Source organism: Beta vulgaris, chromosome 5 (genome assembly GCF_026745355.1).
Source record: "Beta vulgaris subsp. vulgaris cultivar EL10 chromosome 5, EL10.2, whole genome shotgun sequence".
NCBI classification, from domain to species: Eukaryota; Viridiplantae; Streptophyta; class Magnoliopsida; order Caryophyllales; family Amaranthaceae; genus Beta; species Beta vulgaris.
This window is the reverse complement of record NC_079206.1, coordinates 27,492,203-27,564,291: the sequence shown is the minus strand read 5'-3', so window position 1 is coordinate 27,564,291 and position 72,089 is coordinate 27,492,203. Positions and strand designations below refer to the sequence as shown.

Below are 72,089 nucleotides of genomic sequence, written 5' to 3'. Positions count from 1 at the left end.
ACTTGCATCCGAATACCCTTCTAAAACCGAAGGATATCCACTGTAGGATAAACCATAGTCCTTGGTTTTTCCTAAATACCTTAATACACGACGAATAGCTTGCCAATGTTGCATACTAGGATTACTAGTATACCTACTAAGTTTGCCTACCGCAAATGCGATATCCGGCCTAGTACTCGTCATAGCATACATCAAACATCCAATCACCCTTGAATACTCAAGTTGAGATACAGCACTACCTCATTAGGTAGTAATTTCTCACTAGGTCCATTGGGTTGAACAAAAGAGCAACCACTAACATCGAATTTCTTAAGAACCTTTTCGATGTAGTGAGATTGAGACAAACTCAATTTACCTTTGCTTCTTTTAATTCTAATTCCTAGAATGACATCCGCCTCCCCCAAATCTTTCATTGAGAACTTAGACGATAGAAAAGATTTAGTCCACTCAACTTGGGATAAATCAGTTCCAAAAATTAGCATGTCATCTACATATAAGCAAATCATACACCATGACCATTGTCATCAAATTTGCTATATACACACTTGTCTGAATTGTTCAATTTGAATCCGTTAGACAACACTACCTCATCAAATTTTTGATGCCATTGCTTAGGTGCTTGTTTTAGCCCATACAAAGATCTAATTAGCTTGCAAACCTTTTGTTCTTGACCTTTGACAACAAACCAACCGGTTGTCTCATGTAAACCTCCTCATCTAATTCTCCATACAAGAACGCAGTCTTGACATCCATTTGATGGATCACAAGATTATGAATTGCTGCAAGAGCAATCAATAATCTTATAGTGGAGATTCGAGCTACAGGTGCATATGTATCGAAATAATCGATACCCGGCTTTTGAGAAAAGCCTTGTGCCACTAACCGGGCTTTGAACTTGTCAATAGTTCCATCGATTTTCATTTTCTTCTTGAAAATCCATTTGCACCCTATTGGTTTACATTTAGGAGGTAGGTCCGCTAAAACCCATGTGTTATTCCCCATGATTGAGTCCATTTCATCATCAATAGCTTCCTTCCAAAATGAAGCATCTTGAGATTGCATGGCCTCATCATATGTTAAAGGATCCCCTTCCACATTATAGACATATGGAAATTTAGTTAAAACACTATCTCTTGATCCTTCAACCAAATATACATGAAAATCCGGGCCAAAAGATTTCTCTTTCCTAACCCGTTTACTTCTCCTAGGTTGTGATGATGTAGATGCAACATTTTCATCTAGAATTTGTTCATCTAACTCTTGATCATTAGTTTGATCAATTTCTTGAATTTCGGTACTTGGAGTTATATCCTTTGGTCTAGGAACCGATGAATATCTATTTTCATCAAAAATTGCATCTCTTGACTCCACAATAGTGTGAACCGACCAAAAGTCTTTTTTCTATAACATAGAACCTATAGGATTTGCTATGACAGCATATCCTATAAAGATGCATTCAACTCCTCTTTCACCTAACTTTTTACGTTTAGGTTCCGGCACTTTCCTATTGCCCTACATCCCCAAACTCTAATGTAACTTAGATTTGGTTTTCTTTTGTACCATAATTCATAAGGGGTAACTTTGTTCTTTTTCATAGGAACACGATTCAAGATGTAACAAGCAGTTAAAACCGCTTCACCCCAAAAACCATCACTCAAACCCGAGTAGGATAACATAGAATTTACCATTTCTTGTAAAGTTCTATTTTTTCTTTCCGCTACACCATTTTGTTGTGGTGTATAAGCCGCAGTTGTTTCATGTATTATTCCTAAAGATTGGAAATAACTAGGATTATGAAATTCACCACCTCTATCGGTTCTAAACCTTTAACCTTGTCATTTAGTTGCAATTCTACTTCATTTTGTTAGATCTCAAATTTATCTAGGGGTTCATCTTTAGTAGACAATAATATACATAACAAAATCGTGAATGATCATCAATAAAGTTATTATATATTTCTTGTTTCCTAAAGAGGTGTACTATGAAAATCACAAAGATCACTATGTACTAAATCAAGCAATTCAGTATCTCTTTCCATATTATTAGGAAAAGAACACCTAGTTTTGGTAAGCATGCATGTTCTACACTTCTAATACTTGGATCAAAAGAAGGAATTAAATCATCCTTAGCCATAGAATATAATTTTCTATAATTAACATGACCAAGTCTTAAATGCCAAAGAGAAGAATTTCATTAATAACACACACATTGTTTACTAAAGCATTTGAAATGCTGAGTTTAAACATACCTTACATAATAACCAAGTCCAACAAACAAACCACCCTTAGATAATATAAACTTGTCCGACTCAAAGACCATTTTAAAACCTATTCGATTCAAGATAGCTCCGGACACTAGATTACGCCTAAGTTCCGGAGCAAATACAACATCACTTAACACTAGAGATTTGCGAACTAAAGACCAACTCTACTTGTCCTACACCAAGAACTTGAGCTGTAGAGTCATTCCCATGTATAGAACTTCTCCATTGTCCACCTCCTTAAGGTTTTGAATGAAGACGTCCTTGCACACATGCCTTGAAGCTCCTGAATGATGTACCATGAACAATCATCCTGTACACAAAAGATTTCAGAAATCATACACATATAATTCAAACCGAATTACATGAAATTGTGCACAAGTACCTTGTTTGGCTTGGGATTGGCTAGACTCGCCTTTCCCTCCACCTTGCTCATTTTTTTGTTCATCTTCTTCTTCCAAGGAAGCAATCCTTCTTGAAGTGTCCGGGCTTGCCACACTCCCAACAACCACGTTGTTGTACAACTCCACCATTCTTAGGCTTCTTAAAGTTGTTGCCTTTGGTGTAGTTATTAGCCCTACTCTTCTTAGGATTTGAGTCTTGAACTTTCCATCCTCCACCATGTTAATGGTAGAAGAATTAGGATTTACCTCCTTTTGTCCATCTTGAACCCGAATGCCCTCTTCAATTCGAAGATGAGCAACCAATTGTTCCACATTTATATCATATTTTCCTATGTTTAAGAGTATTCTAACATCTTCCAACTTGGTGGTAATTTGTCAATTATTGAAGATACAAAAAGTTTCATCCATACTAATATTGTTTGTTTAAACTTCCTAAAATCCTTTGGATTTCATGGAATTGTTCCATCACAGGCCTGGTTTCAATCATCTTAAAGTTATTAAAATTGCTAACTAAGAACTTCTTACTAGATGCATCTTCGGCCATGTATTTTGACTCAAGGTCATCCCAAAGTGTCAGACATACCGTTAAGAATGTGACCACGGCATATATAATCATCGTTCTCCCACTTGTTCCTTCTCCTTGAGGCCTCCAAAGTTTCATCTTCCACAAACTCAGGTTTTGGAGTACTCAAAACATATGTAACCGAAAGAGAAGTGAGAAGAAAGTGCATCTTCTTTTGCCATCTACGGAAACCCACACCTTCAAACTTGTCAAGTTTCTGAAAATTCGAAGTCATCTCACGTACCATAGCCATCTTATAAAACTATTGCTTTTGGATTGTTAGAAATTTGATTAAAAGGGTGATGTAGATGATTACTATATGAACAATGAATTTTCTAGGCGTGTTGGGACACTTTCCCAAAAGCAATATTCCTACCCTACACTGAGCACGGGTTGCAAGGAATTCACTTTCGAGATACAAAGAAGAACAACGAATATCATGCTCGTTATGAGATTCGTCAAATGAGTGAAAGAAAGAAAATAATTTGTAAAAGATGGTGAACTTTTTAATTCTTATGCAATAGAGAGAATTATATTTTTTTTTTCTTAACCCCTTCATCATATGACTAGTATCATATATATACTAATGCTCCAACATTTCAGAAAACCGAAACAATGCCTTTGACAAACTGCATAAACAGCAAAACCGCACAAGCAAAACCGCACAAAACTAATTGTGTCGCGAGGTGCGACCTAGGTCGCGTGGTGCGACCAAGGTCGTGTGGTGCGACCAGCCTCGACAGGAAAATTCTTCCTGCTTGGCTTAACTGCGTCGCGAGGTGCGACATGTGTCGCGAGGTGCGACCAGCCTCGACCCTTCCTCACTGCTTGTGCGAGACAGCTTCGCGAGGTGCGACAAATGTTGCAAGGTGCGACCAACGACCCAGCCTCCATGTTTGTGCGAGCGATAGCGAGGCAAGTGCAAGCTTATGCTAGTTACTTGAAACACCGCTCTTCATCATAGCATAGCATAGCATAGTATTACATATATCATTTGAGTAACAACACCATAACCAAGTAACTCAAACAATACATCATGAAGTTAACTAACTTTATACTCTAAATCTCCAACACAAGGTTGTTACCATGCCCAAACATACCAAGACCCATTTTGTTGTTGCCATGATGGAGGAGGAGCCATTTGACCCTGCTGTTTTTTTCATTATTGCCATGGATATTAAATCCACGACCCTTACCGTGATATGTGTTGCTCACGCCGCTACGGTGGTCACTGGCACTGCCCTTAGGCTTGTAATTATTGGAGTGAGACCCAAGGTACGGTTGTGAGAGGCATTAGATGAGTAAGAAGACCCACCACCATCGATGGTGCTGGCCAATGATAGAAGTGTCGAATCATTGTCAAAGGTTGCCCCATCAGCTTAGTTTTGTTAGGCTCAAAGGAAAGTAGAACGATCTTGATCAAGTGGGGGTAATGGATTGATATGTTCAATAGGAGGGGTAACACTGTTGTATGCCTCAGTGAGACCACCACAAAGGCGTAAAGCCGGTATTTAATTCATTGGAGACTCGAGCATCGATGTTAGAGAGTTGATTGGTAAGGGTCTTCAATCGCTAGCAATAGGTTTTCATTTTCAATCTCGAAGGTTAATGGCCGAGAATTGTTGCTCAAGAATCACAACACGAGACCTCTTGTTGTCAAGGAAAATATTTTCTAAGTGAATCCATGTTTTGTATGTTGTAGAATTTGGTTCAAGAATAGTGTGAAAGAAGCCAATGGATATACCGTCATACATCCATTAAAGGATGACTATATCGAGACGTTCCCAAAGTTTTGTAGCATTCTAAGACGGCGATGTTGGATTAGTATTTGGATTAAGAAGGGATCGTTTTATGATCAAGAACTTGCTGAACTTTTGCATAAATCGTAAAGAACTCTGCCTAAGAGGAGTACTCCACCTTCTCAATTTCACGAGTGATGCGAATGAAACTCTTGATATTGTTTATGGTGACAAAGTGGTGAAGAACTGGTTTCTTGCCTTTAGCCATCGACGGAAGCAAGAGAATGAAGAAAAGAAATGAAGGTTGAAGAAACTCTTGATATGTTACGTTATATTTTGCTAAAACTTGTACTTGCCAGCAAATTGTGTTAAGTGATAAAGCAACGCCAGGGATATATTTTAATGGAGGAATTCTTTTTCGAACAATTGCCAAGTTTAATTATTATATGAGAAATGTTTTCGGACCAAAACTGTTTTTTACGGGATGAAGTAAAGTTACTGAGCTTTCCGCTCATTTTAGTTTTGTTGTTTTGCATTCTCTTCTGCAATTTGCAGGTTTGAGGTGGAAGTTCGAAGTGGATATCAAGCGTGAGTTTAGTTATTAAGCTGTAATTAGATTAATGGTTCTGAAGTTGTATTTAGACTATGAAATTATTGAAATTTAAGTGCTTATTTGAGAATAAAGTCTTCTATAGGTTTGGAAATCAAGTAATGTATTTGGTAATCTGATATTTGGTCTTGAAGTTGTTTTGTTGTGGACGCTATCTCACAGGTCCAGGATCGATTTATAAGGTTATATTTCCATTGTAAGATAATAAAATTCGGGGTTTAATAAGTGCAAAATGAGGTTTACGAACGTTGAGTATGATTAGCTAGCAGCTCGAAAGTTCGGGTTGTTACATCATAGGTATTAAGTAGTACTTTGTTTTGGTGGATGTTTTGCCACGAGATATTTTGATATTATGTTTATGTTTTGGGATTGTTAGATGTTGATTTCTATAAATGGATTAACTTGTTTTGAGGATATTGTTAGTATGATATCTAGGAAATGATTTCCTTAGAATAATGAATAGTTGAACTTTACAGTGACATTTTGCGTCGACGATATTGCCGTTATCGTCGACTTTTGTCATTATTGGATGTACGTTACTTATTTCTTTTATGTAGATTGACGGAGTGTTACAATTGCACCTTGTTATTATCTTCTTTTATTCGAGAATGGAATTACTTATGGATATAAATGGAATCGAGTGTCTAATCACTTAGTATAAGAAAAGGGCCCCTGATAGTTTATTGCAGGGACTCTTTTGGCCTCGAGCTCTCGAAGTAGTTTGCAATGTGCCTTGATGCAAATACCTACCCTAATTCCATTCAGAACAAGCATGCTACCTTATGATATACTCCTAATTGCACTAAGACATTCTTCATGCCCTATTTTATTCCAAATACCTTAAGAAAGTGCATTTCCTTATGTACTCGACATGGTTTAAGCGATTTGACCCCACCCTAAAAAAAACTCTCTCTATGAAAGTCTTATGTTGGAACATCAATGGTGGAAAAAAGTAGATGGCTTGGCTGAACTTATCTACCTCAAAAATAAGTACAAAACAGATATAATCTTCATTTTAGAGATTTAACTTGCACTCAAGATAGCCGCAAAATTTCAAAAGCGTTACATATTGAAAATTGGTTTATTGTTGATCTAATTAAGCATTGTGGCAAGGATTTGGTTAGGTTGGAATAGCAACAATATATATTAGTTAAACATTATAAATCAAAACTAGGAGTGTCCCTCCACCTTAACGATAAACCTATAAACAAAGATTACTTTTTTCCGTTACATAATCTTATTTCCCAGCTCAAGAAAGCAACACAGATAGTTTTTGAGATCATCTCCAAACTTAGTTTACGGACATTTTTACATATTGGCTCCTCTTGGGATATTTCAATGAGATACTCAGTTGCACTTATAAAAACCGGGGGTCGTCCTCTCCTCCCACATTAGCTCATAATACTCCCTTATTCTATGAATTATATTAATGAATTTGATATTCCTTGCCTTCAAAATGCTTTTTCATGGAAAAGTCATCAACCAAATGACAGAATTTACGAACCTCTAGATAGAGCCATCTCTCACACTTCCTTCATAAACGATTTCTTAGATGGCACCATCTCGTATGGGAACTTTACAGTTTCAAATCATGCATATTCTTTTCTCCAAAAGTGATAATAAGGCTCGCAACCCTCCAACCTTCTGGTTCCAAAATTTAAAGACTCTGGATAAAGAAACTCAGGACTTAGTTACCAAAAACTAGGCCACACCAATTAGAGGTGGTTGCTTTTTCAGAATCAAGCAAAAACTATTATGAATCAAAATCAACCTCAAAACTTCGGCCAGGGATTGGTATCACCATATCAACAGTAAGTTGCTACAAAATAATACTAGAATCAAAGAACTACGAAGCAAATTATGGGATCAACCTTTCAGTACCATCATAATCAAGCATATTAACAGATTAATCAAACAAAGGGAAAAGGTCCTTCTCTTTGAACAACAAAATTGGGGATCCGGTGCTAGAAATAAATGGCTCACCCAGAGTGATTGCAAATCTATATTCATTCATAACAAAATGAAAAAGAAAATAGCATCCACAACCATTTATCAGCTAAGAAACAAATTAAATCAGTGGTGAGAAATCCAAGAAGGAATTACTAATATTCTAACTTCCGCTTTCAAGCAACGGCTCAAGATCAACGCACCCCTGCTTAGGAATATTGACCTAGATTTTTTGAATAGGTCCCTTACTTCGGGATGATTGTAACACCCTGCTTCAACCAGTCTCTAACAACGAAATCATAATTTTTTTTCAGTATCAACTCCCTCAAAGAAAGCCTATTAGCCCTTCACTGAAAATGAAATATGCATTGCCATTCAAAGTTTCTTCTATTATGGAAAGCTTCCCCCTCTTTAAACCACACGATTATAACCATCATCTCGAAAAATTACTTGTCGAAAAATCCTAATCACTTTCGACCTATCAGTCTTGTCAATAGCATTTACAAACCCATCTCAAATATTCTAGGTGAAAGACCAATCCCATTCTCGAACAAAAAATTAGCCCTTTACAAAATGTTTTCACCCAAGATCGCTCAATTCATGAGAACATCCTACTTGTCCAAGAAATTCTCATGAGTTAGTGTGCATTTAAGATCGACATGGAAGAAGCATATGATCCTATCGAGTGGGAATTTCTATGGCAATGTCTAATTGCTTTCGATTTCCCGACACAATGGATCTCTTGGATCAAAGGATGTGGTACAAGTCTATCCTATTCCCACAAAATCAACGATAAAACCTCTCCTCGGCATAAACCTTCTCGCAGAGTACAACAAGGTGGCCCTCTATCCCTTTATTTTATTCATCATATGTATGGAAGTTTTCATCAGCAAAAGTAAGCTTAGAAAGCCAAACACACAAACCAATCATAGGAAAAAAAATTAAGCCTTGAACCACTTACATCCCATGCCTCCTCTTTGTAGATGACAGTCTTGTCTTCTGTAGGTTTACTGCTTCTGCCTGAAATAATTTGAAATAAATTATTGACAAATTCTTTTTTTTTTCCAGGTCAATTAGTGAACTTTTATAAATCAACCGTTATTTTCTCAAAGCACATAAATAGTGATAGAAAATCCTTGTTAACTTTTCACTTTGATTATGATGCCAAGTTCTTCCTTAGGTCGTAATCTGGGAATATACTTCACTTCTTTTCATATGAAAAAATCTTATTTCAAGCAGATTATTCAAAAAAACTGAACAAAGCAAGGCACATATCTAAAGCAAGGCGCCTCACCTTGATCCAAAGCAATCTTAAAGCGCTACCTTCTTACGTCTATTCCTTTTCCCTAATACCTCCGGACATTGCCAGACCTATAAATAATTTTCACCGTCAATTCTTTTTTGGCCAACAAAAAAGACAAAAATGTAACTTTGTTGATAGCCTAGGATAAAGTTTGTCAGGCGAAAAATAGAGGTGGCCTAGGGCTCCACAAAACCTCTGCCCCTTAATAGTGCCTTCATTGCAAATTTAGGTTGGAAAATACTCACCAACAATAATAAATTGTGGGTAAAACTAATTAAAGAAAGATACCTTCATAGTACCAAATATTTTTATTATAAGCCTAAGCAAATGATTTTCTTAGTTGGAGAAAACTCTTATCTCAAAGAGAGCTAATAAGGAACGGCATCAAATAAAAAGTAAGGAACAACCAACACGTCTATTTTGGAATAACAATTAGGTTTCTCACAAAAACTTGCTTGAACTTACAAATCACTTTGTTAATTAAGTTAATTTAGACCGTTATCTACATAATTTCATCCTTTTCGACAAGTCATGGGATATTCCCATGCTCCGGTCATTTCTTCCTCAGCATCTAATTAAGACTATCAAAATGCATGATACCCCCTTTTGAGACCCTACCCCTATGGCGATTTCACTGTCAAATCAACCACTTGGTTGGCCCACAACATTAATCGAAACGAAGAAAAATGGTTACTCTGCGGGATTTCATCTCTTGATATTCCATCAAAACTGCAAATATTTCTTTGGAAAATTTGCCATCAAAGTCTAGGTGTAGGGATGTCCTCTTTAAACGAAAAATTCTTTCCATGAATACCTGTGGGTTTTCCCAAATGAAAATTAAGGCAATCAACCATCTTTCCAATTCGTGTCACTTTTTCAGCAACTTTGGGACCTCACTGAAGTTTAAAAAATGGCTTCTCGACCACACCCCTCTCAAGCACTGCTCTCCATCCTTCAATCCATCAAATCAAAACCCTAGCTCGTTGTTAAATTTACCTTCTTACTATGGAGCATTTGGAAGGAACGAAGTGATATCAATTTCAGTAGCGCTAAATTAAATTTATATAGCATTCTTCACCAAGCCTAATTCTACTTCACTCAGTGGACTCTTGGAACCTCTATAGATTGTTGTGATGCAATAGGTTCACATTTCACCACCCATAATTCTCCTCATCAATAGCTAAAACACCTTACCCTTGTGTCGTGGAATCCACCTTCACATCCCTTTCATGAACTCAACTTGATGGCTCTATTCGTCATACTTCTGTTGCGGGTGTCATCATCCTAGATCACCACGGTATCCGTTTCCAAGCATGTGCCTACAACCTCGGCAGCACCCAAGTCTACATAAAAGAAGTCACAAATCTCCAACAGGGTCTCTTTCTTGCAATCAAAGAAGGCAACATCTACAATCGAAGGTGACTATCTTCTAGTTATCAATGCGGTAAAAGGCGTCTGGGACCCTTCTTGACAAATGACATACATCATTAAAGACATTCAAACTCTTCTTCAATTTTTTATCTCGTGGAATATCAAGCATATCTATTGAGAATCCAACAAGGCAACAAATTGGATCGTCAATGTTGGACACATAGTTGACTCTTCCTTCTTGATTGATGATTGTAACAATTCTACTTTACACCAAATTCTTATAACAATCAATTAGGGGTTCCCCTCGTGTAGAGAGACTCCTAATTATTATTTTTCCTTGCCTTATAAAAAAAGTAATGTTTGAAATATTCTCACTAGAAAGACACTAATTCCTTCCATAGTGATTCCTTGATGCATAGGTAATAGCCTTGATTTTTGTGCAATTACTATATTAGGCTTAAGAACATCATAAGCAACCTCACCAGTCACTAGTCATCACCCTTCAACACAACCATTCATTTAAAAAAAATATACCCATTCCCGTAAATTTGGTGGATTGTTCTTTCTTTCTTAGTTTTCCAAACCATGTCCTTTCTAAGTGCTTTATATTTACATTTTACACGATCTTTTATGAATAATTAATTATTAATTATTTTATAACATATTGGTAAAAAAATATGAAAGTTAGATATTATTAAAGTATAAAATTTCACTTTGACTATGCATTTTTAGTTCTTTTTTACTAATATAGAAGTACATATATGTTATTAGATATGTCGATATACTTTTTTATAACATTTTCAAGATGTTATTGGCTCTTGTCTCAAGTACCAATTTTTTATAATATAACTAATAGATGATTCAAAATACTGATGATCAAAGTTATGTATTGACAATATGAAAGTCAAAATTTACAACTTCTAGTTTTTGTTAATTACTATTGACACATAAAATATTTACGAATAACTAGCAATATAAATTGAATGAAGGTATCCAATAAGATGATACACCCTTCATATTTTAGTATAGAGGAATAAATAGTAAAATTAATATATAAGCTCATTAATTAGGTGAATTAACTTAAAGGTGTCAAAAATTGAGCTGACCCACGGGTGAACACGCATGCGACCTAGTCCGAACCTGTTTTGAGCCGAGAGTGGTCGGTTGGAAAGCCAAACCGACCATTCTGATCCAGCGTCCACCCGTGTCCAGTTTAACCCGTGGAATTGGTAACCCAACCTGAATGGGGCCAACCCAGGTTGACTCGTGCCTAGTTGCACACGTGAACAACGACCTAGATCCAACCTGTTTCCGACCCAAAATAATCTACACCCAACTTCACCCGCCAATGACCCAGTTAAACCCACTCAGTTATCACCCAACCTAGTTGTGACCCAACCCAGTTAGCGACCGACCCAGTTGTGACCCAACCCAGCTATCACCGACCTAGTTGTATTCCAACCCAGTTACCACCCGACCCAAGTAAACCCGACCCAACACCTTTCCGACCCAATACAACCCGATCCAAAATCATTCCGACCCAACTTCACTAATGAGTATTGGTAATTGAGTACTAGTTCAACAGATATTGTTTAGTTGGTCAATTATATTTTTTGAACAGAAAATATTTCGTCGCCTTTTATGGTCAAAGTAATTAACAAATATTATTTGCCAAGACATAATTAAGATCTATATCATTTGTTCGGACGTAATTCATTCAACCACCTCATTTAAATTTGAAACCCTCAAAATTCAACCCCCCACGCGGTTGTTAAGTTGTCTGTGCGGTATTTTAACAATAACAACTTATGTAACAATAAAAACCAAGTGGTATTATTAAGTTTTGTTATTTTGGTATATATGATATAAAAAGTATGAAAGAATTTGCCTAGAAAAAGGTAAGTTTTAACGTGTATAAAAGAAATATCTAATATGTAATAAGTATTGGACATGTACTCTTTTTATCCTTCCAAATCTTCACTTGCTTACTTAGACAACATAAACATAATATAAATTGGACAAAAATAGATTTAAAAAAAACTAGAATTGGACAAAAAAAATCCCAAAAAATTTCATTTATTCCAAGTTTCTAACATTCATTACAAAGTTAAATAAAAAGTCAAACCATTACATAGATAGTTAGATTAGTCATTAGCATAAACAAAAAATTGCATAAGTTTACTGTTTACATAACCTAGTAAGCAAAAAAATTACATCCTTCACTATTCACAACCAGCAACTATAACCCCTATCATTTGCGGATGATTAGAAAATAGTGCTTTTCAGGGTCCAACTCCCCACTGACGAAAGGACTCATGGTTATGTCATGGCCATCCTCAATCAGAGTGTAATCACTTTCTTCTTCAAGCCCAAAACAAGTGAAAGCCCCATCCTCACCCTCCACAAAATTCTTCTTAGTAATCTCATCATGTTCAACCATGTGAACATCACCACCAGCCTTCATGTCTCTCTTCCTCCTCTCTCCCTTTTTCGACCTCCTCCTTTTTATCTCTCACTCCCATTTTTTCCTTGTCTTGATTCCTCCTCTTCGTCCGCGGCCACCGCCGAGCGTCACCGCCCAGCAGTTGCCGGCAGCCAACCCAGCCTCCCTTTGTGCCGCCGTCCTTCCTTCATCCTTCCTCTCTTTGGTTTATTTCTTCCTCCTCTATTTTTATTGAAGGTTAAAGTTTATATTTTTAAGGATTGATTTAATATTTTCATACTATTATTTCTTACTAGACGTGGAAATTCTTGCTCTCATTCTTGCTGGACGGCTCGTGGTAAGCTACAATGCCTAACAAAAACAAACCTTGAAAGAAAGAAAAATGTACGTCTGAGAGGAGAAGAAAATCTTCCTTCGAAGAGAAGTCTAGTGCGAGCGAGTAAGGGTTCTCCGGGTTGTTATATCAATGATCAAGGGTTGTTAAAAGGGATTAGGTTTAGCTTCAGTTAAGCTAGTATAATCCATATAGTTTATGAAATTAAGTGCTCTTATGATTATGAGTATGTTTTAAAGGGTTTTAAACACATAATAAGTTGCTGGAATTTTTATTAGTATGCTTATGGTGGAGTTTTAATTATCAAAGTATGAGTTTTTGTGGGTTTTAATGAATAGTATAGTAGTACTATACTAGGAAGTATTAATAATCGAAGTTTTAATGATGAGAAAGGTTTTAAAACACTTTTAAGAGTGTTTAAAGTATTTCAAAGTTGCTGGAAATTTATTAGAGTATTGATTTGTGGTTATGTTGATTATTGGTAGGCCGAGAATTCTCTTTATTCAACTTTTAAGCTTGTTAAGGGGACCTCACATTTTGTCTACACAAGGTACATACATACTTATGTGTGGGTTGGATTAGTATCATGTCCTAAGGATGGGATTTATATAGTATCATGTATGAGGACTATTTATAGTTCATATACGATTTATATTCAAGTGAAATTGCATGTTTTATGTCATTGTGTGTAACATATTGGTTTTTATGGTTATATTATGTTTGTATGGATAATTGATGCAAGCATATGAGATTAAGAACTTTACTTTATTAATCCACACGATGGATTAATAATTATGTTGGTATTAGATCATGGATTGGATCATGTCGTTCCCTTTGGATTTTTAATTACTTTATGAGGATCGAGGGTCTTATTTGATAAGTTGATTATTCACCTATGAATGGTGGTTGATTGTCGACTTGAATAAACAAATAAATAATGGTATTGGAATTATTTTGGGTTGTTAAGTTGATGATCACCTTATCTAATCCTAAAATAAAAAAATGGAAGTTTATGTATCTTTGATGATTATATTGTTTGTCTTACTTTGTGAGTCATAACAAATAAATAATTTATTAATCACTTAAAGTGGAAAGTGAATAGTAATAGCTTTAGACTTGTACGTGCACGTTTGAAGTGTTGGACTAGTATGAGTTTTAGTACATGGTGGTAGCCCATGAGTTTTCTTGGAACCAGATTGATTACAGCGTCCTGTTTTTCATTTAAAAGGTTCCTCGATATCGTAGGTAAGGGGGTTATGGAGTCGTGCTCATACTTCGTCTTCTACATTGAAGACCGGTTTGGTTTGGACAACTCTTCCCATTGCCTATTCCATCTAAATAAAATAACTTATTAGTTGTGGAGTCAAGTTCAGTAAAAGTAGTATGCTATGTTATTATATTATTATTTATTCTTGCTTAATGTTTATTAGCATCATGTTAGGTTTTATATTTATTTACTATGTACTCAACTTTACTGATTATGTGCTTTGTGTGTATGTGTTGATCATAATTATACCTTATTGACCTTGTGATGACCCATTTGGTGAGCAGTCTATTGGGATCAATAGAGCATCGTCCATTTTAGGTATGAAGATGATGCATCATGGGTTCGGAAAGTCATGAAGAGCTTGTGTTGACTTTTTATATTATAGTTGAATTCTACTTTGATAGTTGACTTTTGACTTTGTATTGGTTTGCCATTAATTTGACTTTTTGAGTTGACTTTTGGTTGACTAGATTTTATTTTCAAAGTTATTTATTATAATTATTTCCGCTGCAAAATTTTGAATAAGCTGATACATTATTACACTGGCGATAATACTTTCTAAGTTTTATGTTGAAAAGGTGTTTTGGAAAATAGAGAATTGTGGTGTTGTTACAGACACCTAGGCGAAGATTTTCCGAAGACCAAGCTTAAGAAAAAAAAAAAGAAACAGAGTATTCTAGGCAAAATTTCATATAAATAATTCAATCGGTTACTTGTAGGGTGTAAATAAGATGAGACAACTCGCGGCTCGAGACCGACTTGGTCAAACTTGGTCAAAGCTGGACTCGAGTGAGCTTGATTCAAGAAGTTGGCGAGCCGAATTGAGCAACTAGATACTTGACATCAAAACTCGTGAGAAGCTCACATACCCAATGATCAATAGCGAAATACCTAGATTTATTTTCTAACTAGGGTTAATTTTAACATGAAACACTTGCAAGTTACTCGAAATCTAATCGGTTAAAACTCGACTCGGTTGAGCTCGACTCAAAATGCTAATGAGTCGAACGAGTTAAGCTTGATCAAACTAGAACTCGACTCGCATCATTTGTATCCCTAGTCGCTTGAGTAGAATTCATCCCACCAAGTAGGAGGGCAATATAGAGATTATGGGTAAGTTTGGAATCCGCTTAACCGACCCAAGTCTTCTCGATTGGGCCAAACCATTAAGTTCTCATTCTGCCTTATCCCATACTACCTTTATATAACTCATTAGGGGGCGTTTGGTTCATATAGTGGTATTGGTTTGAAATCAGGAATAAAACCAATGTGGTATATGTTTGGAACTCGATACTTAATACCATGTGTTTGGTTTTATTTGGGAATAAAACTTTTTCTTTTATTTAATACCTAGAGGTATTGGTATAAGACAAATCCACCTCTCCCCTTGGATTTCTAAACCCCATATCTTATGGGTTTGAGATATGGGTTTCAAATTTATCAAATTATTAAGCAAACAGTTAAGTATGAGTTTTGCTCATTCTAAAGTCATACCTCATATCAGAATCATATGAATCAAACGCACCCTTAGTTATATCTTAAATTATTATTCTTTAACATATGCACATATATACACTATACGTTCCAATAAATGAACTACTTTCATAGTATATTCACTTTTCAACGAGCACATAGAATATATGTAAAGAGCCATTTGGTATTAACGTCATCTTCAAGTTATTAGTTCTATGTTTTTCAAGGTCCCGTTCGTGATCGTTTTTTGTTTTCAGTTTTCAGTTTTTTTTTTGAAAACTAAAAAACCAAAAACAGGAAACCAGAAAAAGTGGTTTTCACTTTTTAGTTGTCAGTTTTCAAAATCATCATGTTCTCAATAAATTTGACTAATTTTTTATTCATTATTGAACATATATCATATGACTTTGAAAATCTAAAAAACAAAAAACAAAAAACCACAATAATACCGAACCGGCCCTTAATTTGTCAAAATTTCACTTATCAAATTATTAGATTATAGGATCATACGATCATATATTACATGGTGTCAAAAGTAATATCAAAATACGACAAATAACATGTCTTTTTCAACTAACCAAAATAATGAGAAGTATTACTTTTTTTCGTTGATAATTTAGAGTAATTTGACACTACAAGGGGTAAAAAGCAAAAACTCATAAGTTATGTGAAATAGAAAAAGATTGTCGAAAGTAAGAATTTAGCTATAATCTACTTCAAGTTGTAATTGATTATTTATATGAATTTCGTGAATTTTTAAAATTTGTAACAACGATTATCTATATATATATATATATATATATATATATATATAATATATATATATTATATATATATATATATATATATATATATATATATATGTGAAACTATTAGGTCAGACCGTCTGACCCAATATGTTTCGTCGGACGAAGCCGCGAGAACGGTGCCGCTGCTCCTTCTTCACCTTCTTCCTCCGCCGCCGCCGCGCCGCTGCTCGTTCTTCATCTTCTTCCTCCGCCACCTTGTTGTGTCGACGGTAGACGTTCAAGAGAGAAAAGATCCAACTGGTGGCAGCCATTGTTGTAAAGAAGAGAGAAATGAGTTCCTCCATACTTGGTTTTTAGTCTCATGTTCAACAGCAACTACTCATATTCAATAATTCACCATCTCCTCCATCAATCAATTGTTTCAGCTTTTCTGATTCTAGATCAGACGGCTTAGGAAGCAACCACAATCACAACAACAACAAAGCAGAGGTTAGTGTTACATGAAAGAATAATAAAACTAAGAATCCATGATACTTGATATGGTAAGTCTACCTGAAAAAAAATGAAGACTACCTGAAAAAAAATAAAAACCCAAGTAAGTCAAACTGAAGCACAAGAACCAACTGAAAAAAAAAGAAGACTAACTGAAAAAAATGAAGACTACCTGAAAAAAAATGAAGACTACCTGAAACAAAATGAAGACTACCTGAAAAAAAATAAAGACCAACTGAAACTCAAGTAAGTCTAACTGAAGCACAAGAACCAACTGAAAAAAAAAAGAAGACTAACTGAAAAAAAAATGAAGACTACCTGAAAAAAGTGAAGACTACCTGAAAAAAAATGAAGACTACCTGAAAAAACATGAAGACTACTTGAAAAAAAATAAAGACCAACTGAAACCCAAGTAAATCTAACTGAAGCACAAGAACCAACTAAAAAAAAAAAAAGACTACCTGAAAAAAAATGAAGACTACCTGAAAAAAAATGAAGACTACCTGAAACAAAATGAAGACTACCTGAAAAAAAATAAAGACCAACTGAAATCCAAGTAAGTCTAACTGAAGCACAAGAACCAACTGAAAAAAAAAAAAAAAAGACTAACTGAAAATAAAAATGAAGACTACCTGAAAAAAAGTGAAGACTACCTGAAAAAAAATGAAAACTACCTGAAAAAATGAAGACTACCTGAAAAAAATAAAGACCAACTGAAACCCAAGTAAGTCTAACTGAAGCACAAAAACCAACTGAAAAAAAGAAGACTACCTGAAAAAAAATGAAGACTAACTGGAAAAAAAAAATGAAGACTACCTGGAAAAAAATAAAGACCAACTGAAACCCAAGTAAGTCTAACTGAAGTGGTCCGACGAGAATATTGTGTCGGACTCGTCCGACACAATACGAACTATATATATATATATATATATATATATATATATATATATATATATATATATATATATATATATAATCCAAGACAAACAAGTCTCATGCCGCCACATGTACTCTCCCCTCCTCCACACAATCAAATGATACAGTAAGCAATAAAAATGTTTGTTTCAAGACTCGGACCAATGACTTCTTATTTGGTATGTTAATGCACTAACCAACTACAATATAATACTCATGTTGGTCTTTGTGAGGGAAAAAATCATTTAAAGACAAGACAATACTCTTTTAAGGGGAAAAGACAAGATATTATTTCTATTTTTGAATACTTCAAATGCAAGTTGGTAAATAATCCAAATGTATCACCGGAGACAAGAACTAGTTTAATACTAAAACATATGCACGAATGATTTATTATCTCAAATCATCATTACATGATGGATTAGATAGTTGGTTATTATACTCGTAGAATTGTATTAAGATTCCAACATTCAAAATTTTAATCCAAGCAAAATAGTAAGATCCTAGTAAAGATCTGAATTTTGAAAATTATTGATATTGAAATTTTAAGAAACTTATCCACAAAATAAAATTAAAAGTTACTTTTTGTAATAAGTAACTCTACATCTATACAAACTAGTTTTTATATGCACGCGATGCGTGCGAAAATACGTTGAAAATTAATTGTTTTTTAGGGATGTAGAAAATTAAATTAATTGTTAATTATATCGAATAGATTATGGATATTTAAATTGTTGATGGTTTTTTTTTGTAATGTCTTTTTTTATTTTTTAAATTAGTTAGATAGTTTTTTTTTATGTTTAAATCTTTTCTTTTTTAATTAAAGTAAGTAGTTAGAATTGAGATGTAATGAGGGTAAAATGGGATTTCTAATATTTTGGTGCCCTACCCCTCTTCCCATATAGATTAGAGATATATTAAAAGGCGTGTGAAAACAAGAAACTGTGCCATGTGGCGCTCTCCCTAGGGAGTTTAATTCATGTAATTCATGTACAATAAAAATATTAAGAAATTGCATAGTATTGGATTTGATCCCAAGACCTCAAGTATATATACTAAAGTTTTAACCACTAGATTATGTTGTATTTAGTATTATTATCATAAAGTATTATATTAATAAATGAAAATTTTTCTTACCCGGGGTATAGCCCGAATCTAATAACTAATTTGGTTTTTAAAGAAGTGAAAATATGAAAACAAAAATGATACAAAAAAATCACCTTTATTGTAATGAACTGAATTTTCGACAATTACCATATTATTACTTCTTTGGTGGAAATCCAGCAAATAATAGAGAAAAGAAGGTAGATAAGCAAAAACAGTACTACAGTGCCATATTAATAGGTTTTTAAAAAAAAAAATCCCCTAAAAAGAATAGGTTTTTTAAGGAAAACGGACCACAGCATTGGTACTAGTAAATCTAAAAGTCGGTATTGTACTATTGTTGGAGCATATGGTAATCAAAGAAGTAGTCTAATTTAACTTTTTTAAAAAAAAGAAAAAAAATCTAATAATAGTACCGACGGTTACATACACGTGTAAATTCCTGGAATTAAGCCAAATTTCATTGAAGTTTTGAGCACTGAAAGGAGTGAGGACAGCCAACCTCAGATGACCAATGTGAGTATGATCTCACTCTGTGCTTTGTAATATTGGACCCCACTCTTCCATCCTCTACCCAAAATCCCGACCACTACACGAACGCGTCACCCCCAGGTGCCCCTCACAAGCGCGTCGACCTAAGCAGATCCACATAATCACTTGCACTTTATAGGATTACAATTTATTTTAAGGAAGAAAACATAAAATTGCATCAAACTGAGCACCCGATTTTATTTATTTTTTTCGATGACTTTCGTAATGTTTCTTCCGTCCCAAAATATTCTAGGTTGAGTGTTCTAAAATATTGTGTCTATTTTATTTTTTTATTAATTTATTTAGATTTAATTATCCTCAACTTATACACAAACTTTCCAAAATATTCATACCCTTTCTTTCAAAATGTGTGTTTTTATTTATTGTTTTGTACCATTTCAAAGAAAATTTATTTTTTTTTGAGTTTTTTTAAGGAAATATTCCCTCCGTCCCAAAATATAGTTCCCATTTCTATTTTGGGAGTCAAAATTTAAAATCTTTGACCAAATATTCTCATTAATGTACACAAGAAAGCATATTCATATGGGGTCTTGTTGGATTCGTCTCAACGTGTACATTCATAATATCAATTTTTTATATTTTTTACTAATGGTACTATTTCCTCCATTTTCCTTAATTTCTGTGAAAAAAAAAAGCATTATCTCTATTATATAAGTCAGGGGGAGCATTGGTGTCCCTTTATGAAAAGTCTTTTTTGTCATTTGCTAAATACATAATTGCATATTCAGATTCTCTAAGATTATATCTTTTCTTGATTAAAGATGAGATCATGGTGTGTATTGATCTCTTCTTGAAATTCCAATAATAAACTAAATAAGCATTAACAAAAGGTCTGTTCTCCCCAGCTTATTTTCGGTTCAGTTCAGCTCCATTCTTTTATAACCATTTTGTTAAATATTATTATTATGTTGGTATAATTTATTTTACTAATTACTCTTATTATTATTATTATTATTATTATTATTATTATTATTATTATTATTATTATTATTGTAATTATTTATTTTTATATCATTACTATTAAGTATTATTATTATTGTTGTTGTTGTTGTTGTTGTTGTTGTTTCTATATATTATTTTGTTTATTATAGCTTTACTCATTATTATTACTATTATTATTAGGAGGAACATGGTTTAGGTGAAAGCACAAATAAACCCACGTTTTTATCCCATAAACCAATCAAATCACGTCAAGACGGTTTATGATGTAATTTTCACGGTCCAACCCAATCATTATTTTTATTACTAAATATTATTATATTATTAAATCTAATTATTAAAATAGTAATATTAATTTACTTCTTAGATATTATTGTTATTATATATCATCATCAAGTATTAATATATTAATACAAATAATATAAAATAATTATTATTAATTATCATTATTATCATTAATTATTATTATTAATTTATGATTATTAATATTATTTATTTATAACTATCATTTAAAAATATCCAAAATACTATTATTATTATTATTCATTATTACTCCCTCCGTTTCCTAAAAATCTTCCTTGTTATTGTTCCTACAGATAACAAGGAGGATCCACTTGTGTGGGGTGTGGGGTGGGTAAAGTAGGAGAGAGAAATGGGTTAAGATAAATAAACAAATAAAAAGGGGTTAAAATAAGAGAGAGAAATTGAGTAAAATTGAATTAATAATGTAATGGTGGACCATATGATAGAGACATGAGAGGGTAAAAAGCGGAAAACAAATTCCAAATAAGGAATAAAGTAAAAGAGAGAAGATCTTTTGGAAACGCACTTAAACAAAAAGATGGAAGATCTTTAGGAAACGGAGGGAGTATTACTTATCATTATAATAATAATTTAATATTCATATTATTATTGTTTAAATATTATTTATATATTTATTACATTCAATTTAATATAATTCAATTCAATTCAGTTCAGTTCTGTTCTGTTTAGTTCAGTTCAATTCAGTTCAGCTCCAATCAGTTCAGTTCAGTTCAGCTCCAATCGATTCAGTTCAGTTCAGTTGTTTTATGCCGAAGAGAACGGGCCCAAAGTAACTTGACATAATGAGAAAAATGGTTACTCAATAAATAATTAAAATTTTTTACAATTTTTTTTTAAAAGGTTTACAAATTTAATTGACTATAAGACTTTACATCTAAATGTTCATCACAATTTCTCAACAAGTTATAAATTATATTAGTTTGTATTATAATGATTATCAATTACACTTTCAAAATTATATTTAGATGAAATTTAAGAACAGACCTAGCAATCAACGGACGCATTGCGTACATAAAAGGTCATTATTATGGGACGAAGAGAGTATATATTTTCTTCATTTCTTTTTGATCTATCCACTTGTCTTTTTAATCAGTTTCTTTTTCATTCATACACTGTTATCTTTTCTATTATTTGTAACATATCCTATTTACTTTATCTTATTTTCCACTCATGTCATCCACTTTTTATATATTGCTCTACCCATCTTTTCAGCTTCTCTCTTATACTTTTGTATTTCCTTCTTAATAAATTAACACAAAGTCTTAAAAAAGACGGTCTCACGTTAGTCTTAATGTGAGACCTGACCAGCCCAAGGGATATATATTTTTAGAAAACGGACCGCGTTTCATAAATTCTCACGATAATATTTTTGGCGAAATAGTTAATATTTTTGGCGAATTAGTTAAGTATTTTAGCACAATAGTTTAGAGCTCGTAATCGTTATGTAGACTTCCATTGTTTTTTAGTTAACATATTCAATACATTAGTTAGTACTGTTCTATAATTAGTTAAGATTAATTGAGCATTATTTTGGGTTCTAATATAAACGAAGAAACAACTTTTTTACAAATCTAAAATGTCAAATACAAAAGACAACCTGAAAAAATAACTTAAAACAACCTAGCATTTGGAGTAATTATTTTACCAATTTAACTTTGGTTCTTAGAATATTTTTTTTTAGACTTTTCAAAATGACTTTTCTTTCTTGCACTTCCTCTCTTTGTTTTTGAACCATACGGGTAGAAAATAACCAATGTAGTTGTACTTGATGAGCATCGTTCTTCTACGATTGGTTTTGTAGTTAAGACTTTGTTTATAACTGCAGTAGTATTTTTGTAGACTTCTTGGAGTGCCTTTTATGCATCTTCATTATCTTGACTTTTGAGAATGAGATTGTAGAACTAATTTTATCTCGGTTCCATATCGCCATGGGGTTACATTGGTTTATCTATTCATTTCTCTTTTCCACACTTTCCTCTTTACATATCTAATCCACCTTTTGCACATATACTTATGTAGTATTTTTGTGATTGAACGCATGTGCATGATTTTCAAGGCATGCAAATACAACAATTCTAGCAGCATAACTATTACTTCATATTATTTAACTATTAAGAATAAATCAATAACCAATAACATCTAGGTATTAGTTATGTTTTTCAAATAAAAAGGTAAACTTTCAAATGCAAAAGTTAAGTTTTCGGTACCAAAAGTGATCGGATCTGTTTATTCAAAGTTTTTGCAAGTGCAAGTTATCATCAAATAATGGGTAGTATATATATTACCCTTTATGATGAATATGTGTCAAACTGTTCTTTTCACTTCAAACATGATAAACATCTTATCAGGTGAAAAAACAAAGTAAGTTTGTGGACATTGCCATTACAATTTCGTGCTAAAATATTTTACTTACATCCAAATTAAACATCCAATGCAAATTGTATGCAAAAAGAATGGAGGAGGAAAACAATACAGGTTTTAAGGCGTCTCGATGGATTAGAGAAGAAAGAGAGAATATTTATGCATGATACTAAAGTTAGGGTCAATAAAATGCATTATAATCTGGAATATATGATATAACTAATATACTCCAGCGCTTAATTAATGTACTTCAACACTTAACTAATTCATCCAGAAACAATTTAAGGCTAGCATAACTAATATATGCAAGCGCTTAACTAATTCTACGACTGGTTTGATGCACGTGCGTGATGTCAGCGTGACATCAGCTATCTCACATTAACACTAATGTGAGACCGTCTGTCCAAAAACGAACTTATAAATTAAAAGGAAACACATAGAGTACTTCATACCAACGTAATTCTAATATAATTGTACAATGTAATACTAGAATATTTATCGAGCAGGATATGATAACCTAGTGTTGTTCCCATCACAACTGATCCAAGAGTTGTTACAAATAATTCATCTTACAAGGAGGGATCCTCAAATTTCCCCCCACCTCGCAAGATAATTTATCTTACCTTAAAAAAACATTAGAATATCTATCAAGTTTGTTAAGTGTAGTTGGTTGAGGATTCTTCACCTTGTAACCTTAACGTCATAAGGTCGAATCCTCCCAATTACGTTATTTAGAGGTAGGGAATTCCCTCACTTTTCCCTTACTCGTTTCAGGCCGCCCGCAAATACAAGACCAAGATATCGTTCAAGTTGAGATTTAAACATTGTTATTTTCCTTGGCATTTTAAAAAAATATTAATAAAATATTGTTAAATTAATTATACGATTTTATTGTTCGGATTACTTTTCTCCTCACATGTCATTTGATTAATATTACCTTTTACAACTATTCCTGCACATAACTTTATTTAGGTTTAATTCTTAAAATATGGAGGAATTATTGTGCTTTATCTCTCTTCTTGTATTTCTTCATCCTCATTCCTCTACTACAAATTGGTTCTTGACTGAAAATATGTTAGATTCACTTTACAATCAATTCAGTCTGATTTAGTTTTGAAATAAGCTACTTTTTTTCCGTAAGACAGACCCAAAAATCGGAGCCCTCCAAAACAGAAAAAGAATTTTTTTTTTTTAAAAAATAAAAATAAAGCGACAGATCTAGGCGTAGTAGAGAAACAAGAGTAAGCAAAAAAAAAAAAAACAATAATACAGTAATAGAAATCACTTTCAAGAAAAAAATAAAAAACTAAAAAAAATAGATTGAGCAGCATTCACCAACCCCAGAATTCCCACCACCTTCATCACTCACTGGGTCTATAAATACCCCAAACACTCACTACCAATTTGCTCGCCTTCTCCCATTCTCTCTCTATCTCTGCTTGTTGGTTGGAACCGATTAATTCCAAGGACTCTCCCATGGCTTCCGGTTCCTCCTCAAGGTACGCTGCGTTTAACGCTTCTCTTTCTCTCTCCTCCCTCTCTGTTTTTCTGCGATCTTTGTTCTCTGTCTTTGATTTGATTTTCCATTTCTATTATTACTCATATTCAATCTCATTTCTATTTTGTTGATTGATTATCATCGATAAGATAGTTTATGTGAGTTCGATTTTCACTTTTGGATTTATCTATTTGTTTTAGATCTACTTTATCGGTGTCAGATTGGAGCTTTATGTTGCGTCGGGATCTGATTTTTTTTTCTGTAAAAATGTGGATCTGATGATGTATTAATGTCGGAACGTATAGGATTAGATCTAAGTGATTATGTGAAATTTTTCGTTGATCGAATTGTAGATCTGATGTGATTTTGATGCATTGTTCAAATACTTCCATGATCTAGCTACATTCATTAGTTCATTATGTTATGATCAAACCTGTGTGTTATTGTGATTGATCACAGAAGTTTAGCGTGCTTTTAAAAAAATGTATAGCTTATAGATCTAAATGTATCTTTTTAGATCAAATAATTTGATTAGCTTGATTAAATAATTTGATTTAAGGTAGGTAGATCAATTGATTAGGCTGATGTCACAAAATCGAACTATACCTTAAGGTTGTAAGAGAAATTTATTAATAATATTGTACTACGCATTAATATTATTCTATAGCGTAGTTAGATTATTATGAATTACATTTGGTACTTTTACAACTAGTAAAAGATGTCAGATGTTCAACTTTTAGTAAGAATTCCAGGAAAAAGGCATTAGTAACATTCCTTCGTTAATATTTCTGACATAGGTACCATTTGTAGTTAAATATCTGCTTTAATTGTTATGTATGCTTGCTTTTTGAATGAAAATTTAATTCATGAATTTGAGGAGAATTTGATTGCATTTTTTTAAGGAATTAGATCAAAGGAAAAATAAAACTAGCATATAATATCTTTAGGAATCGGATCAAAGAAAAAAAATGTTATATATAGGGATTGACTAGAATGAGAAATGAGAAAATGAAACGTAAGCTGACACATATTTCGTTATATAACTGGAAATATGAATTGGATTTTGGAATATACTTTCTCCGTTTAGAAATAGTTGCACCATTTCTAACTTTCACGCACGCCAATGTATGATTTCAACCATTAATATCTTTAATTATCAATAAGTAAAAATTATAAAAAGTTTATTTTAAAAATTTTTACATCGAGACAAATCTACCAAGACCCTACATGACTATATTTTTCCCAAAATATAAATCACCAAACAGACAATCTATGTGTAAGGTGTGAATAGTGCACAAAATGGAAATGGTGCAATTATTTCTAAACAGAGGAAGTTAACAAGAGCTTTATGGGGGCATATGATTAGCTTTTCCATATTCTCATTTCAGTCGTTTCCTATATATACAATATGTGTTTGTGTGTGTGTGTGTGTGTGTGTGTGTGTGTGTGTGTATATATATATTATAATTATAATATATATATATATATATATATATATATATATATAATGTGGATCTCTTTAGAATAGTAGTTTGATGAACCTTAACATCTAATGCACAGAAAATGGCGCTAATTTTTGCTTGTATTGCATTTATTGATTTGCAGTGAAATGGCATCTCACATTGTTGGATATCCCCGTATGGGACCAAAGAGAGAGCTCAAGTTTGCTCTTGAATCTTTCTGGGATGGTAAAAGCAGTGCTGATGATTTGAAAAAGGTGTCTGCTGATCTTAGATCATCCATCTGGAAGCAGATGTCTGATGCTGGTATCAAGTACATTCCCAGCAACACCTTTGCTTACTACGATCAGGTTCTTGACACCACCGCTATGCTTGGTGCTGTTCCCCCAAGATACGGGTGGACTGGTGGTGAGATTGAGTTCGATGTCTACTTTTCAATGGCCAGAGGAAATGCCACTGTGCCTGCTATGGAAATGACCAAGTGGTTTGACACCAACTAGTAAGTGATGACTGATACGTTTGCTTGTACTGTGATTCAAGTTGAATCTTGTTCCGTTTTGAAGGTTTTCTTTGTGCTAATGTGTGTCATGTTGCTTGCTGCAGCCATTACATTGTTCCTGAGTTGGGCCCAGATGTAAAGTTCTCGTACGCTTCTCACAAGGCTGTGAACGAATACAAGGAGGCCAAGGCTGTAAGTATTTTATGAGCCTTTTGGTACTCGTGTTCTTTGCTTCCTCTATGTAATATGTAAGCTAGGATGATTTGGAAGTGTAGATTTTTCACTCATTTAAGGATGAATTTTAGATCAATTGAACTGTTTGCTACCTATTTCATATTGGAATATCTATGCTGAATTTGAAAGGAAAGATATAGCTTTCAGTTTTTTGAACAACCAATTATATAAGACTAATGTCCCAGGTAGGAAGATGAACTGCAACTGAGTGCTTGATTATCATATTTTAATTAGTTATGAAAGCCTTGGTCTTAAGAATACTTTCCTCATTTGATTTCCCATAGGTCTTAGGTTTATCTTGTGAGGACTTCTTATCCTTTTAAGTGTAATTACATTCCTTTCATCTTTGATCAAGATTTTCAGTGATGTAATGAAAATTACGAGGTGCCTATGACTCTGAGATCTCTGTTGTTGTGGACCTGTTTATTTTAGAGGAAATAATAGTTATATATGGTGTGCTTGAGGAGATATAGATTACAAGTATAAGACTAATTATATTCAATGGTCTTTCTAGAGCAAGATAAGTTATTTTCCTCTTCGTTTTGTGTATCTAAGCAAATTTTCTTATATTTTGTCCAACAGCTCGGAGTGGACACTGTTCCAGTTCTGGTAGGACCAGTCTCCTACCTTTTGTTGTCCAAGCCTGCGAAGGGTGTTGAGAAATCATTCAACTTACTATCTCTTCTTCCCAAAATCCTTGCAATCTACAAGTGAGAATTTACCTTGTCCTTTTTCATAAGATTTGATTATATCATTTGATCTTTAGTTGCTGATACCTGCTCTGTTTTCAGGGAAGTTGTCACTGAACTTAAGGCAGCTGGTGCTTCATGTATTCAATTTGATGAGCCTCTGCTCGTGATGGATCTCGATTCTCACAAACTGCAGGCCTTTACCGATGCTTACGCTGAACTAGAATCTACTTTGTCTCTTTGAATGTTATTGTTGAGACTTACTTTGCTGATGTTACCCCTGAGGCATACAAGACCCTTATCTCTTTGAAGGGTGTCACTGGATTTGGGTTTGATTTGATTCGTGGAACACAGTCTCTAGAATTGATTAAGGGTGGATTTCCCTCAGACAAATACCTATTTGCTGGGGTGGTTGATGGAAGGAACATTTGGGCCAACGATCTTGCTGCTTCCCTTGCTTTGCTACAGAGTCTTCAGGGCCTTGTTGGAAAGGGTGGGTGATCTTACTTGCAGATGGACACAAGATTTTTTCACCTGATAAAGAATTTATTGCTAATGTAGTTCTTCTTTGCATGCAGACAAGCTAGTGGTCTCCACTTCTTGCTCACTTCTTCACACTGCTGTCGATCTTGTTAACGAGACTAAGCTTGATGATGAAATCAAGTCATGGCTTGCATTTGCTGCCCAGAAGGTTGTAGAAGTTAATGCTTTGGCCAAGGCTTTGTCTGGTCAAAAGGATGAGGTAAACCTTCGTTTTTGTTTGCTAGTATTATATTTAGGTTTACTTGTTTGTTTTATTCTTTAGACTACTCAAGTCTTTAGTCCTGATTTGGGCCCCTAACTCATCTATTACATTTTTCCAGGCTTTCTTCTCTGCCAATGCTGCTGCTCAGGCCTCAAGGAAGTCCTCTCCAAGGGTTAACAATGAAGCTGTCCAAAAGGCTGTAAGTAGTTCTCTAGCATATATTGGTGTCTCATACTTCCTTGCTATATTATTGGTGTATATGTTTTATGTTATTTACTTGTTCTGTTTGATGCAAATTAGGCTGCTGGATTGAAGGGTTCTGACCATCGCCGTGCAACAAATGTTAGTGCTAGACTTGATGCTCAGCAGAAGAAGCTTAACCTTCCTATTCTTCCCACCACAACCATTGGCTCCTTCCCACAAACTGTGGAGCTTAGGAGGGTGCGTCGTGAATACAAGGCCAAGAAGTGAGTTATTCAAAGCAATTAGAAGTCACCTTCAACCTGCTACTGTCTCTCTCATTTAGTCATCTCTAATATTGCTGTTTCCGTTATTTTTCATAGGATTTCCGAGGAAGAGTATGTCAAGGCCATCAAGGAGGAGATCAACAAGGTTGTAAAGCTCCAAGAAGAACTTGACATTGATGTTCTCGTTCACGGAGAGCCTGAGGTGAGTTTATTGCGAACTTGATGAAAGTAAGTATTTGCAAACTAAGATTTCTGACTCTGCATTTTCACTTCTGTAGAGGAACGATATGGTTGAGTACTTCGGAGAGCAGTTGTCTGGTTTTGCCTTCACAGTAAATGGGTGGGTGCAATCTTACGGATCTCGCTGTGTGAAGCCACCAATTATCTATGGTGATGTCAGCCGCCCCAACCCAATGACTGTGTTCTGGTCATCCGCTGCTCAAAGCATGACTTCCCGCCCAATGAAGGGTATGCTTACAGGACCTGTTACCATCCTCAACTGGTCCTTTGTCCGAAATGACCAACCCAGGTATGACCTCTTTCTTCCTTGAAAACTGAAATCTGGAAAAAACCTTGCACCTAGTTGACATTTTGGATTTCTAGGCACTAGAATCTCATCAATATTATGTTTTCAGGCATGAGACTTGCTACCAGATTGCTCTTGCCATCAAGGATGAGGTGGAGGATCTTGAGAAGGCTGGAATCAATGTTATCCAGATTGATGAGGCTGCACTTAGAGAAGGATTGCCACTCAGGAAGTCTGAGCACGGGTTCTACTTGAAGTGGGCTGTCCACTCCTTCAGGATCACCAATGTTGGTGTGCAAGATACTTGCCAGGTAACTTTTGCCGCTTATACCTCGTCTTACTGATTAGTATCAGGGTGGTCTTTATACTAGAAAAGAAAAGCTCAAATTTGAATGATAATGGAAAGCTCCGTCAAAAAATATTGAAAATGGAAAAAACTTATCTATTTGCTTCTTTTTGCAGATCCACACCCACATGTGCTACTCTAACTTCAATGACATCATTCACTCTATCATTGACATGGATGCTGATGTCATCACCATTGAGAACTCTCGTTCTGACGAGAAGCTTCTCTCAGTTTTCCGTGAGGGAGTTAAGTACGGTGCTGGTATTGGCCCTGGTGTCTACGACATTCACTCCCCAAGGATCCCACCCACTGAGGAAATTGCTGATCGCATCAGGAAAATGCTTGCAGTTTTGGAGTCCAACGTTTTGTGGGTGAACCCTGATTGTGGTCTCAAGACCCGTAAGTATGGTGAGGTTCAGCCAGCCTTGTTGAACATGGTTGCTGCTGCCAAGCAGCTCCGCCAAGAGCTTGCCAGTGCCAAGTGAAGGGTTGTATGATGGTGGAGAGAACATGCACAAGCTTAGTTTGTTGGGTTCATACATGATATTGATATTGGCTTTCGGTTTTGCAATAATCGACTTAGAAAGTAGCTGTGAGTTTTAGTATGTGGCTCCTTTGAGGAAGCCTTGTTTAGTTTTGTTCCTGGTTTTGGATTTTTTAGTTTTCGATTTTTTCTTTCTCTCAACCTTATGAGTTCCGTCTCTCATTGGTTGTCAATGAGATTTGAGGACTCGTTGTGTACCTTTACGTCTGAAAATTTCAAGGAATGCATCAATATGCCTTTATTGGATTTCTCTTTTCTTATGAACATCAGATTTCGTTCAGTTGCATCAAACAGCTTTGCAACTTTGAAATTAGTTGAGTAAGGTGCTAGAATACGAAAGCAATAAAGGACAAAACGTTATGAGATTTAAGTTGAAAACAGAGTTAGTGGCCGACTTAGTATCCACTAGTTAAGCTTACTCTTCTTTAATTAGATACTCTTATAAACATACGCTTAATAATGACTTGATTCAAAAGACAACATTGACTAAATGACTCCCAAAACATGGAAACTAACATAACCACTAGATGCTAAATAAGACACAGCTAGAAACTAAATTGAAACCACCAATCTCCCGTACTTCCCCTTGCTCCAAATTCGTCGAGATCATAAATAAGACGCTACTCTTCAACTTTGTGATCATATCTTTGTATCTCACCAGTCACCACCTTTATTTTTTATCTAGTTGATGCAGTTTCAACCAACCTTTATTATTTGGACTTTGGAGCACTCCTTTCTGTAATGTACATAAAATCACAAAAAAAAAATTTGATTTTGAATTAAACATATTATGTTCGGAAAAAAAATATGAATCTATTTTTTTTTATATATATATTTCGATATAGAAGTTTTATAGTTCGATATACCACTTTTCATTTAGGCTCCGTTTGGTAGGGCGTAAAACGTTTTCCAAGAAAATCGTTTTCCTCTATTTTCAGTTTTACATTGTTTGGTTGGCAAAAGAGTGTAAAACCATTTTCCCTTGGGGTAAAATTGCTCTCCCAATAATGGAAAACCATTTTCCTTTCAAAATGAAGGGAAAACTATTTTCCTTATCTCTCTTGTACACTCCTCTCACTACCTCCTTACTTTCCCTTTCATTTTCCTTTCATTTCATCATTTTTCTTACATCGAACCAAACAACGGAAAACTACTTTTGGAATTGTGTTTTCCATTGTAAATTGTTTTCCATAAAAATCATTTTACACTGAAAATGTTTTATGCTCTACCAAACGAAGCCTTAGACTTACTATTTTTTAGAATTTGATAAAGCAAGAAAAATATCACAAGTCATAATCCGATGACATCAATCGTCTTATTTAAAAACTGAATCATAACATCCCTTCTCAAAAAAAATTCATGTTGCACTACGTTACGACTCTAAACTTAATTATATAATATTGATTACATTGACTTAGAAGAAAAATGGTTCATTGAGATACTTTTTTACAGAAGACTTGGTAGACTAGTATTTGCTTGGTTGCCTTGTTGGAACATTTATAGGGTAATGGGTTTGAAACTCATAAGGGTATGTACTAGAAGAGGAGGAGGTCTAGTATGCAAAAGGCTAGAGTGCATCAAGTGGCAAAACGCATTGATAAACCAAGGGAGACAGAAGACTGGCCGCGAGTCGCGACAACCGTCGCGAGTCGCGACCAGTGGCCCGTCGCGAGTCGCGACAGGTGTCGCGGGTCGCGACCAGCGCCTCGCGACTCGCGAGCTTTTTCGCGAGTCGCGACGTGTCTTCTGCCTTGGAATGCGAAAAGATGCCTTGACGGTTTTATGTCCGTTGTGATGTTATGGCCTCATTTTAATGACCTTTAAGGTCCTTAAATCAGCTGATTAAAGGCCTTTGATGGGTGATTAACATGGGGGTTATGAGATTAACTACTCTAGTCAATGAAAGGTTTATTCTTCCTATATAAACCTTGGGATTCCTATGAGTGAGGGGTTAGAAGAAAATCAGAATTTTCTATTCTATACTCTCTCAAATACTTCTTGCTTAGCTTAAGAGAAAACTTGCAATCTTCTCTTGAGTGTTCTTCACAAACACAAAACACAAGTTCTTGTTGATTCACTTAGAAGATCATCTAAGTGGATTGTTTCTCTCCATTGTATCTCATTAGTTATTTCGTGTTAACCCGGTGATCCTAGAGGGGCGAAATTAAACTAATAGGAAAGCGTAGTTTCCGTGCCTTGGAGTGGATATCCGGTTCTCTCATTGATCACACTTAACAATCTATTAGTTTAATTTTCTTTCTTTTCGGATATGGCTCAATCACTCAAGGACATGACTATGAACTTCCAAAAGTTGGATAAGTTTGAGGGGTGGGCTATCGGAGGTGGCAAAAGAAGATGCACTTCTTGTTGACCGCCTTGAATGTGGTGTATGTGTTATCAACTCCTATGCCACCACTCCCGGAAGATGGAGAGGAAGAGCCTCTTGAGACTACTAGGAAGAGGATCAAGTGGGAGAATGATGACTACATTTGTCGTGGTCATATTCTCAACTCTCTCACCGACCCGTTGTTTGATCTCTACCAAAATGTGGAGAGTGCAAAGGAACTTTGGGATGCTCTTGAGGCCAAGTACATTTCGGAAGATGCTTCAAGTAAGAAATTCCTTGTTAGTAATTTTAATTCTTTTAAAATGACTAATGATCGGCCTATTATGGAGCAATTCCATGAGGTTCATCATATTTTGAACCAAATAAGATCACATGGTATGGTGATGGATGAGGCAATTGCGGTTGCCTCAATCATTGACAAATTACCAAATTCTTGGAAAGATACAAAACATCTTTTAAAACATAAAAAGGAAGACATGTCCATGGAGCAATTAGGAACTCATCTTCGTATTGAAGAGGGGATCCGGGCTCAAGATGGGGTTAAGGATACTACTCCTAGTATTCCTAAATCTACCGTTAATTTGGTAGAGGTTGGTGGGTCTAGTAAGACCAAGAAATCCAACAACAACAACAACAATAACAAAACCAATGTTGCAAACAAGAAGAGGAAGACCCTCTCTTGTTGGATATGCAATGGTCCTCATCTTAAGAGGGATTGTCCTTCTAACAACAAGAAGAAGACAAAGAACACACAACCTAGTGTTGTTCAAAACCAAGGTAACAATGCACATGTTAATGTAATTGAAGAAATGCATTTTGTTGCTATGATTTCTGAAATTATGTGTGTGCAGGTTGATGATTCTTGGTGGATAGATTCGGGAGCCTCTAGACATGTGTGCAATAACAAGGATTTCTTCAAGTCTTTGAAAGATTTGGATGATGGTCCAATCTTGTATATGGGGAATGATTCTACGGTAAAGGCTAGAGGCATAGGCCAAGTAGAATTGTTGTTAACCTCGGGAAAGACTTTAACTCTCCGGGATGTTGTGTATGTACCGGAAGTTAGGAAGAATCTTGTGTCAGGAGGTCTCTTGAATAAGTATGGTTTTAAAGTTGTTTTTGAGTCGGATAAATTTGTACTTTCCAAGGGTGGTATTTTTGTTGGACAAGGTTTCTTTTGTAATGGAATGTTTAAATTTAGTATTGATAATAAAATTGGTACTAGTTCTATTTACATGCTTGATGTTTCTTCTCTATGGCACAATCGTTTATGTCATGTGAATTATCGTAGATTATATGACATGTCTAAAATGGGGTTGATACCTCCTTTCGATTTAAAGTTAGAGAAGTGTCACACTTGCGTGCTAAATAAAATTACAAAAAATCCTTATCCTAGTGTGACTAGACAAACGGTATTGCTTGAATTGGTGCATAGTGACTTGTGTGACTTTCATAGTTCACCTTCTTTAGGAAATAAAAAATATATTGTAACTTTTATTGATGATTTTTCAAGGTTTTGTTACATATATTTATTATTTACTAAAGATGAAGCACTAGAAAAGTTTAAGACCTTTAAAATCGAAGTGGAACTCCAACTTAATCAAAAGATTAAAAGACTTCGAACGGATAGGGGTGGTGAATATTATAATCCAAGTTATTTTAGTTCCATTGGTGTAATTCATGAAACAACCGCCCCATACTCACCTCAAAGTAATGGTATAGCGGAAAGGAAAAATAGGGTCCTAAAAGAAATGGTTAACACTATGCTTTCTAATTCGGGTCTTAATGACGGTTTTTGGGGTGATGCAATTTTAACTGCATGTTACATTTTAAATCGAGTTCCTAATAAAAGGAATAAGACTACCCCTTATGAACTTTGGTGTAATAAAAAGCCTAATCTCAATTACCTTAAGGTATGGGGTTGTAGGGCAATTGTCAAATTGACGGAACCTAAAAGGAAAACTTTAGGTGAAAAAGGAATTGATTGCATTTTTATAGGCTATGCGGTACATAGCAAAGCCTATAGGTTTTATGTCATTGAGCCCAATGACTTTGTCTCTATTCACTCCGTGATAGAGTCAAGGGATGCAATATTTGATGAGACTAGATTCTCATCGATTCCAAGACCAAAGGACATGATACCTAGTACTAGTTCCAATGTTGTAGATGACATTCAAATGATCATGATACTACAACACCGGAAATTAGGAAAAGTAAACGAATTAGAAAAGAGAAATCTTTTGGACCGGATTTTCAACTATATTTAGTTGAAGGGTCAAGGGAGTCAATTTCGACTCAAATTTCATATTGTTACAATATGGAGGAGGATCCTAGGTCCTTTGATGAGGCTATGAAGTCTCATGATTCTGCTTTCTGGAAAGAGGCAGTGAATGATGAAATGGATTCTATAATGGGTAATCACACTTGGATTTTAGCTAATTTACCTCCCGGTTGCAAACCCCTAGGTTGTAAATGGATTTTTGTAAGGAAAAAGAAAATCGATGGAACCATACTAAAACATAAGGCCCGGTTAGTGGTCCAAGGTTTTAGGCAAAGATATGGTATCGATTACTTTGATACTTATGCTCCAGTAGCTAGAATAGCTACTATTAGACTATTGATAGCATTAGCTGCGATTCATGGTCTAGTAATTCACCAAATGGATGTAAAAACTGCTTTTCTTAATGGTGAATTGGAGGAGGAAGTGTACATGAATCAACCTGAAGGGTTTGTGGTTAAAGGTCAAGAAACTAAAGTTTGTAAATTGTTAGATCTTTGTATGGTCTTAAACAAGCACCTAAGCAATGGCATCAAAAATTTGATGAAGTTGTGTTGTCTAGTGGGTTCAAAATAAATCAGTCCGATAAGTGTGTATATAGCAAATTTGATAATAACGGTAAAGGAGTTATAATTTGCTTATATGTTGATGATATGCTTATTTTTGGGACTGATTTGGAACAAGTGGAAAAGACCAAAGTCTTCCTTTCCTCTAGCTTCTCCATGAAAGATTTGGGTGAAGCGGATGTTATTCTAGGTATTAGAATAATAAGAGGGAAAGGGTCGTTTTCTTTATCACAATCTCATTATATTGAGAAAGTGGTCAAGAGGTATAATGAGTCAAATTCGACTCATTTTGCTACTCCTATGGATCCTAGTATTCACTTGGTTCCGAGTAGTGGTACTCCAATTTCACAATTGGAGTATGCAAGCTTAATTGGAAGCTTGATGTATGCTATGACTAGCACTCGGCCGGATATAGCCTTTGCTATTGGCAAGCTCAGTAGGTATACTAGTAATCCTAGTATGTTGCATTGGCAAGCATTGAGAAGAGTGTTAAGGTACTTGAATAAGACCTTGGATTATGTCATAACATACAATAGAGAACCTTCTATCTTAGAAGGTTACTCGGATGCTAGTTGGATTTCGAATAAGGAAGATTATTCATCCACTAGTGGTTGGGTGTTTCTTCTTGGAGGAGGTGCCATTTCATGGGCTTCCAAGAAGCAAACATGTATAACGGATTCCACTATGGCATCGGAATTCATTGCTTTGGCTTCTTGTTGCCAAGAAGCGGAATGGCTAAGGAATGTGTTGAGTGAGGTGGACTTATGGGTGAAACCAATGTCACCTCTTGCTATCCATTGTGATAGTGCATCAACCATAGCTAAAGCATATAGTGAAGTCTACAATGGCAAGTCAAGGCACATTGGAGTTAGACATAGCTATGTGCGGGAAATGATAAGGAATAGTTGTATAACTATTAATTTTGTTCGGTCTAGTTTGAACTTGGCGGATACGTTTACAAAACCGTTGTCAAGGGAACTAGTGAACAAAATGAACAAAGGGATGGGTCTTAAGCCTATTGATCAACCTATGGTGAAGGAAAACTCTATTTGATGTCTAATACAACGTTAGATCTCAAATTCAAGGAGGATAGTACTTCTCTAAGAGGTTGGGAGCACTTGTTTAATACATCCCGAGGTTAGTGCTTGTTGCTACAATGATAAAGAGGTTGAATTTTATTCTTAATAAATCTTTGATAAGGTGCTCAATTGTAGGAGCATGTCCGGAAAGATTTACCTATGTAAGCTAGAAGTTTGGCCGCTTCATCAAGTCTTAGGCTTGACTTGGAATGCTTATGAATGGATATGGACACCAAGGCTTCATAGGTGTCGGAGGTTTTAAGAACCTAGTTTATGTTTGTGTGTATTAGTAACTTCAATAATTTGTAATGGTTATATGATTCAAAGCTTTGTCTATCATTATGATCTAAATTATTGTAAAGATTACTTTTACTAAATGGAAATTCAATCGTTAGATATTTCCATGATGCATGAACATGTGTGTTTGCGATTTATAGCAAGTTGAAAAACTTTTCAACATTACCCTATAAATGGGAGGAGGATTGTTGGAACATTTATAGGGTAATGGGTTTGAAACTCATAAGGGTATGTACTAGAAGAGGAGGAGGTCTAGTATGCAAAAGGCTAGAGTGCATCAAGTGGCAAAACGCATTGATAAACCAAGGGAGACAGAAGACTGGCCGCGAGTCGCGACAACCGTCGCGAGTCGCGACCAGTGGCCCGTCGCGAGTCGCGACAGGCGTCGCGGGTCGCGACCAGCGCCTCGCGACTCGCGAGCTTTTCGCGAGTCGCGACGTGTCTTCTGCCTTGGAATGCGAAAAGATGCCTTGACGGTTTTATGTCCGTTGTGATGTTATGGCCTCATTTTAATGACCTTTAAGGTCCTTAAATCAGCTGATTAAAGGCCTTTGATGGGTGATTAACATGGGGGTTATGAGATTAACTACTCTAGTCAATGAAAGGTTTATTCTTCCTATATAAACCTTGGGATTCCTATGAGTGAGGGGTTAGAAGAAAATCAGAATTTTCTATTCTATACTCTCTCAAATACTTCTTGCTTAGCTTTAGAGAAAACTTGCAATCTTCTCTTGAGTGTTCCTCACAAACACAAAACAAAGTTCTTGTTGATTCACTTAGAAGATCATCTAAGTGGATTGTTTCTCTCCATTGTATCTCATTAGTTATTTCGTGTTAACCCGGTGATCCTAGAGGGGCGAAATTAAACTAATAGGAAAGCGTAGTTTCCGTGCCTTGGAGTGGATATCCGGTTCTCTCATTGATCACACTTGTAACATGCCTTGGCACCAATAAGTTGAGATCCTTGATTGGGTAGTCAAGAGATTAATTATCTAGAGAGCTATTACGAAAGATTGAAGAAGGAATTTCCTAACCACGAAAAGTAGTATGGTGTTCTACTCATGATTCTTTTTCTCCTACCTCTCTGTCATTTTTATAATAGTGCCTTAATTACTCCCTTGAGAGAAGGGTGTCCTAACTCTACTCATGTACCCCAAAAAAAAAAAAATTAATAATAATAGTGCCTTAATTTGTAAATGGACGTTCATGTAGTTTATGGAGCTTTCCCGGGATATTAAGGAGGGAGGGCTATGAAGGTTGTAGGTCAGCAATCTTCATAATTTTTCAATCTTTGACCAACTATCTCATTGATATATACAATAAAACATTTTCATGTGTGATCTTGTTATATTCACTTCAATATGTAGTTTCATAATATCATCTTTTTATATTTTCTGTTAATAAGTTAAGATATCATAGGTCAAACGTCCATCTTGGAGATCATCTAAAAAAGAAATAAACACTATATTACGAGACAGAGAGATTGCAATTTATTGAAGTTAAAACACTTCGTATAATTATTTATCCAAATGATGTGTATTATTTTGGTCACATATAAACATAAATTTAAAGTATGTGGTATAAAATAATCAATTGTGAAATATATTATTGATCTCAAGTTTCCACTAACGATGAAGAGCCTGATGACATGTATCACTACAGATCATAATTTCTTATTTCATAGTTTATGCGTTGAATGTGTCTATAATTCCTTCCTTCCTATTTGCTATATGTGCCCAATATTTAAATGAGAATAATATTTTCCTACTATGGTGTTTTGCAAAAATTGTTGTTGAATTGTTCCAACGCCGGTGTTGGATCTTCAAACGTTGATTTTTCCAACGTTTAGCAAAAGCTTGTCAAAAGCTCGTCTAACCACTCCAACAAAAGCCATTTGCCGAACATTAATATTTTTTATAGCTAGTGTTTTTACTAAGTCAAAATACTAAAAGATACCTCAAAAGTTTACACAGAACGCATCCTTTGAATAGTAAGACAAATAGTATTGCATTGAATTATGTACTCTGCATTATATAGTCTACTCGTACATTGCATTGATAATCCGTAAATAAATTATTGTTATGTGTGTATGATGGATTTTTCTTATATACTCTCTCCATTTCCTAAAGATCTTCCTTGTTACTGTTCCTACAGATACCAAGGAGGATCCAATTGTGTGGGGTGTGGAGTGGGTAAAGTAGGAGAGAGAAAGGGGTTAAGATAAATAAACAAATAAAAAGGGGTTAAAGTAGGAGAGAGAAAGGGAGTAAAATTGAATTAATAATGTAATGGTGAACCATATGATAGGAATATGAGAGGGTAAAAAGGGGAAAACAAATTTCAAATAAGGAATAAAGTAAAAGAGAGAAGATCTTTTGGAAACGCACTTAAACGGAAAGAGGGAAGATCTTTAGGAAACGAAGGGAGTAATAGAACATAAAATCAACCATAAAATCTACAATTCCATCCACTTTTTCTTAGTCTTTTATTTTCTAAAACAACACACTTCAATCACCATATCTCCAAAATGAACTATGATTCAAGTTCTTCTAGTTCATGTTATGAATTTTTTATTTCATGGTTCAAGATTACATAGAATGGAGTCAGTCCATTGATCCTGAGCAACAAAACGAAGAAGAAATTGTAACCCCCACTAGAAAATATGTGCACAGGGAACGTGAGGAAACTCATGAAAGATTGTTGGGAAATTCTACATGGTGGCCTCCTACTTTGAATTTTTCTACTTGGTAGCAGGCCAAAAAAATTTTTATATCAAGTGACCTCCTACTTTGACCAGTTATACTTAGTGGCCTTGATTCATTTAAAACATAGCTAACCCATCATTTAAAGTAAACTAGTTATTTTGGTCGGGCTACGTCCCAAGTAAGAAAAAATTTCATTTATTAATATTATAATTTAAGATGATAACACTAAATGTTATTTGGTCTAGTGGTTAAGACTTTAGTATATGTTATTAGGGTCTCTAGATCAAACCCTATACTATGCAATTTCTAATATTTTTATTGTGTGGATTACATGGAGTAAAACTCCCTTAAGGAGAGCGCCACGTGGCATGCATATTTTGGTGTAGCTGAGTCGAACAACGACCTTAATTATTGAGTAGATCAAACTTATTTCAAGATGAATAACAAGGTAGAGCTCTAGAAGTTTATTTTAATGTTAATGGTACTACATACACCATGCAGTACTACCTTACAGATGGTATATATTCTAAATGGACTGCATTTGTTAAGAGCTTCTCACATCCTCAAGATCCTAAAAGACTTTGCTTCAAAAAAAAAAAAAAACATGAGAGTGCAAGAAAAGATGTCAAGAGAGCATTGGAGTAATCCAAGCTCGTTTGGCAACAATGCATAGTCCAGCACAAATTTGGTGTAAAGGCAAGTTTCATGATATTATGGAAGCTTACATCATATTGCATAATATTCAAGAAACTTTCCCATTGGAGATTTTTCACAACCAATTGATCGTGATGATTCCCGACAAGGACATGCTAAGGATTTGGAATCGTATCTGGCAAGAGATGTAACAATTCGAGACAGAGAAAAGCATAATCAACTCAAGGTGGATCTAGAGGAGCACATTTGAACGCATTTTGAAAATCAAGACAATATGTAGTACCTTTTTTTAATATAATCTCTCTTACTTTTTTATGCATTATATTATATATTAACTATTAATTATGTTATTTTAAATTAAATAAAAAATAAGATATTTAATATTTGGAATAAAAGTCATTTATTTTTACAATTTGTTGTTTTTATAAGTTAATTACAAATTATGATTGTATTAATTATATATTAAAAGTTATTGATATTGTGATGACATATGTGACCTACAAAAAGATACAAGTGGTTGTAACTTTTGGAGGAGGTTTTTTTTTTTAAAGTTGGACGCATTTTGGAAATCAAGACAATATGTAGTACTTTTTTAATATCGCTTTCTTTTTATGCATTATGTTGTATCTTAATTATTAATTATGTTATTTTAAATTAAATAAAAAAATGAGTTATTTAAAATTTGGAATAAAAGTCATTTATTTTTACAATTTGTTGTTTTTATAAGTTAATTACAAATTATGATTGCATGAAATATATATTAAATTAGTGATATGGTGATGATATATGGAACCTACAAAAAGATACAAGTGGTTGAGCTTTCTATCATATAAGTTTTTTTTAAAAGTTGATAGGATGAAGGGATGCTACTAAATTGATACCTTGGACAGGTACAATCAACCAAGTTTACAAGTACATAGATACAACCGTACAAGCAACCAAATTTGCAAATCAGACTTCTTGGTGAGAGGGAGATAGTAAGAGATATCTCACCCTCCAAAAAAAACTCTAGTGGAATTTGATTCCATACCTTAAATCTTTATTAGTGGCAAATCCTTCGATGTTGTATTTGAGAAATTTGATGTGACATCGAAAGATACAAGTTGTCATTGTAGTCGCTCTAGCCTATAAGCCTTTCCCACCTGCGAATACGAACTCCTTCTTTTGTATCTCCCTTTCCTTTTCCCACAAATACAAAGAATTGTTCTGTTGCTTCTTCCTTTTTTTCTCAGTCTTTCTATCTAAAAACAAGTCCAAAATTTAGGGCAAGAAGAAGAAGCAAATAAAAATGTACAAGTCCAGATTACAGGAGTATTGCCAATCAAAGTTATGGAAATTACCCGAATATTCCACTACAAGAGAAGGCCTTGACCACTCCCCTTTCTTTAAAGCCACTGTTATTGTAAATGGCTTCACATTTTCAACAACCCATTTCGTTAAATCTTCTAAAGAAGCTCAGAATTTGGTTGCTCAGATTGCATTTCACCATTTCACTGGTACTTTTCTTCAACTTTTTTGTGTGTGTTTGAGCATTGATATTGCTTTCGTCTATAGTACTAATTGTTTTCAGCAAACAGGATGTGGCAATGAATTCTAATAATTTTGTTATGCAATGCAGGGTCTTCTAATACAAGCACTGATTTAAAAGTTTTGCCAACTGTCACGGATGCCCAGCAACCCAAAACGTTAGAACCTTTGCAAGCTGATCCTAGCAATGGAGTGAATTCCCCAAATAGGAATGATAAGAAATTTCAAGGTGAGGCAAGATGTGGAATGTATGTGTTTTATTTAGTTCTCTAACAATTGAATTCTATATCAGGAGTTTAAAAAAAGCAGTTATAGAACATCTTTGTTTGAATTTCTTTACCATTTTTTTTGCTTAGAGCATTTGCTCATCTTTCAAGAACATCTCTGAAGGTATTTTCAGAACACCTCCAGAGTTCTCTTCTGAAAGGTATCATGGTAAATTCTTTCATCGTTAATTGGATACGCCAAATACTTATCTAAAAATTGTTTATTTTTCTAATAAAGGATACTAGGCAATGCTTCAGTGTTATTCTGTAAAGTAACATTCACACTTAAGAAGTAGGTTTCTTGTCCTGACATTTGCTGATAAATAAAGGATATATCTTTGAAATTATTGAGCAACATTGTCTATTGACCTTGGCAAATTTACTGTCAATGTACAAAATTAACAAAAATGAATCTTTTTTTAGGATTCATGGCAGGGAATTTGCACTTCTGTTATAACAATACTACTCCCGGCTGCCTGTAAATCTCTTACTAGAACTTCCACATGAAGAATTATATAAAGAAGGATTACCGAGTCTCTGAACCTGTGTGACTACAAAGGCTTTCTGACATTAATTGAACATTTACCTTTTCGATCCACCTCAGGTGGAATCCAGAATTTTGACATCGTTGTATTTGTAAATTTGTCTTCTAGACTTCTTGTGGTTGTAGGTGTTTTCTCTCTCCCATATTTACCAAATCACCAAAATACGAGACAATGTAGGTTGTAGCCTGGGAAGCCAAATAATTTTAAGAATACCATAATAGTTTAGAAATTTGCACCTAATCTTGGAAGCCAAATAAATTTAAGAATACCATAATAGTTCAGAAATTTGCACCTAATCTTGGCTAGTCCAAACAGTTAAAGCTACTCAAAGGCTAACATGTCGAACGAAAGTGCATAGAGTTTCCTTAAGATATGAGAAATATATTCCTTTACCCGGAGTATACAATGTGGATTTTCTATCTGCTTAGAAGTAAATCCTGAGAAATTCCATTAAAGGAGAAAGGTTCAAAAAAATTTTCTTACATAAAGAGAATGCATTTCTAGGCATAAAGCAGGAGAGAGGAAGCAGCCCAGAATTGGAGAAGGGTGATAGGGTCAGAAAATTCAACCTTACATTGTTTGGATAAAGTAAGGAAGAGTGAAATGGCATTTTATCCTAAAAAATAGTTTTTGCTTGTAGACATGGACAGCTATTCTCTATGCATTTATGTGCTAGTCTTTTCCATGCTGATTCTGAATAATGCATTTGTTTGTTTATGTGAATCTTTGGTTCTTATTCGAACAGGTTGTTAAGGTTTTGGGTGCACTTAGCTGGACTTGTTTGGAACTAAATTGAGCTAATTTTGGTTTCTGCAAGAGAATTGGACCTTAGCGTTGCTCTTGAATTTTTTTGTTTTCATTTTATATGATTCTAGTGATTTTTTCGTTTCCTCTAATATGCTTTTCTCTATATTGTTTTTCGAGGAAAGAATCTAAAAAGGAACAGAACTGTCATTCACGCAAACTTCTTGTCGAGATACTTTTTTTTTTTACCTTGATGCCAACTATTGTTGAAAAGTAGGATGGTAATCGTCAAGGGAAAACCAATTTCATTGTTTCACGTGCTTAATCATGTGAAACACATTCAATTCCGTCTCTACTTCGACCTAGAAGGCTTTTGTACTTCTTGAATACTTCTTCAGTTGATGTATAGGGTGATTTTTGAGCTGTATCATGTTTGATAGCGCTTGCTCGTAGCACACCAGAAGTCCTAACCTGAGACAGATATGAAATGTTACATTCTTTTCCCTGATATAGTAACTAAGCCTTAACATCTTCCCTGTGATGGAACGTTTGAAAATTATCACAGGGAACATTTGAAAATTATCACTAGACGTTTGGGCCATGGGTGGAACGTCCTGACGTTCCTCCCATCGCGCCATAATAAATTTTTTTTCAAGAGGTGGCTGTTGCTGGGGGAGGTAGGGGTGGCGGGTATTGGCAGGTGGTAGAAAAAAGAGGAGTAAAATAGTAAATTGAGAGTAGACCTGGGGCTATTTTAAGAAATTTTTGGGACGATGTTTAATAATCTCCTTGCATTGTTATGATACGTTTATGAGGTCTGAAGGAAAATGCCAAGTAATAGTTGTAAGTAGTTCTTTCTTTATGCGTTTCCTTAAACATACTCCCTTATAAAACTCATGCAATCACTTATTCTGGTGCATTATCTGCAACTTGAAGCTTAAGCTTATTTCTTAGCTTTAAATACTATGAATCTTGAAGGCTGAAGCTAGATTTGGCACTATGCTATCCTCTCATTTTTTATGGTCTTGGTTCCTTTAAATCTCATACTCCTAAAATCGAATTAATCCACACCAAATAATATGGTCATTCATGGTCTAAAGTACTCCCAATTTGGTCTTAGTGGGGAACATTACGATAGAATGGTCTAAAGTACTCCCAATGTGGTCTTGTGTTATGCATGGTTGAGCATTGATATTGCTTTTGTATATAGTACTAATTGTTTTCAGCAAACAGGATGCGGTTTCCTTTCTAATTCACTGCAGCTTTTGACAATGAATACTAAAATTCTGTTATGCAGGGTCTTCTAATACAAGCACTAATTTAGAAGTTTTGTCAACTGTCACGGATTCCCGGCAACCCAAAACATTAGAACCTATGCAAGCTGATCCCAGGATTGGAGTGAATTCCCCAAATAGGAATGATAAGAAATTTAAAGGTGAGGCAAGATGTGGGATGTATGTGTTTTATTTAGTTCTCTAACAATTGAATTCTATATCAGGAGTTTAAAGCAGTTACAGAACATCTTTATTTGAATTTCTTTACCCTTTTTTGCTTAGAGCATTTGCTCATCTGTCAAGAACATCTCTGAAGGTATTTTCAGAACACCTCCAGAGTTCTCTTCTGAAAGGTATCATGGTAAATTCTTTCATCATTAATTGGATACACTAAATACTTATCTAAAAATTGTGTATTTTTCTAATAAAGGATACTAGGCATTGCTTCAGTGATATTCTGTAAAGTACCATTCACACTTAAGAAGTTGGTTTGTTGTTCTGAAATTTGCTGATAAGTACAGGATATATCTTTGAAGTTATTTGAGCAACGTTGTCTATTGACCTTGGCAAGTTTACTATCAATGTACAAAATTAACAAAAATGAATCTTTATTTAGGCTATCATGGCAGTTTTTTTGCACTTTCTGTCATAACAATACTACTCCCGCCCTTCTGTAAATCTCTTACTAGAATTTTCACATGAAGAATTATATAAAGAAGGATTACCGAGTCTCTGAACCTGTGTGACTAAAAAGGCTTTCTAACATTAATTGAACATTTACCTGTTTGATCCACCTCAGGTGGATCCAGAATTTTGACATTGTTGTACTTATGAATTTGTCTTCTAGTGATTGTTGGTGTTTTTTCTCCCATATTTACAAAATCACCAAAATACGAGACAATGTAGGTTGTAGCCTGGGAAGCCAAATAATTTTAAGAATACCATAATAATTCAGAAATTTGCACCTAATCTTGGAAGCCAAACAAATTTAAGAATACCGTAAGAGTCAAGTAATCTTGGCTACTCCAAACAGTTAGAGGCTTAGAGCTACTCAAGGGCTAACATGTCAAACAAAAGTGCATAGAGTTGCCTTAAGACATGAGAAATACATTCTTTACTCTCTGCTTAGAAGTAAATTCTGAGAAATTCCACTAAAGGAGAAAGGTTCAAAGAAATTGTCTTTTATAAAAAGAATGCATTTCTAGGCATAAAGCAGGAGAGGAAGGAGCCCGGTATTGGAGAAGGGTGATAGGGTCAGAAAATTCAACCTTAAATTGATTGGATAAAGTAAGGAAGAGCAAAATGACATTTTATCGTTAAAATTGTTTTTGCTTGTAGACTTAGACAGTTGGACAGCTTTTCTCTATGCTTTTATATGCTAGTCTTTTCCATACTGATTCTGAATATGCATATATCGGTTTATGTGAAGCTTTGGTAAATTAAAAGTTACATTTCTTTTCCCTGATATAGTAACTAAGCCTTAACATCTTCACTGTGATGGAACGTTTGAAAATTATCACCAGGATGTCATATTCTATTTTACATGGACATGTAAGTGTAGCAACTCCTTATGAAGGTCCTCTAATACCAATTAGAAAAAACCATGCAATTTGCAACCATTAGCAGTTCAAGATTGAAAGTATGGCTGGTTATTGACTTATTTTGTACTTGAATTGATCTGATTAAGTGTTTTTGGCTGGTTATTGTGTACTTCAATTACGTTGTATGTGTTAGTTTGGCCGGTTATTGCGTACTCAACTACTCTGTACGCGTACTTCAATTACTTTGTTTTGAGTATCTTGTGTCTGTTACTACTGCATTTAGGTGATATTTGATGTAGAGAAAAGCTTCATGGAACACGTTGAGCTTTGTTTGACTTCTCAAATTTTGTTGTCAGCAGATATGGCTCATCTCTACAAGAACCAACTGCAAATATATGCCCAAAAGAGAAATCTAAATCTCCCAGTGTACATCTCTGAGCGGGAGGGACCTCCTCATGCCTGTCATTTTAAATCTAAGGTTATACTGGAAGGGAAGACATATGAAAGTTCTGAACATTTTAGCACCATAAAAGATGCTGAAAATGCTGCTGCGAAAGCTGCTCTAATGTCAGTATCATCGTCAGATGGAACTGAAGAGGTTGCTTTTGATCCTATAGGCCCTATGGTTTATCTATTTCTTTCACATTTTCAGGACTGTTTTAACGTGATAAGTGCGTTGCTTTACGTCTATATTTGCAGGAAGATCCAGGTTTCTTCAAAAATCTTCTACAAGAATTAGCTCAAAAAGATTATTCTTGTTTACCTGCATATACTACAACTCGATCTGGCCCTTCTCATAACCCGATTTTTGTTTCAATCGTTGAAATAAGTGGGGAGTCTTTTACTGGACAAGAAGCAAAGACCAAAAAGTCGTCGGAGATGAATGCAGCGAAGGTTGCCTATATTGCTCTGAGAGAACGTAAGATACTTTACAAGATCGATCATTTTCATACATGGTCCACACTTATTCATAAGCAGTCTATGAAAAAGAGTATTAATGTGTTATTACTTATCAGTTATTACACATGATAATTTGCATAACAGTGAATGTGATAGTGATAAGTGATTATTTGGACATGTATTGACATGTCCTAGGGACAGAGTTCCATACATGTTTTGGGATTATCGAAGTTCGGTCCTGCCTTATGCCTGATTTGCCTTCGGACTAATTGGTCGAAATCTCTGCTCCATACTGGTTTTGGTGAAATTCACTTATTTTTCCTCTCATTTCTTTCTCCATTGTAATTATACAATGTTTTGGTCTATGCAAGGACTTAACAGAAACAATACAAAGCGGTGACCTACTAGTTAGGTTCTAACCTCTCTAAACTATTCACATATAACTACTCTTGTGACATTTTTTCTATAAGCAAACAAGAGTGCTACCTTTGACCTCATATCTAACTGCAATGACAAGAGTGGTAGTGGATGGGAGCCATCTTCTATCTGATCAGTCAAAATCAGTAAAGAAGCTGGGAGCGTTTAACCTAGCACACAATCTCTTATTTCTAGTAATAAAATGACACTTTAAGAAATAGTGTTCACAACAAATTGGCAGTAGACCGGGCTACTACCTGAAGGTGCTAAATTCTTGTGAAATTGAACATTATGTTTGTCATGACCAACTAACAAAGAAGTTTGAAGTATAGTCTGGAAGTACAAGCAAGGTTCATCTCTGGATTCAACAGGAAGTAGTCTATACTCCCTTACTAATTTAGCTTCATGTGAGGTCAGCAGCACTAAAATTCCTAATATTCTGACTGAAGTTACAAAATTTTCCATAGTACCAGCTAAAATACATGTTATGAATGTCATTGTAGAATTTACTATCAGACACATGTCGATGCTACATTTTGCCAAAGAACATCCTTTTGGGGAAAAGAGCCCCAATATGCTTTTGTCCAACTGCAAGATCCGGAAGAAGTCTCTCAAACCAAGGTCTTGCGTTGGTATTGGGTAAAAAGAGTTGCACATGACATGAGCCGAATGCTTCTGCTTAGGAACTAACACAATACACTTGAAGAGAGAAAAAAGACCAATAATGAGCCAACCACTTCCTGATCTGAGAGGTGCCAAGTTGTCCAGTACTACCTGCTAGTTCTCTTCTGCACAAAAATCGATTGTGTTCTTTGTTCCTTTTCTAGGAAATAATGGATCACCAATATCTGATGAGGAAATCCTGATAAACAAACCCAGTCAAATTGGTGAAGCCAAGTAATTTTCTTTGGCTCACTCTGGGTTCTCATCAGATCTAGGAAGCTCTTCCCCTGGATTTGGCAATGTCAACTAGTTCAACTTGAAACTTTGCAGAAATGGTTTTTTCATTTATTTTTTGTACAATTCTAGCATGTTGGTAACACATACGACATTCTTCTTGTAGGTAAATGTAAACAGAACGCTGAACCTGATTCATCAGGATACCATGTCAATGACGCACCTCATTGTTCATTTCCCAAGCAGCAGTTAATTCCCGTTGCTGAGTTGCCGAATAGACACAATTTTTTGCCAACTTCTGCTTCAGAAAGAGATTTCACAGAACGAGTTACATGCAAAGGTAGTGTACACCTTCTGCTTAAAGCTATCCATCTTTGTTATACTTTTCATAAATTTATATGCATGTTTGAATTCTTCGTATGAAATTCTGATGGAGAAATGTGATTGATGATCTGATAATGGACCTCTATATGTCACTTCTTTTAACTGGAGCTGCACATGGATTGAGGTAGAGAAACTTTGTACTGGGCTTGGAATAATTGAATCAAACTCAAGATGGAAAGGATACAAAAGCCCAAGTTGACTATATCTGAATGTTCAAATTTACTTGGACTTTCGTTTGATGAGTTTGTTGCGAAGAATTTCTGCTGGCAATAAAAGCTTACACCATGATGATATTGATTATTGAGTGTTGTGCTGATATATTGAAAAACAAAAAATTTCATGGGTGCAAAGTTCAAAGAATTTGGTAGTGACAGTATGCAGTCTCTTATAAATCAGTCCAGTTTGCCAAGGCTCATATCTATCCTGGACAGATATGGCCGTTACTGAGATATCTATTATCTGGTGATATCTTTGCTCGTGGGTGTTCTTTAAAAATAGACCGACTTTGAGTATTGCCAATCGGGTAGGTGTTCCAGTGGGTTGGTGGGCACTATCATCTTCCACCGGTGTAAGGTTGGGTTCACGTTCACCCTTCCAATTTTAGAAGACTTACTAAAAGAACAATAAGAAAACATTTTTTGACCTCTGTGGGTTGATATCTTGGCTTTCATTCTATCTGTAATGTCAGTTGGTTCCTATAGCATCTGATATGTTTGACCTTACGGTAATAGAATTGCTTGAAATATAGTATGGACTTGAGCTGTCTACTTCTCTGATCTCAGGCATCAGCAGATCTGATAAGCATAGCTAAAGTTGAAAGCTCCAGTCGGTTTATATAAATTTAGCTCTTGGGAATATATTTCTGTTCCTGCCTGTATGCTTAACTCCCCAATTCCCAACTTGTGGGCATACTGAATAAATCGTGACTCTGGTTTCAACAAATTCACAGACGAACCTGTCAGTTTGGGGTTCCTAGTTGTCAGTTGTCCTTCTGATGAGAACTCCATTGATTATAAGCATGTGAATTATGTTTGACGACAAGTTAGCTGTATTCCCTCCCTTTGCATGCTTAAATCGCTTCACTTGTGTATGAGAAACAATCTTAGGAGTATTTAGTTTTATGTAGAGTGATCAGTTTCATCTCATGTCCTCTCAGGTGCATATCATCAGGACACTGAAGCTGAACACACTGAAGTGAAACCTGAAGCCTTGCCCATTAAAGGGGACTCAACGTACTCATCCTTTGATCCTTTTCAACCACCTTCTAAATCAGGAGTCAATGACATTAGTCAGCCATCTGCCAGTTCTAATGCCTCATCGCCGCACAAAAAGATTAAAGTTTACCCTTGGACATCCAACATGACTTTACCTGCAGGAGCCACTACATTACATAACGATGAGAATTGGGTTGCTGTGACAATGTATGAACAATAATTTCCCACTCCCTTCCCCTGTTTTAGGGAGAAAGATGAAGTGATGTCATACTAGCTCCATCAATGGAGTTTTCTCATACTAAAAGCTCCTGCTCGTATGAAGGAGTAGACTTCATGCCATTTCCCCTGTATGTATAAGAAATGTATTGCGCGTCTTCCAGTAAATTATGAGGAGTATAGTCATGGGAACGTATGTGTTAGTATCTACTTCTTCTCCAGTTTGTCTGCATGAAGTGAATGGAACATTGTAGATCCTGTTCTTATATCTGCTTTCTTGTTTTGATGGTTGTTAATTGGTAGCTCACGTGTAGTTTGTCCCATATGGGAGGATAATTGACAAGTCTGGTTGGCTACTATATATGCCAATTGGTTTGAGACTTTGGATGCTTAGCATGGATCCTCGTACATGGTGGATAACCAAATTCTATTGAAATAAAAACTTTAGAACAAATTGATGTAATTTATTAGGATGGAACTTCACTGATTTCTGACTCTAGTTAGGTGATGAGAGGAGGTGCTAAGGATTTCTGTCCATCCTTTGCTCAGTCGCTTAACATCCTTCTTCAAATCTTTATTTCTACTCTTCTCTCCTTCCCCAATATCAATGTCCAAATCTTCGAACTTTATATCAATAGACCGTGGCAATGAAAAGAAGAAAATTTACAAGATAGATTGGGTCAAGATCAAGAAACGTTGAATAACTTGGTAACTTTATGTATTGAAAAAGATATGTCCAAAAATATTGAGTTTTATCTGCTCAAGAAACAAATATTGGTCTTGATCTCATTGTTAGGGGGGGGGGGGGCATTTTGCTTCTCGATTTTTCGAAAACATTGACCAATGTCTTCCGAACTTTTATTTGGGCAGCTTAGTACAAAATAGCTACTAGTTTGGCCAGAACTTCATCTAGGGACCAAAAAAATATTTGAATGCGCGATCTACTTTAATTGTAAGAGGCTCAGATTATATTAGCCCATGATAAATAATGGAGGCACTTATGACATTTATGGGTAGGGGTGTCAATGGATCGGGTGTAGCTCCATCCGCTCTATCATCCGCGACCCAAAACTCCATCCACACCATCCATCACCCGCCAAAAATTTCACCCATATCCACTCCACCCATCATCCGCGGGGGAAACGGGTGATACTAGGAAAAAAAACTATTTTTTAGAGTTAACGATTTTTAAAGAAATTAATATATGAAAAATCAATCATAGTCTCATTAATTAACAATAAAGCGACAATATATCAATCTTATTACCCCCAAAAAGTAATTATAAGTATTTTTTTTATTTCTTAAAAAAATTATTTTTTTAATTACCTTAGATGACATGTGGTAGTAAAAAAATAAATTTATTTTTATATTATATTATATAAGTGAATGGATAGATAGGGCGGGTGATGGGATGGGTCCAAAAAATATCATCCATATCCGACCCGACCACCCAATCCATCCATCACCCGCTCGTCACCCACTTCATCGCAGGTGATCACCCATTATTCAAGGCGGGTGGATGGATAATACACTCACCCATAGTCCATAGATAATTGTCATCTCTATTATGAGAGGAGGGCTGTGAAGTTAATCATAGTGATTAAGTTACAGGTTTGCATATATCAATACAAAACAATGCTGTTAATATACAGTCAAGACCATTTATGAAGCTTTTTTGTCGAATCAATGGAGTCAAATACTAACATTACAATAATATGTAGATATATGCTGTCATAAGCTTGCCTTATTCCATTTTACTTTTATATGTTCGTGAAACCCTTCTTTTATTTTGTCCAATAAGTCAGTTTAAGTACATTTAACTGCTTAATCCGATTAAATAGCCAATCATGCCTATTAACCAGACTTCCTCCTTGTGGAAAGCGACATATATTAGCCCATCATGCGGAGTGTATATGATTCAAGACTCAAAGCACTATAACTAGTCAGTGTATCAACAAGTATCATATGGATCTCTTATAATATGATAACTTATTGTTGGACACAAAAGAATTGATATTAGGTATCAAGAACAACTCAATCAAATATGAGAGCTCATTGGGCTTCAATGTAATTGCAACATAAACCTTCTTTAACTCAGCACTAAATATTCAATTTTGGAATGGTCAAGTTGGCTCTAATAACATGTTAAAGGATCGTTTTAACCAAAAATTTATACTTATAGTTGGAGACCGAGATGGGTTTTGTATTATATCATTAAATTCATGGTGATTAACCGTAGAACTATGTAATATTCAACAAATTGCAAAGACTAGATAATGATGTATCATCCACAAAATCGATTTTTCGAAAACATTGACCAATGTCTTCCGAACTTTTATTTGGGCAGCTTAGTACAAAATAGCTACTAGTTTGGCCAGAACTTCATCTAGGGACCAAAAAATATTTGAATGCGCGATCTACTTTAATTGTAAGAGGCTCAGATTATATTAGCCCATGATAAATAATGGAGGCACTTATGACATTTATGGGTAGGGGTGTCAATGGATCGGGTGTAGCTCCATCCGCTCTATCATCCGCGACCCAAAACTCCATCCACACCATCCATCACCCGCCAAAAATTTCACCCATATCCACTCCACCCATCATCCGCGGGGGAAACGGGTGATACTAGGAAAAAAACTATTTTTTAGAGTTAACGATTTTTAAAGAAATTAATATATGAAAATCAATCATAGTCTCATTAATTAACAATAAAGCGACAATATATCAATCTTATTACCCCCAAAAAGTAATTATAAGTATTTTTTTTATTTCTTAAAAAAATTATTTTTTTAATTACCTTAGATGACATGTGGTAGTAAAAAAATAAATTTATTTTTATATTATATTATATAAGTGAATGGATAGATAGGGCGGGTGATGGGATGGGTCCAAAAAATATCATCATATCCGACCCGACCACCCAATCCATCCATCACCCGCTCGTCACCCACTTCATCGCAGGTGATCACCCATTATTCAAGGCGGGTGGATGGATAATACACTCACCCATAGTCCATAGATAATTGTCATCTCTACTTATGAGAGGAGGGCTGTGAAGTTAATCATAGTGATTAAGTTACAGGTTTGCATATATCAATACACAAACAAATGCTGTTAAATATACAGTCAAGACCATTTATGAAGCTTTTTGTCGAATCAATGGAGTCAAATACTAACATTACACAATAATATGTACGATATATGCTGTCATCAAGCTTGCCTTCATTCCATTTTACTTTTATATGTTCGTGAAACCCTTCCTTTTATTTTGTCCAATAAGTCAGTTTAAGTACATTTAAACTGCTTAATCCGATTAAATAGCCAATCATGCCTATTAACCAAGACTTCCTCCTTGTGGAAAGCGACATATATTAGCCCATCATGCGGAGTGTATAACTGATCTCAAGACTCAAAGCACTATAACTAGTCAGTGTATCCAACAAGTCATCATATGGACTCTCTTATAATATGATAAGCTTATTGTTGGACACAAAAGAATTGATATTAGGTATCAAAGAACCAACTCAATCAAATATGAGAGCTCATTGGGCTTCAAATGTAATTGCAACATAAACCTTCTTTAACTCAGCACTAAATATTCAATTTTGGAATGGTCAAGTTGGCTCTAATAACATGTTAAAGGATCGTTTTAACCAAAAATTTATACTTATAGTTGGAGACCCGAGATGGGTTTTGTATTATATCATTAAATTCATGGTGATTAACCGTAGAACTATGTAATATTCAACAAATTGCAAAGACTAGATAATGATGTATCATCCACAAAATCAACTGACCACAAGTCCAGCAATCACATCCAAAAGCTAACTTGTCCGGTAACCATGGCCTAAGCTTTCATGGTAAAACGAGTTAGTCAGGCAATCAACTAATTATTGTTGGATCACATCAAGTCATCCTTAATTTAGTTGAAAAATCAAGGTGAAATAGAATACTCCCTCTGTATTTTTTTAAAAATCTTTTTCACCTGTAATCTTGACACTATTCACAATTGGAGAGAATCTTCTAAATTTTTCACAATATATAAGAAAAAATATATTGATGTGGGGTCTTGTTTGTTCGTCTGAATGAGTATTTTATTAATATTCACAATTGGAGAGAATCTTCTAAATTCTAAGTTATGATTTGTTATTTTTATATAGTTAAGGATATTTAAGAGCACATAATTGCATTAGTAATTGCACACAATAAAAGTAGGAAACATAAAAAAAATAGAGAGAGTATTACTTTCTTACATTTTCTTTTAGCAATATTATGAATACCATTCAATATGCAAACAGGTGTGCTTGGTGATTAGACCTAACAATAATGACCCACCTGAATGACCAGACTGAGACTTGAATCTAACCCAAAATCGACAATCCATAGTTGACTCGAGATGACGAGATTCATAATTACTCGAACCAACCCTAGACCCAAAGTTGACTCAACCCGAAGCAATCTAAACTATACCGTCAACTATGATTCCTCACTATAAAGGGAACCCAATTTTTTATTATTATTATACTACTCTATTATCTACAATTATTTCACATATATCTGTCATTATATGTATTGACTTAAGTTTTTATTTTGAATTATGTAATTAATTCATATTCCCTCAGCCTTAAATATACCGACTCAGAGCTGATCCGATCGCATAAACCTGTCATAGACCGAACCAGACCCAAATATAAAAGACCCAAAATAGACATGGCTCTAGGTTACTAGACCCATAAGTGACCAAAAAGACCCATTTGCCACCTATAAATTGTGATGACAGTTGTCTAACAATAATCCACTTAAAATTAACTACCATAAACAAATACGTTTAATTAAAACTTCATTAGAGTTCAAATATATCTTCATATATTAGACTTTCAGACCTAAAAAAAACTCACCTATATCCATACTCACACCGTGAAGATTAAGGTATTTTTATTCTTGTTGAGAGAAGACTAAAGTGTTTTATTATAGCTATTCTAAAGTAGGAATCAATAATTAAAAAAAAGGAAAAAATCGTCAAAAATAAACTGACATTTGGATTTTTTTTCTAAAAATAAGTTAACCTTTTGATAAACTTAGAAAAAATAAAGCTTGTGGAAGTATTTTCTCAAATTAAGAATTGACCGATTTTTTTTTTTTTTTGGGTAAAACAAATAAAGAAGAAGAAAGATTACCCTTTTCTGGCCTCTTGGGCTAGATTGTGGGCTAGTCTAACTTCTTCTCTTTTAACTTTAATATAAGAAAAAAACTGGAAGCTATTGGCAATATATTTTATTTCGTGGATGATTGAGGCTATATTCTTGTCCGTATTGTGGCTCTTCTGAAGTGCGCGAACGATCTCCAAATTGTAAGTTTTTATTATAATGTCCAAGCACTTCCATTCCATGTCTTTAAATGCTTGTAGAATCGCGTACGTTTTAGTTTGTATTGGAGAATTTGCGAAGATTATATGAGCATACTCTTCTCTTGAGTTCTGCGAGATATTTTTCCACGCGATAGCTGCCTGCCACTTACGGTTATTTCTTTCCTTCTTCCATGCTCCGTCTAGAATTATGATTTGCGTCGGGTTTGAGGTTGTCGTACCCAGAGTCTGTTAGAATTCTTAATCTATGGGGCAAAAAGAAATGGTATTCTGCCATGGAAGATGGCAGAGGTCGAAGGAGAGAGAGAACAGAGGAGAGAGAAAGTAGAGAATTCTGTATTATATTTGTGTCAAAAAAATACAACTCTATTACATTTGTTGTTATATATGTATATCATGTGCATACTAACAACTAATCTATGTTATATCACTAAAGCTAACTAACCACTACAACTAATTATAATGCTAACAACTTTGCTTATTGAGCTAACTATGCTATATTCCAACACGCCCCCTCAAACTGGAATAGGTGGGACAACCATTACAGTTTGAAACCGAGCTAGGTGAAGAAGAGTTTTGATGCTGAGCTTGAACTATCAACCAATCAGGAGCTAGTAACGTAGTATCATGGACTGATGAACTGGACATAATGATATTGAGGTAAGGTCATCCCAAGCACAAGCTGAAATATAGGAACCAGCAATACCATTCTTCAAAAGAGAACCAACTCAACTGTCTTCTACTCAGTAGTACTGATACAAGCATAACAGAACCAGCAGCAGTTGAACTAGGGGCTGAACCAACTGAACTAGCTTTATTTTACACCAAAACACCATGAATGAGCACATAACCATCACAAAACATTCACCCATATTACACAATCCAATTGCACCACTGAGCAACCATCAATCACCATAAAATCAGTTAATAGAACTGACCAACAAACCGATCATCAATCACCCAACTATATACACCACAACTTCAAACTAAAAACAACTACAAACAACCTCCAACATCCACACCACATCAATGATCTCAACAAGAGAACCATCACTACCTAATTCCCCCCCTCAAGCTTAGAGGGGTTGAAAAGCACTCTAAGCTTGAAGAAGAATAACCATAGAAAAGAGATGGAAAGAGGAATGAACTTGAGAGTGTGTAAGAAATGAAAGAGAGGAATGTGTGTAGGAATTTGTGAATGAGAGAAATACGAAATGACCACTTTTGGGTCTCAAAGAAATGCCTCAATGGGCTTAAACTTGATCTCAATGATCAATCAAAAGGTTAAAGTCATAAGACTATCAAAATTTGGAGGTTAAAGTCATAGGACTATCAAAATTTGGAGGTTAAAGTCATAGGACTATCAAAATTTGGAGGTGAAAGTCATAGGACTATCAAAATTTGGAGGTTAAAGTCATAAGACTATCAAAATTTGGAGGTTAAAGTCATAAGACTATCAAATGATCTCTATGGATCTTCAACAATGACCACTATGGGTCCAAAAATGACCTTCTATGGGTCGAAACAAGCCATTATGGTCATTAAAACAAGCCTCTATGGGCATCAAAACAAATCATTCACAACTGACCTTCTTGATCACACCAAAAAAAAAATTCAACAAATCATCATCATCAATTCAACCCAAAAATCCATCAATGACAAACAACTTTTACCATCACTCAATATCACAAAAAAAATCAATCATACTACACCAAAACAATCCCAAAATGATCAAATCAACCCATCATTATTCAAAAATTGAACAGCCTTGATTGCTATTCATCAATACCAACTAACAACTCACACATCAACAATACCAACAATTCAGCATACTCCAAAAATACTTATTATCTCCAAGAATTAACCATCACAAAAACAAATCACTCAAATTTCACTCAAACTGCACTTTTCAAGATAGAAGTAGCATAGTACAGGATACTTGGTTGACTTGTTATCTGCTGAAATAAAACGATGAAAACTTGCCGTTGAAATAAAAAACGTAATCATTTCTTGAAAATCAGACAATTGTGATTTTTTTTTTTTCATAGCTTGAACAAGAATTCACAAGCCAGATTGGTATTTCAATTGTTCTTCAACGAATTGAATTCTGCAACAAGAAACTGATGCAAGAATTCGAAACCCTAGAAATCGATTTTGATCGAATGAGAAAGAGCAAACAAATATGGATTCACAAGCAGCGAAATTTTCAGAAATCAAGAATTCTCTTCTTGTTTCGCCAAGATATTTCGCAACAAATTGACATTCAAACTCAAATTTCTCAAATTGAGAAGAGTATAAGAAGCCCGAAAAAGAGGTCAAAATTTCAATTGAAATCCGAAATCAACCACGAATCAGGGAAAATTTAAGAAGAAATGATGATTATAGACGAAAAAGAAAAGAAGATGTAATGGAAAATTCGACCAAAATTGAGAGATTTGAAATGAACAATACCGAGTTATGAATCGCCAGAAAATGGAGATTGGAGAACAAGAACCCTAGAATTTGTTGATTGAAGAAAAACGCGGATTTAGTGAGCTAGGATTCGATCCTGCTCTGATACCATGTTAGAATTCTTAATCTATGGGGGAAAGAAATGGTATTCTGCCATGTAAGATGGCAGAGGTCGAAGGAGAGAGAGAACAGAGGAGAGAGAAAGTAGAGAATTCTGTATTATATTTGTGTCAAAAAAATACAACTCTATTACATTTGTTGTTATATATGTATATCATGTGCATACTAACAACTAATCTATGTTATATCACTAAAGCTAACTAACCACTACAACTAATTACAATGCTAACAACTTTGCTTATTGAGCTAACTATGTTATATTCCAACAGAGTCCAATTTGTTGATGTAGCTTCTCGTTCTTCTTCTGGATTGTGGGTCCTGGTTTTTGGTTTTTGTCCCGGAGCTTCTGCATGCTTGCTTTAAGTCTTCTGCTGCTTTCTTTTGCAAGTTCAGTTATTCTTCCCGGATCGTAACCCGCTTAATAGGCTAAAGATGACATGTGAAACTCTCTAATTGGTCTTATTTGTTTACTTTGATTTTTTGAACTTATATTTCTCGTCCCTCCTCCACACTTCTTCTTTCCTCCCTTCTCCACCGTTGTTTTTCCTCTCCTTCCTCACCTCCATGCTTTGTTTCTCTATTTTCGCTAGATGCACCGCCAACCACCACCCACTCAGCTCCTGACGGCAAATTGCTGGCAGCACTGGTGCTATCCCAACAACAACACAACACAACCCAATCTTGACGCCAACTCAATAAAGCATCAACAAATAAACTCAAGGAGAGAGAAAATCAGGGTAGCACACTCAATTCATTTGAGCTCAAAGGATTTATGGGTTTCCAAATGGATGTGAAATACAGTCATTTTGAGTTGATTCCTTTTGTTTGTGGGCATAGGATTTATCTTGGGTTGCCATTACCAATTCGGATGACCCATTTGAATTTTTGAGATCTCTGATTCATGGGTTATTGGGTTCGATTGAAAGTTAGAAGGTAAAAGTTCACCAGAGAAGATGGATATGGACTTAAGAAAATGCATATTCCCGCCAATAATTTTCCTAGAAAATGCAAATTCCGTCATTAATTTCATTCTTTGTTTTTGTTTACCCCGTCTTTTTTTTTTTTTTGTCATGGATAATTTTTTTTTACATCAACGGGGGATTATCTTCAGAGGGTAGGGCACTAGTGGTTGGGATGGGTATGCCAATTTGAGAGTGGCGGCCTGTCCTGAAGGGGATGGGTGGGGGATGGTGCCTGACTTGCTAGGATGTATGGTCCGATAGAAAGGGAGGGTCATACAGAGGTGAAGGAGGAAAAGAGAGAAGAGGGAGGTAGAAATGGTTGGAGTTAATGTTTACGAGAAAGTTGAAGAGATTTACTGTAATAGTGACTTATTCTTTGGATGGTAGACCATTTGAGCCAATTAAAGTAAGTATTCTCACAAGTTTTACTTATCATGAGTTAATCAAGAAGCTAAATTATTTGTAAATGAAAGACCAAAGATTACCTTATTCTTGACTATTTGTCATAAAGTTATATTAAAGCTTTAATCTAATAAAATCCATCAAGGAAAAGCAAGGAACAACATCTCCATTAAGCTATAGCAATGCAGAATGGGTGCGACACTAAGTTTGGCGCAAATTAAACTCATGCGGAAAGACTTCATCGAGAAAAACTCAAACTCATAATAGTATGCAAATTGTGCATGTCACTCAATAAACTTTCACTAAACTCGAAATCACTCCCATCTTTTCTCTAAAACTCCTAATATAGTCCCGTTACATGCAATTACAATGACGAATATGATTTACAATGCCAATTAAGTGAGGAAAATTGTAATATATTTATAATTAACTAAGCAATAAATACACAAAGCTTTGACAGCAACCAAAAAGGAAAAAAAAAAAAAAACTAATTTTCTCTTTAAAGTTTAAATTAACCAGGAACAATTTTCTAACCCCTAAGTAGTCAAAAGTGAACAAAATTTTTAACCCGTTGATCTATGAAGGAGGGATTGATCCTCTTTTACCCGCAACCGTAAATAATTCTACATCAAAACACCTTCAGCATTGTTAAGCGCTTTCTTAACAAGCTTAAACCTTTTAGCGACATCTTTTTTGGTGGTAAAGACATACTCCCTGATGAAGAACTCCATGCCATTTCGAAGATCTTCAAGTTCGGGAGTGATGGCTACTCGTGTAAAGACATTCCACACCACATTATCTGGATACTCAAAAATTGCCTCAAAGACCATCCGGAAATGCATTATCCTCTTTGCAGTAAGCTGGGTGGCATCAATCAGATCGACGACTTTCAAAACAGCAAGGGAAAGGGTGAAGCATGCAAACATCTCTGCCACAAATTTAGCCAGGTGCATTGACCTCATCAATGGCATCGACTCCAACTCTTTGAAATGATCCCAAAGGCAATACTGCATATATGATTGAGAGAAGTTAAGACATATACATTGTCTTTAAGGCAATCTGTTTAGACACCCCTTCAGAGAGTTAATATGGATAGCTATGGGCATAATACTTGGTATGAATATAAAACATAAAAAAAGGGGAGAGTTTTAGACGCTTGAAGTCAAACCTGTAGGGTAAACTTGTGGTTTTTGTCATGACTGCAAAGCCTAGAAGCAAGAGCAGTGTAATACTTATTGAACATCTTCTCCTGCAAACAGCACTCAACGAGTACTCTCATGATCTCTCTATCCTGCAAAATGTCATAGATTTGAACTTTTATTGTAAGACAAGCACAAGAATAGCAATTGACAGATCAAATTCGAAAATGATTCTGTGGGCAACCAAAAAGGTCGGCACACACCTGCTTTCCTTGCAAATTCAAGCTTAACAGCTGTTCAAATGCATCAATGTAATCTTCTCCGCTCATTATAACACAAAATATTGACCTTCTGGTGTCAGTATTCATTCTTTGTTTGGCAGCAAGCGTCAGCATCTTCTGGGCCTCATTAACCTCTTTGTCGATCTTACCAGCAACTTTGCGAACACCGTCTGTAGGAGAGGATAAATCCCCAGAAAACCACCATTGCCCTTTCTTTGCAGGATCAAGCAGCTTGCTCCATTTGACTCCCCGGAGAGTAATATCCTCGACTCTTAGCTGCATAGGTGGAAAAGCTGTTAAACCAATAAATATATATAAAGATCATGGCGTTGAAGAAGACACAATCTGTCACTGCCAAACATGTTCTACACAGTTGCAGACAATTCATGTTACGACAAACATGTAAAAACTGATGACTGAGGAGGCTTTACCTAAGCTTTGTGACTCTTTGCTACTATAATGACTGGACACTCTTTCAGAGTATCTTTACTATTCATGAATATCAGTATTAATTTTTATGCTTTGACATCACTAATATTCCTCAACCTTATGGAAGCCAGTCTAAGATGTTAAACCCTATCTCTATACAACAATTTGCAATTTAAACAAAACATTGACTAAAGATGCACTAATTAGCCATAAAGGGCGGGGACCGAGTAACATTTCTACCAGAAAAACAGGCTTTCTCAGCAAAACAAAAAGAGGTTTGTCTCCGGCTGTGTCGCTTACAAGGTCTTCCACACCAGACGACAATTCTCCAACTCACGTTTTATAATTATCTCAATTTTGTCCTAAAATCACATATTAACACAGGCCATCCTTTTATGAAGTCAAGAAACTTCGAGCTGTAAAGCGAAGTGTTCTGATGTTGATTGATAAACCTCATTTTTGACTTTTCTCAGAAACCAGTCGGACTCTATAATGTCAAGTTTAGACTCTAGTGTGCACACACAACAAGAAACAGCCTTCAGCTGCTGAGTCTGATAAAGTCAAAGTACAAACAGGTGTACATATGCCAGCTAACTATAACAGGAGGGGGGGGGGGGATGAAAAAAACTAAATTGAAGCTGTAAAATATGCAGAACTAGGAACCTTCTGCAGCCACTTCTTTATACGTGTGTGTGGAGACGAGTCTTCCTTTGTCCGCTTCTTATTATTCTTTATGTCAAATATAGTCTCAAGCATGAATTCCATCTGCACCAATTTAAATGTCTTATCAATCATGCCTCCAATTATCAAGAACCATAAAAGAACAGATCTTTTAGAAGTCATACTCTCTTGCTATCCATAGTTGCCTCAGCATCCCCAGAAGTAGCCTTCAACTCATTCACTCTACTCTGAACACTAAAGATGAAATTTTTCATGGCAGCAGGATCATCACCCCGCAACTTCATTCCACAGCCTGTTTAGAACAGGATACATGATCAGTCTATGTTACTCAGACACGGATTGAGTGTCTACTCGGATACGAGTGTCCAAGTGTCCGACTCGGCTATTTTGTAGAAAAAAGTCAAGTTTTTAGTTTAAAATGAAGTATCCAAGTAAAATGTCGTGTCGTACACTTGGATTGAGGTAAATGAAGGTGTCGGAGTAACACTGTGATCAGTTACTTGTCAGGTTTGTTATATGTTCTAAAGCCAGCAACACCATCTATATTATCAATTAGCACTTCAATTTTTATAATATAATAAAATTGAGAGAAAGTGTAGGTGGAAGTCATGAACGGGAAGTCCAAATACAAGGTGATGATATGTATAGAATCTTTTAGCCCCCTACGCTTTAAGTGAAATAAGAAACTATCAACTCTCAAATGACTTGTCAGGTTTGTTATATGTTCTAAAGCCAGCAACACCATCTATATTATCAATTAGCACTTCAATTTTTATAATATAATAAAATTGAGAGAAGTGTAGGTGGAAGTCATGAACGGAAAGTCCAAATACAAGGTGATGATATGTATAGAATCTTTTAGCCCCCTACGCTTTAAGTGGAATAAGAAACTATCAACTCTCAAATGCATGAAATATTTAGCAGTTAGACATCAATCTCCACCAACTAACCACTCGGGGCCAGGGTGAGATATTGAAGGAATAGGAGAAGTCTCAGAAGAAGTTAGATTCACATACAGTGAGGGAGTCCTTACATTGTAAAATTGTCAAGATGGTAGAGACATCAATTTCGGTCAACTGTTTGCTTAACATGATCAGAAAATCATAAATCAAGTCACTGCAAGAAGCCACAGAGTTAGTTGAAAAAAGCACTGCTAGATGTCCTTATAGCATATAGTCACAGCAGCTCCAAGTAGAAAACATATAACACAGTGATGAAATTCCGCCAATGATCTGAAGCACAATCAAAGTGGTCTACACTTCACAGATCAGCCAAACTACACACCAAGAAAACAATGGAGGTGATGCTAAACAGTTCAAAAACAATATCAGCAGTGCCAAAAGACACTCGTGCAAATGTGACGCCTGACTGACTGAGGCAGAGCCTCAATGGCAGGATTTTTTTAAAAGACAGAGGAGAAACCTCTAACAGAACAGAAGGAAAGGTAAGTCAAGTAGGACCGTGGGTCCTATTAAGTAACTAATGGGAGGATGATAAATGCCAATTAAGCTACATAAGTGTAAAATACAAGAATGCAAACTGTATTTGAGAGGACTCCAGCTAGTATATCTACTTACAAAAAATTGTCTTTTTTTTTTTTTCCTGATATAGCAGCAACGCTTCAAGGGAGTCATTGCACAAATCCATCTAATCCTACACTTGCATATAATCTATTGAACAAGTGTACTAAGTACTAACCACAGTGCAAGAAACAATGACTTACACACTATATACTATCAAGGCGCGACACAAGCATCAAGAAACAAGCAGTTCAGCACTCATCACACTCTTATTAGAAAGGTCCTAATCAAGTTCCTTTCCGACTGTGTGGAAAAAGGATAGGAGATGATGTGGTTTTGTAGGTGATCATAAAGAAAGCTATAGGAAAAGCCACTAGAAGAGGTCTCCAACCAAATTCTCAAGATAGATGTTTGACCCAAAAACCTAGAATACATATAAGGACCCCAAAATTTATTTCGATAACTATCAAATAACTTGTGAGCAGAGAAATAAAAAAAATTAGTCGCAAAAGAAAAGACACTCATGCAACAGAAGTATTAAGAAACAAGCAATAACACATAATATGCAGCCTGTAACACTAGTAAATCACTCAGTCATGAGGCTCCCACCACACTTCAGTTCATAATAATTCATTCAAGAGGCCTTTATCCTGAAATTACAAAAGGTCAATCACCCTTTAACAACAGTGCAACAATCTTCAATCTTCACTCTCACCAGTGACAGTTACAGGAAGTTAGTGACATATTAGATTAAACACAGTCAATTATAACCACCCAAAGCGTCCATGCATCATACAAGAACCATACCAACGAAAATGATTAATTTATTAAGGAAATTATACCAATAATAACACAAAAAAACCAGTATCACCATAAGTGCAAATTTATTCAATCCTTAGGAACAGCACAAAATTTTGATAGGCATAGAAAACCGGAAGCTATATTTACCTTGAGCACACTCCAAATATGCACAAGTAGGAGAGCAGAAGTGACAAATTTCTGAGAGAAAGATTATCTTCCTTCAAGTATTCATCCTATTTGAAAACAATAGTGAGACTTGCAAGTGTCAGCATGATAAACATAGTTATGAACCCAAGTAAATTTTTAAAAAATAGGCCCGTTGCACCAATATCCAATCTACAATATTCCCAAGTGTGAACACAATTACGAATAGAGATGCTTAGCGAAAATATTCTAATTCTTCAAAATAAAGATATGGAGTCTACCTCAAAAGATTTTGCGAGGGATGCCATGAGTCTCGCACCAAAGTCAATTCCAGCCATAGAAGCCATTCCAGCTACAAATGCTGCAAACACTGCAGCATACCTTCATATGTCATATACATAAGTCTCAAATCAGTTGCAGTGTGATTAAAAGTCTCATCAGAACAAAAAAGACATATAAACAAATAAACAACTACGACAAAAAGTGGAACAACACTAGGATAGATATCTACAGACATGCTAGTGTTCTACTATGTTTAATAAAAAGAAGAAAAGTGGCATATGAGCATTGAGCTTAGCTTTTTCTTTCCCTTTTTGTATATGTAGTAAGAGAACACACTTCAGGTCTTCATCTGCTTAACAAAAAGCTCAACTTTGAAGAAATAGCTTAAATTAAAACAAAAGCAAAGAAGAGGAACCACAGTAAATCCCAAGCCTTAACCATACCAAAACATCAAAAGAACAATCCAGCCAAAAAACCTTCTACTGGGGCAGAAACCTATGCTGAAAAATAAGAGTTTCTAAATATGAAACTTAGAAAACTCTAACCAACAATTATAAAAGACACATAGGTGCTAAGACACACATAGAAAACCAAACTAGAAACTGAAACAGATAAAAACAAGATCTAATCCAAAAAAATAAGAGGAACAATCAGTTGCCTCATCAAAAGAAACAGGAAATTTTGAGGTGCGGCTTTTTAGGAGACTGCTCAGAGTTAACTTAGCTTGACAGATTATAGTGCTAAAATGGAGAGATTAAGGAAAGAAGATGAACTTTGATTGATTAATAAGAGTACAAAAAAAAATGTAAATGATATTCAAGCTCTCGAGAGGCTTGATTCTTACCCAATTGAAAAACTATGAGCTCAACCAATTTCTCATCTATTTTCAACATGCCTTTCACATTCTATGTTGCTCTATATTTATACTAATTCCCTAACAAGCAAACCAACTTATTCCCCAAGTATACTGAAGATGATAATATCTAAAATACCCTCCCCCCTAATATTAGGTCTTAGCTGGTTGAGACAATGGTCTGTACATATATCAAAAAAAAGAACCTCAACAACAGCAAAACACTAAGTACACCACAGAGACAGAAACAAAGCGACAGTGACAAGAGGGAAAGAAAATAAAAGCTGCTCTGGAAGCATATAGGTAACAGAAGGAAGATCCCTAAAAGGCTACAATCAACGAGGTAAGATGTCAAATGCGAAAGACTGAGGAAGATTGGTCAGGGGAACAACAAAAATGTTGTGTTTTTACAAGTGAAGGGCGTCACCACAGCCACTAACTAAAAGGAAAAGAGACCTGGAGGTTTGAGATTTGTGGGTAAGTACAAGAAGCAAAAGGTCGAATTTGCCTTGTACTGCTACAGCCCAAGAGCTAGGGACTCTTGCGTCTCTTTAACTTTCTATCTCTGGCTAGACAGAAGACCTCCGCCAAACTCTAGCCAATTTTCTATTGAGTTCAGTTTTATGAGAGAATTATTATGAGACAATGGTCTGTACGTATATCAAAAAAAAGAACCTCAACAGCAGCAAAACACTAAGTACACCACAGAGACAGAAACAAAGCGACAGTGACAAGAGGGAAAGAAAATAAAAGCTGCTCTGGGAGCATATAGGTAACAGAAGGAAGATCCCTAAAAGGCTACAACCAACGAGGTAAGATGTCAAATGCGAAAGACTGAGGAAGATTGGCCAGGGGAACAACAAAAATGTTGTGTTTCTACAAGTGAAGGGCGTCACCACAGCCACTAACTAAAAGGAAAAGTGACCTGTAGGTTTGAGCTTTGTGGGTAAGTACAAGAAGCAAAAGGTCGAATTTGCCTTGTACTGCTACAGCCCAAGAGCTAGGGACTCTTGCGTCTCTTTAACTCTCTATCTCTGGCTAGACGAAAGACCTCCGCCAAACTCTAGCCAATTTTCTATTGAGTTCAGTTTTATGAGAGAATTATTACCCTAATTTTGGGGGTAATAGTTTCCCACCACCCCATAGCCCCTAGGATAATGTATCATTTCTAAAATGAGGGTAATAATTCCCCCTTCCATCTCTCTCTCTCTCTTTAATTGCAGTATCTACATCATCTCGTCTACTAACACCTAGATTCACCTACATTTTCTTCATTTTATCTCCATTACCCCCAATCCAAGTATGCCCTAGAGGTGAATAGAAAAAATCCACCAAAAGTGCTCATAATATTTCAATCTCTTAATATTAGCATGTGAGGTTACTAGTTGATGGCGCACATTGGTACTTTCAGGTCATTTCCAATGGGCTTCTTAGCTAGAGTATGCATGCACATATGTTAAACATGCATCACCCAATTCTCGGTAGGAATATCGATTATTCCAACACCACGTTTCCAAGGAAATGGCACACCGGTGCATCAACTAACATGACCACAATGTTTACACCTTGATACATCATCGAAATTACTCCCTTCGTCCCAAAATATAGTTCCCATTTCCATTTTGGGTGTCCCAAAGTATAGTTCCCATTTCCAAATTTAGCTCCACATTTTTCCGTAATTTGTGTAGGAAAATCGTGTCCCATCATTTATTTGCTTCTTGATTTTTGGTTTTTCCTCCATTTATTCAACCAAAATGTTACAATTAATGCTCTTTCACCAACTATTCCCCTTTCTCTCTCCTAAAATCATCTTTTCCCATACAATATTTATTTAAATAAACAAAAAATCTTTACTATCCCTCTTAGATTCTACTTGCATAAATTACCGTGAAAAAAGGAAAATGGGAACTATATTTTGGGACGGAGGGAGTACTACGTTTTCCTCAACATTGCCTACATCCCAATGATAATTTAGAATCTCATATAGGCATTGACAACATTCTCAAAAAATGACCATTACACATATGACATCAATAATATGGGTGAAGGTATCCAGAAAAGTCGGAATCTTACTGTTCATTTCCCCGTGGACCTCCAGCACATGAAGCCAAAACCTCCTCAATGATAATTTGTGATGCAACAGCACGACTGAGAGACTGGAGAAAAAATGATACATCAGAAAGGTAAGTGAAAAATCAAACTGGCAATTAGTCACAAAGTTCAGGGTGGAATTAGACGCTAAGAAGAAAAATAAATCTAACATCTAAAGATGTAAGAATATTACTTATATTAGGATCTGTCCTCTTCAACTTAGGTTATAGTTCATAAAGTTCAGACATAATAAGAAATGTTCAGAAAAAAATAAGTACACCTAACAAAAAGTAGAGTAGTTTTGAAATTCAGAAAAAATAAGAGAAGTCCAGAAAGTCCAGGAAAATTAAGGGAAGTTTAAGTTAAGAGAAGGTTAAAAAAAAGAGATAAGTTCAACAAAGACAAGTTGAAGAGAGCAAACCCTTAACAACCCGTTCCATAGTTGGTTATAAATGGTGGTAACGGGAATGAATTTGTATGTAAATTTGTGAACAAAATCATTGTACATTCCCATGGTAATGCTAACCTATCTAATGTGTTTATTTTTCTTCTTAAATTTTCATTCTCATCTAATAGACTAATACTACCTTGTAGGTGGTAATGAGTGGTATTGAAAATTGCCTCCTCTTGGAGAAAAAAAACACAAGCTTATGGGTAACATTGCTTTCCCATGGAGAAGGAAACACAAACTTGAGTGTTGAAATTGCCTCCCATGGAGTTAAGGGTGCTTCCCATGTAATATTACACTTAAAAAATTATTTCCCGTTACCACTATTTATTAGCGATTACCAAACAAGCAGCAAGGATTATGGAAATAGACATTAGTATCAAATCCTACATAAGTCTTAAAATTAAGCAGCCTATGAATGATTGATTTATAGGCATATTGTAGCCATATACGTATGATCATAGCACAATATTTAGAGTATACTGTTTGAATGATAAAAACCTCTCATATGCTAATATAAAGGAAAATCTAAATTTGTTCAAATACAATTCATTTGAATAAAAATGGCATACCTGATATATTGAAAATATTTCCCCAGAAATTGACTCCACATTGGCCTCAGAAAGCCTGTTCAACAGACCTAAAGCAAAATAGAGGAGAGTCAGCACTCAATTGAATGAAAAAAGAAAAGGAAAGTAAGAGAAATTAAAAAAGAAATACCTCGTATCCGTCTTCGATTTTGCAATTGCTCTAGCGAATCATCACCAGAACGAAATCTCAAATGTGGTGGGATATACTTTCCCATGCTCTGTAACCTATTCCCCAGAGCAGTATCTGTTTCTAACTCGGTAATTGCCTCACCCTCTTCATCCGATTCAGATGGCATATTCTTGATTAGTTTCATATCAGAAGCATCATCATCAAAGCCATGTTCTTGCTCTGACTTTCTTTTCTTCTTCTTTCTCCTCTTGCTTTCCTTCTTTTCGGTGCTCTGAATACTTTCTGTTTCACTGTCCAATGTGGTATATTCCTCATCTCCTTCATCAGATTCAAATGAAAGGCTTTCCCCGGTTTGTACATCATGAGAATCATCTTTTTCAAGACCAAATTCTTGCTCTGCTTTTTTTGTTTTCTTTGTGTTTTTCTTGCTCTTCTTATCATCAATGTGTAAGAAAGTTCCTGTTTCATTTTCAAAACGTCCACTGTACTCTTCCCCAGATGAATCATGAAAAGACGGAACACCTTCAAATAAAAGATTCAGTCCATCACCACCATCATCCAATTTCCCCTTTTTCACTTTCAATTTTTTAGCTAATCTCCGCTCCATCTCCATGTCCTCCTCCATGGATGGTCCTAACTTCATTTCCATTTCCAAATACTCCTCAAACTTCGTCTTCTTTCCATTGACCTTGTTTTGATCTTTCTTGGTCATCCGCCTCGGTACAGAAGGCTTGGCATTGTCCCTATCACTATCACTCTCCATAAGAGAGAACTTCCTTCCCTTTGGGCCAATATTCCACACATTCTCAGTTCTTGAGTTTTCTACCTGGCGGCCTTTCGCCATAGAACCTTCAAGTGGCCCCTCATCTCTGGCACTGTCAGACTCCACAAGAGAAACCATTTGATCTTGCATACTGCAATTCCTCAAACCCCCCATTACGGACATATTTGAATTTGGTTTTGATTTGCGAAATTTCTGGGCATGAAAACAATTACCCAATTCTTATAAAAATCAGATAAGAGAAAACCCCCAAGGAACACATAATAAAATCTATGGTAGTAGGAGTCCACACGTCTTGAGCAACAAGGCAAAATAAAATCCCATAAATCCTAGAAATAATCAGCACACCACTATTGCATTTCAGACTTCAGTACCTTAGAAACTAATATGAAAAGATATATACAAAAAAGAAAAAAAAAATTACAATGAAAGAAGGGACCCACAAAGCAACAAACACATAAGAAGCAATAGAGTAAAATGCTTTGAACCTGGTGTTGAAGCAAGGCTTGATGTTTATGTTGTTTCTTTCCTTGTCGAGCCGCTTTTCGTTTCTCCTTACGTGATTCCATCTTACCTGGGAAGGAATTTTCGCAATTCAGAAATCAATATTCCATACCACGAATGCAGGACTTGCAATCATATGTATTGAATGCAATGTATAAATTAACAGCTTAGGGCTGCCTATATCATTTTCCTTTGGAAAATCTCAATCTCTAATCTTAGAATTAACTTACTTGCATTAATAAACTGACAGTAGTATTGATTCCATAGCTATCATAAGAAAGCAGGTTAAATCCACTGTTGATCTAGGAATTCGCCTACGTGTCAGAGTTGTCCGAAAAAATGACCAAAAATAGAATTCATGACAACTTCCCTCCACGAACGGAGCATATTGGGGTAAGACATAAGTTATAGCCTAACCGCCAGAACAGCAAGAAAACTGTCCAATTTCCTAAATAATACTCCAAGTATAATTTAACTGTTAGTTTCTTGATCCCCAAAATCAATTATTCTAGAGATTTTCAAGCCTAACAAATTAAGCCTCAAGTATATACAACAATAAAAAAATGAAAAAACACATTCTAAATACATTACTGTAGAATAATAAAATAAAATGAAATAATCGAGATGTCCTTATTCCTCTCCTTGCCATTGTCATCACAATCTCTAATCAACTCTCAAAATCCATCATGATTGCGAACTTTTCCTTTGGCTACGCCTATAATCACTTAGAGCTCCTTTCGAAACAAGATATTGAAAAATAATAATCAATGAAACAAACCTAGAAAGATGTGGAAGATATAGTGCCAGCCATTAGAATATTGTTTTATTGGTGTTAAAGAGCGACTAAGCGCAATGCTAAGTATTACTAACAGCAACACAACACACTACAACACTTCAATAACCTATTAACAATGAACCACCATCACAACGACACAACAACAACCATCACATCATCAACAACGCACAACCACACCACAATCATAACACCACCTCCACCACCAACAATAACGCCAACCACAACAGAACAACAATATTAACAACGGCGACCAACAACGCGACAGCACCAATCAACAACAACAACAAACCAAAACCGTGGCACATCACCACCACCATAACAATATAACAACAGCAACAGTTGACAAAACTACCAACAACAACAATTGACAAAACTACCAACAACAACAATAACAACAGCAACTTGGGCTTTAATGTACAAATAGAAAATCATAAACAAGAGGAAGAGGTATATTATACCTCTGCTAAAATAGCAGCGCAGAACAGAGGGATGAAGGGTTTCGAGGCTTCGGTACGCGACAGCGGAGCACCGACGAGCAGCACTAGGTGCGGTGAGGCGACCCACGTCAGGCGGAGCTACAGCGGCAACCACCAGGTGGCGCAATACACGGCAGCAGCGAACACAAACAACAACAGCAGCGACGAAACAGAGGAGAGAGAAAACGAGAACATCAACGGCGCTCGCTCGCAGCGGCGAAACGAGCTGAGGCTCCGGCAAGCTTGGATTCCGACGAGAACAACAAGAAGAGACAGAGAAATGGGTTTCGGATTTCGAATTTTTGGGGTTTGTTTCTCGGGAGAGAGAGAAAGGTTTAAGGGATGGGTTTGGGGTTTTACGGGGTTGGGTTTTAGTTTAGAAACTAGTTATTAGGCCCGGACTATCCCCGGGTAAAAAGAATCATTTATTAATATAATACTTATAATAATAACACTAAATATAACTTAGCCTAGTGGTTAAAATTATATCTCTATTACATAAGGGAAGGGGGAGCAACGGTGTCCTCTTTTGAACTGACTATTTTGCCCCCTTTCCCTTTCTAAATTACAAAAGGAATCTCAATACCAACATGGGGGTCAAACAAAGCCATCAGAAATTAATTTTCAACAATCACTCAGAAATCATTTATATGAGGAAACTTTACAAATCACTCATAGAATTGAGAAAATCACGTTGTAAAAATCACGCAAATCACTCAAATGATCAAGAAACTTTACAAAAACTAAAAATTAACTTACAAGCAAAACTAATATACTAGGACGGCAATACATACAAAAACATTCACAAAATTCACTTACAAATCATTGTTCT

The 72,089-nt window shown here is 35.4% G+C and overlaps 3 protein-coding genes across 4 annotated transcripts; 2 read left to right on the top strand and 1 right to left on the bottom strand.

Annotated features, from left to right (window-relative positions):
• Positions 1-24,487: 24,487 nt before the first annotated feature.
• On the top strand, positions 24,488-30,403 carry LOC104893405 (5-methyltetrahydropteroyltriglutamate--homocysteine methyltransferase). The gene is given in 13 exon segments (XM_010679508.4): positions 24,488-24,648; positions 26,253-26,606; positions 26,711-26,798; positions 27,423-27,550; positions 27,632-27,765; positions 27,768-28,022; positions 28,108-28,271; positions 28,393-28,473; positions 28,575-28,741; positions 28,838-28,943; positions 29,020-29,270; positions 29,377-29,578; positions 29,730-30,403. Coding segments are annotated over 13 exon segments (2,322 nt in total). The 5' UTR covers positions 24,488-24,625; the 3' UTR covers positions 30,099-30,403.
• Positions 30,404-41,182: 10,779 nt separating this feature from the next.
• On the top strand, positions 41,183-50,471 carry LOC104893406 (double-stranded RNA-binding protein 1). Of its 2 annotated transcripts, XM_010679509.4 has the most exons (7): positions 41,185-41,579; positions 41,702-41,839; positions 44,463-44,600; positions 46,340-46,578; positions 46,680-46,899; positions 48,361-48,534; positions 49,735-50,471. In XM_010679509.4, exons 1-7 carry the CDS (start codon positions 41,372-41,374, stop codon positions 50,010-50,012), a joined length of 1,395 nt encoding a protein of 464 aa, XP_010677811.1. In that variant the 5' UTR covers positions 41,185-41,371; the 3' UTR covers positions 50,013-50,471. The 2 variants fall into 2 exon arrangements, with proteins under 2 accessions (XP_048500619.1, XP_010677811.1); XM_048644662.2 differs by lacking the exon at positions 44,463-44,600 and having other exon boundaries at positions 41,183-41,579.
• A 9,240-nt stretch (positions 50,472-59,711) lies between these two features.
• LOC104893407 (uncharacterized) lies at positions 59,712-71,633 on the bottom strand. The gene is made up of 13 exons (XM_010679510.4): positions 71,240-71,633; positions 69,970-70,055; positions 68,701-69,676; positions 68,553-68,620; positions 67,515-67,597; positions 64,588-64,687; positions 64,310-64,395; positions 62,875-62,957; positions 62,006-62,133; positions 61,824-61,925; positions 60,714-61,007; positions 60,480-60,602; positions 59,712-60,318 (listed from the first exon to the last, which is right to left on the bottom strand). Exons 2-13 carry the CDS (start codon positions 70,048-70,050, stop codon positions 59,935-59,937), a joined length of 2,508 nt encoding a protein of 835 aa, XP_010677812.1. The 5' UTR covers positions 70,051-70,055; positions 71,240-71,633; the 3' UTR covers positions 59,712-59,934.
• Positions 71,634-72,089: the final 456 nt, after the last annotated feature.

Coding starts and splice junctions, on each gene's coding strand:
- LOC104893406 (XM_010679509.4), top strand. CDS start 41,372: ATGTACAAGTCCAGATTACAGGAGTATTGCCAATCAAAGTTATGGAAA. Junction 44,601..46,339: donor GAATGATAAGAAATTTAAAG/GTGAGGCAAGAT, acceptor TGTTGTCAGCAG/ATATGGCTCATCTCTACAAG. Junction 46,900..48,360: donor CTATATTGCTCTGAGAGAAC/GTAAGATACTTT, acceptor TTCTTCTTGTAG/GTAAATGTAAACAGAACGCT.
- LOC104893407 (XM_010679510.4), bottom strand. CDS start 70,050: ATGGAATCACGTAAGGAGAAACGAAAAGCGGCTCGACAAGGAAAGAAA. Junction 68,621..68,700: donor AAATCGAAGACGGATACGAG/GTATTTCTTTTT, acceptor ATTTTGCTTTAG/GTCTGTTGAACAGGCTTTCT. Junction 64,396..64,587: donor CCCTCGCAAAATCTTTTGAG/GTAGACTCCATA, acceptor GTTTTCAAATAG/GATGAATACTTGAAGGAAGA.